The sequence below is a fragment of the Pistacia vera genome, unplaced genomic scaffold (genome assembly GCF_008641045.1).
Source record: "Pistacia vera cultivar Batoury unplaced genomic scaffold, PisVer_v2 Contig69, whole genome shotgun sequence".
In the NCBI taxonomy this organism is placed as follows: domain Eukaryota; kingdom Viridiplantae; phylum Streptophyta; class Magnoliopsida; order Sapindales; family Anacardiaceae; genus Pistacia; species Pistacia vera.
In genome coordinates this window covers 71,049-141,114 of record NW_022196545.1, presented here as the reverse complement: position 1 = coordinate 141,114, position 70,066 = coordinate 71,049, and the positions used below count along the sequence as shown (strand labels likewise).

Below are 70,066 nucleotides of genomic sequence, written 5' to 3'. Positions count from 1 at the left end.
ATGGCTCCATCAACAGGCATGACCCAACATATGAGCTTGACCGTGAGAGAGAGTGTTGGAGTTCCATATTGACTCCATCAAAAGGCATGACCCAACATATGAGCTTGACCGTTAGAGAAAGTGTTGAAGTCTCACATCGACTAGACACGCTTAAGCCTACTGGTTTCTAAAAGAGGGAAATCCTCCCATTCAACAAAGCCTTATTGGGCAAGGAGTCAGACCACCTCAAATTCTATCATATTTATAAATTAAGAACATGAATATGTTAATTTTTTTGTTTAACATCTTTAATTCCGTGAAAATGAATCGAGATAGTTGAAATTCAAACTATCACATTACTTGTGAATGGTCATTTAATATAACTTTTTCTTTTAATTTAATTATATATATTGATTTTAAATAAATTAACATCAATTTCAACTTGACATTTAGATTTAAAAACTAAAAAAATAAAAGTTTTTCATTAAATTTACTTAGTTTTAAACTGGCTTTTAATTAAATATATACATTAAAAAAATTAATATATTGGTATTTTCATTTTAAGAGTAAATGTTAATTATACACGGCAAATAATTTCTTAACAAGAAAAATTCAAAATCCACTCTCACACCGCGCTAAATTTGCAAGTGGGTATAACTCTTTATTGTATCCGTACATAATAATAACACTGTCGACGCGCAAAGAGGATAGGGCGTTACATGTCGAACATGTTGGGTGGTCGGAGGCCAAAAGTGAATGGCTCACACCGGGGCCTAGTCATGAGGGCAGTATTGGACCCCACAAATATCCAATCATCCGCCACGTGTTGATCATAGACTACGTATCCCCAAGGTTTCGTCTCACAGTATCCAAACCAAGATAGAGCCGACACCGAGTTCAGGTTCACAAGGCAGCCGTGAACCAACCCGACCCCTGGGTCACTTGGTTCGAGGCGTGTGGCTAAACCACGTGGTGTGTGGTTAGGTTAACCCTTGGTTTGGGTCTGGGTCTGGGTTTGGGTTTAAGGTTGTTTTGTCTCCTCTTGTCATTATGATTGAGGCCACTATGGAAGTAGCAGTAGTGCTTTTTTCAAACTATGGGGACAACTTAACATCAAATGCTTGGAAAATGGGCAATTGATTTTGGCAGTGTTTTCTTCGTTTTTTAAAAACAGATTATTTGTTGAATTGGGTTTAATTTCATTCAATAGAACACAAACATCTTTTTCAATCTCAATTTATTGTTGCAATTTTTGGACAATTTGATTGTTACGTGGGAGAAAATTTAGTCATTGCCCACAATTTTGTTTGAAAATATTTCCCAAAGAGTAAACGACATGTTCTCACCCAAGGTTTGGCGAAAAGGAAGGTTTCCAACCCGTGTTCCATAAATTATATTTCCACCCTTAAATTATTTTTTACTCAAATAACTCCCACATCCCAAATTTCTCACAAATAACCCCCACATCTTAATGGTAAGGCTCGTGGCGGGGTGAAATGGCTGGAAAAAAAAGCTACAATCAATCAAAAAACCAAAAATACTTCAAAACCAATCATTCTCCTTCCAAAACAAACTCCAAATCAACCTCCAATCAACTCAAAAACAACAATTTTGCAAAATCCTAAGGTGGGAGGCGAACGACCATCGATGGGCAACTGAGGTCGGGGGTGTTAGGGGTTTTGGAGGGGGGATGCTTGTGGTGCTATGGGTGGTGTTAAGAGCTATTTTTGGCACAAAGATCTGTCATAATTTGGCTGGAAAGGTGCAACCACCAAGTGAAACCCTAAGGCAAAGGTGATGGCAATTGGCAAGCAATTATAATCAACGATGTTGAGGGTTTTGGTCGGGAGAAGTCGGTGATGCCATTGGTGGTGTTAGGGGTGGTTTTCGGTGTCGGGATCAACCGAAATTTGAATTAAACACTTGATCAAAACTAAGAGTTGCAGCCGTCAATTAGGGACTTTAATCAGGCGGGGAGGTTAAAGGTTTTGATAAGGGGGTTAAGGGCCGGGAGGGGGGGTGGGGAATCGATTGCACTGAGAACAAGCCTGATTAGCTTGAAATCGTTGGTAGTGCGATAGGGTTAATTTGATATATGAGGGTTATTTTGAAATTTTTATCTTTAAAATGACAATTTTACCCTTTTAACTGTTACATTAAATAATTTTCTATTAATTTAAAAATGAAAATCTGAAATTTATAAAAATGGGGTAGGAACTTGTCATTTTGGCAAAAGTTGGGTGGGAACATGTCGTTTACTCTTTCCCAAATTTAAAAGGTTTTCTGTTGTGAAAATTCTTCACTAATCAACGTCATTCTAGGAAAAAATCCCACTTTCCACACGTGGGGGTAAGTAGGATTTGTCTAAAACTAACTTTGACATTTAATAAAAAAATTCCATATTTTTGAATTTTTCACGGTAAAATAAATATAAATAATCAAATTCCAAATGTTTATACTTGAAACCGTTGAATTTTATCAAATTAAATTCATGTATCTATTTTTCTTTCATAAATAATTGTATAAGCGAATTCTAATATCAACTTTTACGGTATAAATATTATATTTGTTTTATTAATATTTAAAACTTAAAGACTCAAGTGCCTTCTAAGTTTATAAGATTAAATTCCTTCATCTTGACTTAATCGAACAAAATCATAGGCTCCGTTTGGTTCACAATTTTGTGTTTTTGAGAAAAGTTTTTTTAAAAAAGTTAAAAAAAAAAGTTGAATTGGGCGGGTCTTACGATGTAGGATTTACAAATTGTAAAATACCCCCTATATTTGTTTTTTTACAAAACACCCCTTATAATAAAACATTAAAAGTTAACAAAAACACCCCTAATCTACCCTCAAATACGGACAGCCGACCACCACCGTCGGAGGGTGGCCGGAGTCGCCATAACAAAAACATTAAAAATATTTAGGGGTATTTAATTGAATTAACAAATTTAGGGGGTTTAAAAAATGTTGAATAAAGTTGAATAATATTGTGAGTTTTTGGGTATTTTACTGTTTAACTTTTTTGGGAATACTAAAAGTAGTATTCCCAAAATCCAACCAAACGAAGCCCTGAGTTTTTGGGTATTTTACTGTTTAACTTTTTTGGGAATACTAAAAGTAGTATTCCCAAAATCCAATCAAACGAAGCCATAGTTTTTATAATGAGTAAACGACTTTTTCTTAACAAAATAATGGTTAAATAACACTTTCTCACCTACAATCTTTTAAAATATCACTCTATTATCTAAATTTATACTCTATTTTCGATTTCGGTATTTTTACGACCTCACACCACTATTATTATCTTTCTCATTCATCACTCATCAAAACCCCTCAAACCTTACTCCTGTTGACCCCAACAATCGTTGAAAATCGAACGATTAGGGTTTGTACAACTGTCACTCTTAAGTCAAATTTCGATCAATCTCAACCACCAAAAGATTTATCTGTCTCCCCTCTTTAAAAGATCTAACAACCTAGACTAAGTTTGCTCTTTGTTCGTTGCCAGAATATAAATTTGGATAATGAAGTAGTATTTTAAAAGTCTCTTAGTGAGAAAGTGTTATTAAACCATTATTTTGATGGGAAAAAGTTGTTAACTCTTTTTATAACACAAAAAATTGACCTATTTATAATTTTTTTGACAATAAATTGATTTAATGAAGGGTTGATATTTATAATTTGAAATTTTGAACAACATATAAATCCGGAATAATTTAGAAAAAAACAAAGTTGTGAGATTGTTGAGTCATTATAGAAAACACGCGAGGACATTATGGACATGAAAGTTCGGTTTGTTTGGTGAGCCACTAAGAAATAAGAATGAATGAATGAATGAATTTTAAAATTTGAGAATTGCTTTGATACAGTAACAATAATACTATTGACAAGGATATTTTAGGTATATAATATGCATATATTCTTATTTTCAAAACCGTTGATTATATCGCCATTTACATAAATAAATAATATTTTGTTTTTTATTTATTTTAAAATATAATTATAAAATATTGTGAGAAAGCAGGAAAAGGGTGCCTCCTTTTAAGCTGGGTGTGATGTGATTAGGACTTTGGTTGAAGAGGGGGGAAGTGTCAGATTCTGTTCATGTCAACTCAAATCCCAAGGAATGAATCAGACGGCTACAAATCGTTATGTAAAATCGTGTGATGAGAATGTCGTGTTTTCTTTTTAGATGGTTGTGCTCTACGTTCGATTGCGTGGGCAATAGAGACAATGGACATATCAAATTTAGGAAATACAGGTGAGTTTGGTTTATTATTTTGAATAGGGTTTTAGAAATAATATTGGGTAGTTGAATAGAAGAGTATTACGAAGTAAAATTTAAAAATTTATAAAAAAATCTCTAGGTTTATTAATTTAATTAAACACCTCAATATATAAAATAACAAAAATACCCCCACCACCTACACTGCTAGATTCCGGTCGCCACCGTTAGAATTTGGCCAAAAAATCACGTTACGACATAGACAGGTCGGATCTGTGTCGTAACGCGTCGTTATGGCCTGTTGTGGCTGCGACGGCCAGAGAAGGCCAAAACGACGGTCATCGGCCAAAGATATGGCCGTCGTTTTCGCTCAACGACGGCCAAGATTTGGCCATCGTTGACCGTCAACGACGGCCATTTCTTTGGCTGTCACTAAAGGCCAGATTGGTGAATTATCGGCCAGTTCCGGTTGGTAATTCATCGTTGTGGCAGATTTCGGCTACCACCGACGGTGGTTGCCGGAATCTGGCAAGTATGGGTCACGGGGGTGTTTTTGTTAATTTTTAAACTTTTTTCAGGGGGTATTTAATGAAATTAATAATCTTATGGGGTCTAAAAGTAATTTAAAAAAATATGATAATATTTTTGGAATAATGTGCCAAACATTATTTGAAGAATAGGATTGGGAATATGGGCAGAAATAATAAGCCAAACATGCCTATCAATGTTAGACGAAAATATCATATCATCCAAATATGCTCGATATACTCTATAATTTTCACATTCTCTAATAATTATACTTGATCATTGGAAATATAGAGGTTGACGAAATACTTTTATCTCATCCAAGATTGTAATAATTCAAATCCAATCGGTATAAGATAAGAAGGGTTCACCTGTTTGTGGGTAACTCAGATGTCAGGTCAAATTAAAGATAATGTGGATAGATACATGATATCAAGTTTAATTCTTGATCTGAGAATCTACTATTTAAGTGGGGGCGTGGTGGAGGATGAAATTTTGATTGCAATCGACGAGTGGACGGAAGAGAGAGAAAAGAGGAAGAGGGGACAAAGACGACCATGGGATGTGCATGTTTTTATTGCACAAACCCCTTCATTTCTTTCTTTCTCACATACACAAAATCATTAAATAAATAAATACTAATTAATTAAATGAGGTCCACTCCACCCCCATTTAATTTAATTTGGCTTTAATTAAGCCTCTAATGTCTCTCTAACCCCAAACCAATCTTTGCTTAATAAATACAATTTGTTGACTATAATTAATCTTACCTTTTAAGTACACACATCACTAACATACGTATGTATACCATCAATCCAACACGTGGTGTACTTGTAATTTCTTGTATTTATTTTATTTCAATATAATAATTTTATCAACCTATACAATTTTAGTTTATATACACAAACGTCACATATATACCTTTCATTTTATATATAACATTTTTCTTACCTGTCTCCACTAAACAACAAATCAGAAAAAAAAATTTATTTTTTATAGATTTATTTATAAAATTATATTTTTAAGTTTTTGTATATGTTCTTTATTTAAAGAGGTTCCTATTGCATTCTCAAATTCTATAGTATACCAATTCTCTAAAAATTGTATACGTAAAATCAGCGATGAAACTATGAAGAGACAAGTAGGGGATGGTTACCCAACCGAAGAAAACAAGATTTTTAGTTGATAATCTAAAATTACATGTTAAATTTTTTTTTTCTATGAGCGGGATGTCTAGGCCAGTTCATGCATCTCAACTAATCTCCGAGGCCCATTTAATACCATAAAAACTTAATATTTTACAGTAAGTCACAAATATGATAAATAACTCTAAATTAGTTTGAATTCAGAAAGTTAATAAATAATATAAATTTTTTGTAATCGTCAAACCAACCCTACTGTGTTTACATGTTTAAATTTGTCCTCATTATTTGTAGTCCCTATTCCTATAATAAGATGCATGTACATATATTCTATCTATAGCAAGCATATTGATGGGACATATTTTTATTGACTAGTTGTTGCATAATTCAAGAGAAAATATATTCTCAATATTTTGATTTGCTTTTTGAGACAAGACTTTAATAACAAAAGAGGAAATATTTTATTGTTGCAAGTAAATAAAAGCATAAAGTAGAGTGTAACTAAATTACCTTAATTACCAAGTTAATTAACCTTCAATTAAGAAACATTAACACATTCCATCTTAATCTTGTCACTTTCCATCCCACAAAGCAAACACATTCTCTTTCTCTCTCCCACACAAAGACTCTAATAAAGAGGGGTTGGATGTTTGGGATAGTGTGCTAATCGTAGTCGCTTAAGCTAGTTTTGTTGGGCTGTTGTAGGCATTGTGTATAGACACAACATAAACACGAAGCAAAGAAAAAGATAAATTTTTCTTTTTTCTATATAGAGAAAGAGAGAGGCCTATTATACATTCGCGTTTATACGCGAATTATACGGCTAGCCGTATAATTCCCGTATAAAACGCGAATTCACGTATGTTATGAGGCTGCCGTATAATTCGCGAATTATATACCCTATCCGTATAATTCGCGAATTATACCCGAATTATGGCCGAATTTTTGCCGAATTTTTGCAGACAAAAAAATATTACATGATAAGGCAAAACGACGTCGTTTTGGTGGGGTTTGACTAAATTAAAAAAATCTCCTTCTCCTCTTTCTCGGTTCTCTCTTCCACAGTCTTCATCTCTTCTTCAAATCTTCAACAATTCACTCTTTTTTCTTCATCTCTTGACTCTGAGTCTGATCTCTTCTTCTCTCTCTTTTTAAATTTTAACTCTCTTCTCCAAGCTTTAAGTCCAAGACTTCAACTCTTCAAGCCTCAAGCTACACACTTCTTCTCTTCTCTTTTTACTCTCTTTGAATCTTGATGTTGGTGATTTGTTTGTGTTTGTGTTGGGGTGTGAGTAGTAGTAATAGGGGCTGTGTGATTGATGGATTTGTTATGTTGGTGATTGATAGATTTGTTTGAAACATGTTTGATGAAATGCTTGTGAGAGTTTATTTGGTATCTGTTTTAACATAATATTTCATTTATTTCTGTTTTTTTTGTTGTATGGGTCAAAATGAAAGACTAAAGATCATCTATAAAAGCAAAGGTAAGGCAAAACAACAAAAGAAAGCATGAATTCATAAAATAATATTGTCGGGCTTGGATTTGGATTTGGCAGATACTTAAAGAAGAAGAAAAAAGCAACAAACCATCAGTTTACAACCAACGCCAACTGCAAATTGTAAACCCATGTGCACTTTGTCATGTTTTTAGATTCATAACACTATTATTATTTGACCTTTGAATGTACTGTCCAATTAAATTCAGAAAAAAAACAACTATACTAATTGGAATCCAAACTTTGTATGCGTAGCTATAAAATTAAGGATAAATACTAGTCTTAGTTATTGTTCAAATATACTTTAAATTAAAAGGAAAATAAATTGTAGATCGACCACAATGGATTATTTAAATGGGGATGTTTTGAAAAGTGCTAAAACCAAGATTGCTATTCCGGATTTTTTCAAAACGTATTATTGACAATGTGTCGTATTAAACCCGTATATATCCGAATCGTATTTTTTCCGTATCCGAATTTTATGACCGAATTTTTACAAACGTATTTTTCACCATTTGCCGTATTATACCCGTAAAATTCCCGTACCGTTTTTTTGCCGTACCCGTATTTACTAACTAGGGAGAGAGGGAGGGGGAGAGAGAGAGGTCAGCAACAAACGGCACGCTTTGGCCTTGCTTCCTGAACTAACCAACCAACCTAACGTTTTTATTTGGGGAACCTTTCTCACAATTCTGGTTGCGTGTGTGTTATGCTTCTTCTTCTTCATCATATTCTTCTTGGCCAGCCCCTTCTTGTTTTGTGTTATTGAGTTTAGCGAATATAGAATCTCTATTCTCGTCTTTTATAGCAAACAAAATATATCTAGTTTGTGGTTTTGCTTTATGTTGTTCGTTGAGTCTTCTTCTTTGCTTTCTCTTTTGTGGGTTTGAAGATCTTGCATCTGGGTTTTAGTTTAGAAGGTTGAAGATGTGGGTTTTATTGGTTTTGAGCTCTGGTTAAGCATTTTATTAGGTATGTGAGTGACTGTATTTGGCTTTTGGTTTGTATTTTGTTGTTTTAAGTTTCTAATTTTTAGTGTTTTTTTTTTTCGTTTTTGACAGTTTTTCCTGTTAAATTTTTGGTGTTGAGAGTGGAAGAGAAGGTTGGTTTTAGTGTTGACATGGAGGGTTGTTCAAAGAATGGTGAGGCTAGTCGTCAACTGCTGGATTTGATTCCTAAAGAAAGAGAATGGCTTATGATGGGAGATGGAGAGAGAAGCCAGAGGCCTTTAGAGGAGAAGAAGCTTGAACTGAGGCTTGGTCCTCCAGGGGGGGAAGATTGGTCTATGAATGTGAAAGAAACCATAAAAATGTCAGAAAGGGATCACCATGAGTCTCTTCTTTCTCTAGGCTACTTCTCCTCCCTCACTAACAAAAACAATCACAACAACAACAACAACAACAATGGCTTTTCATTTCTTCAATTCCCATCCATCCCAACAACATCAACAATCGCTACTGCAACTCCACATAGCTTGCCTGTTATGGCAAAGGAATCCTCAAAGCCCTGTTGCACTAAAGTTGTAGACTTGCAGTCTGCACCAGAAAAGAAAGCATTTTCTTCCCCATCTCCTGCTAAAAATATAGCTATGCCCACCAGCTCTCAGAAAAGGTACTTCAGCCTTTTTTCTCCCTCTCTCTCTATCGCTCTCTTTCTGTATTCCTTTTTTAACATTTCTTTGACAGCATATTCGCTCAGATGGTCACATTGTAATTTGTAAGCTCTTGTCTTTGTGGTCCATTCATATTTTGTTTTCAGTTCTTCTGTATTTTCACTTGGTTGTCTCATTTTTGTGCTAGAGTGTCACAGTTTTTACCCCCTTGTTTGAAAATTTACTTTTTAGTTTATTGATGTTATTTCTATGCTTGTTTAGGTAATCAAAACTTTAACTCATCTTCCTTCCCTTTTTATGCAAAGTCTCTTATATTTTTAGTCTTCTTGATGGCTTCTTGAAAATAGGACTGCTCCTGCTCCACTTGTGGGTTGGCCTCCAATTCGTTCATCCAGGAAGAATCTTGCAAACACAAGTGCTTCTAAACCACTTACTGAGTCTCCAAATGTAGTCTCAAACAAGGGTATTAATGAAAAGCCAGTTGAAGCTAACAGGAAGAGTCTGTTTGTGAAGATCAATATGGATGGTGTTCCTATTGGCAGAAAAGTTGATCTCACTGCCAATGACAGCTATGAAAAACTCTCAACTGCTGTTGATGAACTCTTCAGAGGTCTCCTTGCAGGTGATCTACATAATTTTGACCTTTTCAGATACAACCCATGTGGTCAAACTTTTAACTTTGTGGTAAAAGTGAGCAATAATGTTTTTATCTAGCTTTGCCAAAACTATGCACATGCCGTAGATTGTTTTGATTTGATAGTAATGTCCTTGTAGTAATTTTACTGTATTCGCACAGAGAATATGCCACCAGTACAACCTGGATTTAATGGTTAATAATCCATAAATCCTGTAGAAATTTGATGATGCCTACGTCATTAGCTGAAATCAATATTATTTAAAGTTAATCATCTTGGTTAAGGTACAACTAAGGAGGAGACAGTAGGGGTAATCTCTCTCCAAATTGCTTATGTCAAGGGCAAAGTTTTGGACTATTAGTTTGTTTGCTTGCTTAATTTAGGTCCTAGATGTATTTTAATATGACTTTTGAGTATATAATTAGATTATCTATATCTCATTTTGTTTGTTTCTTTGTGTCTCTGTGTAGCTCAAAGAGATTCCTGTGCTGGTGGAATGGTGAACAAGCAAGAGGAAGAGAAAGCGATTACCGGTGTATTGGGCGGAAATGGGGAATATACTCTTGTTTATGAGGATAATGAAGGGGACAGGATGCTTGTTGGGGATGTCCCATGGCAGTAAGCATCTCTATCACTGTTGATCTGTTTCAATTTTTTTATCTTATTATATCTCATATTATATTCCTATACTTGATACTTTCGCTTATGATAATACATTAGTGTATCGTTCTTTGTTGTTTAGTTTGTCCGCGAAAACAGCATTAGATTCCTAATCTTGTTAAAATGATTCCCTCTTTTAGGCCGCTTATTTTGTTTGTTGTCTATGTATTCCAATAATTAAAACCAATGGCATTTAGCGATTGTCGTTTTGCCGGCGACGTGTTTTGGGCTTCTTGGTAACCTGGTTTTTTTTAATATGGAATTTGCAGTATGTTTGTATCAACAGTGAAGAGGCTGCGAGTTTTGAAGAGCTCTGAAGTTTCGACCTTAACCCGTGAGTGTACCTAATCACTTCAACAAAGAACCTAATGTTGATTAATTTGTATGATTTCTGTCCTTTAATCAGAAATTTGTTGTATTGTATTGCAGTTGGAAGCAATAAGCAAGACAAGTTACTAGCTCGGTCCTGCATTGAAACGAAGAAAGAGTTTTTTCTGTGAAGATTCTCCACTAAAGTTTGAAGAAGAGAGACTTTGATTTGTGTTCTCCTTTTGACATTTTGTTTCCTTGTTTTGTATGAACTCTGTTTCAAGCGCAGTAAATATAATATATATAATCAAGTAGCAGCTATGTTATGTGTAATTTTTGACATCTTCCCATTATCCTATTATCTTAAAGCTTTTTGGTGTATAATTTTATATGTGTTTTTTCTTCTTATCTAAACTATTCAATTGAACACAGCCAATCTAAACTTTTCAATTGAACACAGCCAAAAATGAACTGTGCTTTTGAGTGACACTAAGCACCATGGTTAGAACATTTCAGAGTAAATTTGACTTGTCTTTGCTCTTCAAGAATAATGGGTTGTAAAGCTCCTGCTCTTTTTCTTTTTAGATTCCTTGAAAGCTCTGGCTTATCAGCTGGCAAGTTCTTGAGCTATTCAAAGGATCCTTTTGGCTTTGGGTGGGGAGAAAGTTGAAAAAAAAAAAAAAAGTGATTCCCTTTTGTTCAAAATATCCCTCTTTAAGCCGTCTCTTGATAGCAATGTCACTAAGTGATAAACACTTCATCTCTGGTTAATATTTTAAGATTTGATTATTGTTACTTCTGATCAAAAAGGGTGAATTGAATGGCCTAGATCCTTTGGTTTGGTTGGTGGGGTGCATAATGGTGAAAGAGCACAAGAAAAATTGGGTAAAAGTTGAAAGGAAAAACCATATGTTTTGGCCTTGGGGAGGCTTGAAAGGTCATTGTCATGGAGAATTGCCTAACCTGGGAAGAAAAATAAGACTAGTCTAAGTCCAAAAGAATAGTGTGCTCTGTGTTTTGTTGTGTGGCAAGAGATGTTTGGTTATTATTCTATTCTTTTCTCTTTTATTTTTCGTTCTCATTCTTTTCTTCGTGGGTTAGATGAACCATTCACATTATACGCTAACTAGAAGGATTCCTATCGTTGTTTTCCCATTATAGCCTTCTAAGTTAATCTACGTTTAATTCGCTAGTAATGTAAGATATGATTGATAATACGGGATTTCTAATATTGCTTTCGTTTTATACACTAACTAGAAGGATTCTCATCACCGTTTTTCCATTTTAGCATTATAAGTTAATCTAGGTTTAGTATATGATTGATAATACGAGATTCCTGATGTTGCTTCTTGAACTTTCTTTCTTCATTAAAATGAACTCAAATTTGAAGCAATTAATCTTAATTACCTTGTACAGCATATTGCAATAATATATGGTCACATGTTGGAGCTAGGGCTGGAAATTTAGGGAAATTTAAGTGTCTAGAGTAGCTTTAGCTATGAAGACAGTAACTTGTACATTCTTGATCAAGTCAGACACGTCAACACCACATGGATATTTGAGATTTCTTTCTCAATGGGAAGATTGCTACTGACAAGATTCTTGACTTTTAACACCATATAGACATTTGTGTTTCTGTCTCAATACAGTGCACATTCTTAAAGCAGTCAGGCAGGTTTGGCTGCAAACCTTGATATATGCTTAATTTCTGGTAGATGGAAGCTTAAGGTTATGTAATCCATTCCCTTAGCCGGGCAAAACGCAAAACTAGAGGAAACTCTTGGTGGAGACTGTTGTGATACTGACGTGCAAATGGTTCGTCTGACTTTAGTATAGGAGAGAAAGACTAAACATGGAAAGCTCTGCCTCAGGATAACTTCCAGGCCAAGTCATTCTGTATATACTCATTTTTCTATAACGTTTATTTCTAGAGCCTGGAAAAAATGAAAGTTGCATTCCATAATCCATTCAAGCAAATATATAACATAAACTTAATGCTCAGAATATATTTATCTCCTTTAATTGCAGATCTTCTGTGAGATCACAACCTTAATGGGGACAGTGATAATTAAGCCCAGGAGCTGCAGGTTTGCAATAATCAAATCTGGGAGTCATTAATACTCGAAAGATTTGCAGAAGTTACAGACGATAAATGGTGAAAAGACATTCAACTGCAAAGATTCATTAGACTCATCGCCAAATCAAAAAATTTACAGCAGTAATATACTTAAATTAATTACCACCTTTAATGCTCACCAATTTATTATTTGATTTGATCTTTCTGTCACCATTCTAGCTGTTCGTGGTCTAAGTTGAGCATAATTTTGTGTTTGATACTTGTGAAAATTTGACAGTGATGATCAGTTTGAAGTTGTCTTGAATAATATTTACAGGGGTATACAAACTCTTAGATATAAACTCATATAATATATAGTATAAATATTCTATCATATTATATTATTCAGCAAGATTATAATAACTTTATATCACCAAATCGGATTTGGATTTTGGAAATCTATCTCCACTTCAAATGCAGTAGAGTTATAGAGAGAGACTGGGAGTATTCTCAACACCAGGCTGATGGCTTCATTGTCACTTGAGCAATAGCAACCTTTCATTGACTTCATCAATTTTGATTACTTTTATCATTCTCAAAACTAACTTTCTTCGCTGAAGATATAAAATATTAACTCTTGATATCAATATATCGATACAAATCCAATGTTAATTAATCCTTAAGTATGGTAATATTAGTCTGAAAACATATGTAATGAAAAAATATTGCCAATTGAACCACTTAGTTTGTGGTCCGATGACAAGATCTTAGGTTATTCAAAGGCCTTGCGTTTGTGACTTATCTAGTCATTTAGGTTTGTAAGGTGTTCAATGAACCCCGATGATTAGTTGAAGTACACATAAACTTATTTAGACACTCCGGTCACCAAAAGAAAAAAGAAAAAACAATATTGCCAATTGACCACCAATTTTCACAAATAATTCCAAAACCCTTCAAGCTTCGTAGGGAAATAGATTAACCGATAAAAGGATTATCCCCTTAACCACATTGTTTTTAGAGAAAATTGCTGATCTCTTCCAAGTACTATTAATACAAATTCTTCTAGTTTCCAGTAATAATAATAAAAACAATAATTATTCTTGATTACAAGTAATTCTTATACAAAATTATTGAGCGCTCTAAAAGTAGAATTTGAGACATTGCCGGCAGGGCATCTATTAAAAATAAAAAATGTAAAGCTAAATTCTATAATGCACCAAAACCACAATAACGATAAACCTGATTTTTCATTCACACAACATAGAACAATATCCAAGAATTAAGTCTCAAGATTTGTAGTTAATTACAAGGACATATATATATATATAATTCTAAAAGGCCTTATATTAAATTGATCTAAAAACATTAGAAACTGGAGATTATAATACAAACAAGCTTTTATATTTTCTCCTCCAAACCCTAATTAAAAAATCAAATATAGTGAAGAGAGAAAGAACAATAACTTGTAATACGAATAATACATAAACTTAATGTATACCTTTTTCTTTTTCTTTTTCTAGTTAGCTGCTGCCTGGCTAAATCCTGTATGCCATGTACATTCACCATAAGTCTGATCAATATGCCGAAGTGAAGAGTGGGTGAATACATGTATGTAGGAGTCCGTGTATGCTCCAGCTCCACCATACACGGCAGCGGCTGCGGCACCACCAAACATGAAAGAGTTTTAGAGTGGAAAATGCCTTGTGGATAGCCATTGAAAGTGAGTCTCTAGGTCGCTCTCTCCCCCTGTGTCCTTATGCTGTATTTTTTTTATATGTTTTTTGGTGTTTCCGGCTTCTGTATTATGGGGGATTTGAAAGGTCACGTAAGTGGTAGGGTTTTTGTAAGTGGGGTTTTGTTTTGGTACAACTTTTTTTTCACCTTTCCTTAACGCGTTTTGGATGACAGTTGTTTTATGTAAAATTCAAAGCAAAAATATAATATTTACTCCATTCGTGTAAAGTATGAACTATTACAAATATCATCAATATTATGTTTGAACATACATATAATCTTTCTCATATCCTCGTACGAAGATAAGGGAAAATTTGTGTCACATTCTCGTATTCTCAATATCTCGTCGATATATATATATATATATACACACAATAACGATAACGATGATGATAACGATAACGAGAGAATGATAACATAATTTGTCGATATATAAAGGGGTATTTTCTCATATCCTCATACGATAATAAAGGAGAATTTGTATCCATTCTCGTTTCTCAATATCTCGTCAATATATTATATATACACACATACAATACGATAACGAGAGGAGATAACGTAATTTGTCGATATATAAAGGGGTATTTAACTAATCTTGATAGCTGTATACTACATCTATAAAATATATGGCATTTGCCATTATCTTTAATGGTTGTGACAGGGAAACCTTCGCAAAATTTTTCAACCGTGATTTCATTCCCCTTTGAAAGAGTAGCAATATATGGGCACACCCACTTGCTATTGCATATATTCTAATGAGGATCTTTCTCTCTTTGTCAAAATACAATCAATACCTGTTTTTTTTTTTTTTTTTTTAATGACGGGGTGTTCAGATCAGTTTATATGTACCTCAACTAATCCTCTGAGACCTTGGAATTGTCAATCAGATAAGAACTTTAGCAACCGAGGAAGGATTCAAACTCAATATTTGTTAAGTCTCATTCCAGCCCTCATGTGTTAAATTTCAATTCGCAAAACAGATTTGAATTCTACAAATATGGAATAATTTCCTAATCTCAAAGTGGGATTTACAAACTAAGATGTGATAATAATAAAATGAGTGTAAGAGAAGTTAATAATTGAAATGTCTTCAAATACATATCATTTCAAGGTTGCTTTTTATTGGATGTTTGTCGAGAGAGCATTGTCGTTTTCAGTGGTGAGCAAGTCTCCACCATGTCTTTATAAAATTCTTCTGCAAAACACTATTGTCAAAGATGAATGCCTAAGTGATGATTATTTCTTATACAGCTACCATGGCCGTCCATCAAAATATTCTTCCAATGTGACAGACAGGCATCATTCATTTCTGTCTATTGGTTGCAATATGAACTCTCACTTAACTTCCATATCAAGCAATTAACTAAATTGTCTATCTCATTTGTATTAGCGATAAAGTTTTGACTAATAAGAGTAAGTAAGTAACTTCTTTTAAAGATACTAGACCTCTAACATATGCTGTAAAAGTAAGCTCTTTTTATTAGGGCTTAGAGTCTGTCCTCCTAATTCAAACCTTAGATATCATCCTTTTAAATGAGGTAGGAGTAGGGGTGAAATCAAGTCAAGTATTTGGGTACTCGAACTCGACTCAGGTGTTACGGTACCGAGTTCGAGTTCGAGCTTGGTCGAGCCTGATGAATCGAGTTCGAACTCGAACTTTGTACCTAAAAGTCAAATTCAAGTTTTAGTCAAGCTTAATTGAGTTTTTTCGAGTTTTAGTCAAACTTAATTGAGTTTTTCCGAGATTTAGTCAAGCTTTTTGTATAGTAATCGAACTCGACTCGTGGGATTATTCGAACTACTCAAACTCGAACTCGAACTCGACTCGACTAATGCTAAGTCGAATTCAAGCCAAAGCCGAGCTAAGGTTTTCACCCCTAGGCGGGAGGGTGGTATATATTACATATGGTGTCCCTGGGGCTGAGAAATAAGACTTAACTGCAATTACTGTCATAATGTATACATTGGGGTTATTCCAAACTTTTTCTCAGGCTTTGAGCTGTTCATTTTGTACTTTTTACATAAGTTAGTGTATTTAGCAGCTCTCAAACTCAAAATCAAATGCTTGTTCTGATCCTTCTATGGAAAACATGCTCATAGCAAATAGCTAAACGAATGCAGCAGGCTCAACAAACTGATGTACAATCAGTCGATTATAGTATAAGAATATTTTATATGAACAAGAAGAAATATATATGACTGGAGTTGCACAATAAAACAGTAGTCTGCAATTTGAGGGTTATCTGTAATTAGAATGTACCCAAAAAAAGAAACTTGATTTTCCATTTTATTGAGTTCATCAGAAGAATTGCAGGCCGCAGCATAAAAGCATGGCTGCTTCCAGGTCCTGCTTGTAAGAGTTCAATCCACATGTATAACAAACTCTGCCAGCCATAGATCTAAAAATTCATAGCAACAATCCTATACAGAATTCAGAAATGAAAAGCAAAAGGTTCAAAATGATTAGAAGTGAAGGCGGACAAATTTGGAACGAACATTCAACAAAAATGCAGATCATTTTCAAGACTGATCTTCAAGGTACTTGGAGTGTGACGCAGCAAGAAGGGCAGCCCCAATGCCTGAACCGTCATTAGCGTGCTCAATGACTATGCTTTTAAATACATCCTCTCCAAGCAATTCTTCTAGGGTATTCTCCAAGCATTTGCTAAATTCAGTGTAGTGTTCATACAATCCGCCATCCATGGCTATCACTGTCTTCTGTTGATCCCCATCCTTTAATGTATCTCTTCCCATTTTCTTCAGGACACCCAAGATCCCAGCAGCTGCAAGACAAGCCCCACGTGTGGCAACAATGTTGCAAAGCTCAACTATTATTTTGCGCACTCTCAAGGAGGTATTAGATATCTGCAACAAAAGGGGGAAACGAAAAAACATAAATATATATACGCATAAAAATATTTCAGCAGTTGATTATTTATTTTACAAAGAGATTAAATCTCTTTAATCTCTGTCACAGAAACTGGAATGGAATTATGGAAGCCTCTTGGACCCTCGTATACTGACTCTACAGCTGTAAATAAAACGAATAATAGGAACTGTACATACTCTATCAAGGACAAGGCCATACAAATGGAAGCTGGGGTGAAGAAAAAATCTGAGTAAAACACAAACACCTGGACAGGATTTCAAGATTTAGAAAGTACCTCTAGAACCTCCTTCAATTTGTTATCAACCACTTTGAGATCAGAGGATGCGTCATGATGCATAGCTGACGTATCAGGCGTCCTGCAATTCAATCACAATGTAACCATTATGCAGGTCTTAATTCTTTTATCATTACATGAATCCAAGTTCAATGATAAGATAATAAAAGTAAAAAAAACAAACGTTAAGTTAGTACAATCTAAAGACAAAGAATTGATGATAACAACGAGTGGTCACTGTAGAGAAATAGCCATAATTAAAGAGAAACTGGGCAAGTTAACGTGAAGAAATTTGGGAATGGGTTATTTTATCTTCGGATTACATTATCTAGAGATATTAAAACCTTCTCTTAAAGAAGTTGAAAAATACCCTATCAGCCTTGCAGTCTAGGCTTATCCTCTGTCAAATTTATATGATTTCACATTCAACTCTTCTCGCCAACCCCTGCAGTGTAAAAGCTGCAACATGCTTTTCACCTAAAGTTGCCTATTCTTCTTTCCATCTTCAATCAACATCTAAATTTCCCTCTCTAAGCCTCTCTTCTAAACCATAGCAGAGAGAGGAGCAAGAGCAAATGCCAGTGTTATCGAAAGAAACTCCTTATAAAAATAAAAACAATGGTCAAATGAATAACCTGTGGGAATTACCTCAATACAAAAGGCTCTTTAAGCTTTGGTGGAACAGTGTCACCGAAAATTGCAGTTTCTTCAGCCATCCTCAATAAAACTCTGCGTATAATCTCCCCCAAATACATACCGGAAATCATTTTCTCATAAATCTGTCAATCAAATAAAAAAATATAAGAAAATATGTCATATTTGTTAGAGGAACTAAAAAATAAGAAGTTTAGAAGTTTACCTGGTCACCAGGGTTTAAACCCTCAGCATCCATTGCATGATCATAGTCTGTTAGTGGAAGGTGTGATGACCTAAAGTTACCCCACTCCATGTTGATAACCTGCAATCAGTCATTGACAGCACCTCAATTACCATTCTCCTCCTTGTTTGCAGTTTGATAATTCAAACTCTAGATGCATTCTTCTCAATGGCAAATTGCTAGATAATACACAGGGTAAAATTTATAATAGAATTGGAAAATTAAAAAATATCCAAAAATAATTACTAACCATATCACCAGATTTAGATGGACCATGCCATTTTGGAATTGCTTGTGCACGCTCCACATATGCTGCATTTGAACCAGTGCCTAAGATCACAGCAGCAACAACATCATTGTTGTTGTATCTTCCTCCGGCTAGTGTTCCAACCGTGTCATTGACCTAGTATTAACAATGAATATCATCAAGACAATATTTCAAAAGCAAAATTTGTAAAACAATTGCACACCAGATAGACGTTTGAACATAAAACACTGGAAAATCCTCATAAGTTTGCATAAAACTCCTCAAAGTAAATTTACAACTTCAACTTACAAGAGCTGATACACACATATCGAGGCCTAGTTTTTGCATAGCTTTTGACAATTGTGCCACCACATCTTGTCCAACCTATTAAATTAAAGTTAAGTACAAAATCAATAGGAAAATAGTGTTAATAGTTCACCAAAACAAAAATAAAAAATAATAATCAATAGAAAGAATATAATGGCATTCTTTGAAATAAGTACCAACCACGTCATCTATAGAGAAGCCTTTTGTCCACCTAAGCAGGGTTCCAGAAGTGATTGATGTTTGCATCACAGGGAAAGAGAAGGTAAAACCTAGCTCCCTCTGCCTACCCGGAGGAAGTTTGTATTCTGGACCCTCTTGAGCAACAAATTTTGCAAGTTCTGCCGCAATATACTCAAAAAGAGCCTGTAATCACATTCGTTTTTTAGATTTGAGAGATCTTACATATAAATCAACTTACATTTTGCTGAAAATTGGTTCGAGGACACAACACTTACATCTGAAGTTCCAGTCATCAGATTGGGAGGTATTGACGCCTCGGTGAATTCTTGGTTAACTAGACCAACACCCTTGCCTCCCAATTGCACTCTCAACACACGGAAATTGGTTCCCCCAAGGTCCAATGCATAATATACTCCCTCCTCATCACTGAAACAGGATAAACAAAAGAAAAGACTGACTCAAACAAACCAAGGACCCTTCTATAAAGGGATTATAATGTTGCAAAATCACTTTCTGTTATCAATTATCAATTTAGATTATATATTTCATTATCAAAAATTAACCGCCACATATAGTGAATCAAAAACACTTCTATTACACATATAAATGTGCATAAGCACACACACACACACATATATACTATGACTCATGATCAACTTTTTTAATAGATTCCTGAAATGTTAAATCATACGAGTGTTGAAGATAGAATACCCAGATGGGAGATTTTCCTAAATCAATCAAATCTTAATATGCTATCCAATAATCCATATGAATCATATGTATCACAGCCATCAATTAACCCACCACTCCCCACATATAATTAAATAAAAGAGTCGATCAAACAACCTTCCTTTACAAATATAAAAGCACACACATATTCACTCATATATACAATGCTGATCAACTTTTTCAATATATTCCTAACATATTTGGATCATACATGTCATAGCCAAAAGCGGATCAAACAAACTTCCATCACACATATAAATTCACACTCACATGACAAACACATATATGATTTATGAGTATTAGTCCTAACATATTAACTTGGGTTCGGAAAGTGAATTCGGGGGATTTATGGATTATAAAAATTAAAAATTATACATATTATACATGTTTGTGAAAAGCAGAATACCCAGTTGGGAGACAGTCCACATAGCTGATGATCATCTTGAGCTTGCTGCCACCTTCAGAGGCAAGCCCTGCATGCATCTCCACAGTCATAGCATCCGCCACTTGCTTCAACTTCGCCACAGGGATCGCACACTTCTCTTCAAACTCCTTCAATATCCCCATTGCCTTCCCCCACTTCCCTTCCTTCTTCATCCTCCGCCGTACCACCACCGCCGCCGCCAACCCAACGGCCACCGCTACGGCACACCCAACCACCACTGTCGCCTTCCCCATTCTTTCCCAGCGAAAAACACAGTCTTTCCCACGACCCAGTAACCAAAAACAGAAAAAATCAAAGATATATACTAGAGCAACGAGTTAACAATGCTGATGATACATATACATTGATACATGAAATAGGAAGGTTTGACTGTTCATAATGAAAAAAATATTTTAATATTTATTAATGATAATCTAAAATGGGATGCTACCGAAGACTGATTCAAGATTCAGAGAGTGATGCGTGCATATTTAAGGAAAGAAAAAAGGAATTGTTGTAAACTTGGCAAGTGTTTTTTCTGTTTCTGTTTTTGGTTTTTTATAGTTTCTTCTCTACTGTTTACAGTACAAGTGTCATATGATTATTTAATGTAGTTTTGTTTTTATCGGATATGGATATTCACTATTCAGTGAGTGTTTTCAAACCAGTTACTAAAAAATAATTTTTATATTTGAATGTTGTTGGTATATAACAATAATAATACGAAAACTCAATGCATTGATTATTGATATGTTTTCAATAATAAATAAAGATGTTACCTTATTTAGCGCAGTCAATCTCAATTATTATCCACAAGTCTTGTTGCAAGAGCTAACNACATATGACTCATGATCAACTTTTTTAATAGATTCCTGAAATGTTAAATCATACGAGTGTTGAAGATAGAATACCCAGATGGGAGATTTTCCTAAATCGATCAAATCTTAATAAGCTATCCAATAATCCATATGAATCATATGTATCACAGCCATCAATTAACCCACCACTCCCCACATATAATTAAATAAAAAAGTCGATCAAACAACCTTCCTTTACAAATATAAAAGCACACACATATTCACTCATATATACAATGCTGATCAACTTTTTCAATATATTCCTAACATATTTGGATCATACATGTCATAGCCAAAAGCGGATCAAACGAACTTCCATCACACATATAAATTCACACTCACATGACAAACACATATATGATTTATGAGTATTAGTCCTAACATATTAACTTGGGTTCGGAAAGTGAATTCGGGGGATTTATGGATTATAAAAATTAAAAATTATACATATTATACATGTTTGTGAAAAGCAGAATACCCAGTTGGGAGACAGTCCACATAGCTGATGATCATCTTGAGCTTGCTGCCACCTTCAGAGGCAAGCCCTGCATGCATCTCCACAGTCATAGCATCCGCCACTTGCTTCAACTTCGCCACAGGGATCGCACACTTCTCTTCAAACTCCTTCAATATCCCCATTGCCTTCCCCCACTTCCCTTCCTTCTTCATCCTCCGCCGTACCACCACCGCCGCCGCCAACCCAACGGCCACCGCTACGGCACACCCAACCACCACTGTCGCCTTCCCCATTCTTTCCCAGCGAAAAACACAGTCTTTCCCACGACCCAGTAACCAAAAACAGAAAAAATCAAAGATATATACTAGAGCAACGAGTTAACAATGCTGATGATACATATACATTGATACATGAAATAGGAAGGTTTGACTGTTCATAATGAAAAAAATATTTTAATATTTATTAATGATAATCTAAAATGGGATGCTACCGAAGACTGATTCAAGATTCAGAGAGTGATGCGTGCATATTTAAGGAAAGAAAAAAGGAATTGTTGTAAACTTGGCAAGTGTTTTTTCTGTTTCTGTTTTTGGTTTTTTATAGTTTCTTCTCTACTGTTTACAGTACAAGTGTCATATGATTATTTAATGTAGTTTTGTTTTTATCGGATATGGATATTCACTATTCAGTGAGTGTTTTCAAACCAGTTACTAAAAAATAATTTTTGTATTTGAATAATAATACGAAAACTAAATGCATTGATTATTGATATGTTTTCAATAATAAATAAAGATGTTACCTTATTTAGCGCAGTCAATCTCATTTATTATCCACAAGTCTTGTTGCAAGAGCTAACCACTTTTTCCCAACCAAGGTCTTGCCTTAATGACACTTTTTCAACCAAAAAAAAAAAAAAAATTTAAAATACCATTTTTTTCACCCATATTTAATATTTTATTACCACCCAAAGCTAACTCTAACGATAAAAATTCTTTCCGTTATCACCATTGAACCTTTGGTCTCTTTCCTACAAAACCTCTCTCACTTCGACACTTAATTTCTCATCGATTGCCAACGATCGTAAAACTAAGATTTCATGTTCTTAACTGATTTTCAACTGATTTTAACGACGAATATTTAATCAATTATCACTATTCGATCCACCGACCTCTAATCTACAAAACTCCTCTTACTTTGGCTCTTGATAACTTCATCGAACGTCTGCTAAAAAAGTGAAGTACATTTTCAGTATTAACGAAATATAAATTTTGGATGAGAAATGACATTAAGGCAAACCTTAGGTAACATACTAAGCATTTCTAGATTTTTTTGGGAGTGGGATTCCATAATAAACCATTTCTAAATGGACTACATTATTATTTCCTAATTCAAATATAAAATAATGACTTCCACAATATTGCAATTATACCTATCATTCACATAAAAGAAAAAAGCCAATAGAGAATTATCTGAGAGAATTTTCTCACTAAATTTTACACTAATTTTTATTTTTATTTTTACTTTTATCACCGAAAGTGTTTAAACTAGTTTACGTATGCCTCAACTAATCTCTTAAAATCCTAAAATTATTGACCAAGTAAAAACTCCAATAACCACCTCTATTAACAAAAAAAAACTCAAACTTAAAAATTCATAAAATTTCTTTTTACGTTTTCACCATCAAATTACCCTACCTTAATTTCCACGAATTAGTTTTTGCATACTGTACATCAACTATTTATATGTAATTTAATTCTTTATTTACCTCATTTTCATAGATTTATTGAATTGTTTAAAATTTTGATTTTGATTTGATTTTAAAACCCTTTGGTTACACAAGGTACTAGCCAATATACTGTGGCATTATCCACCTTTAAATGTATGATGTAATGGCATAGAATAATGCTACATTCATCCGAAATAGCGCATTAAATTTGTGTATCGAATGACGTGACAGAATCATAACTATTTGATTAATATTAATTTATAATTAATCAACGGTCAAAATTATGTCACGCCATTCGGTGCACTAATCCCGATGTCTATTATTTTCCAATGGCAAATAATAGCCTAGTAATATAATAAAAATAAATTAAAAAAAAAAAAAAAAAAAAAGAGCAACAGAAACAGAGAGAGAGATCCTTTATTACATTACATCAGAGAGTATACACAAGGTGTGTAGAAAAGCACAATAACCTCATTTCATTCTTCCTTGAAGCAAAGAAACCAAATCCTAAAACAAGACACAAAACCCACCCCACGTTAAGAGGCTACACTAGGAGATAATCACACATACCCACTACCAGAAAAAAGGAAAAAAAAAAAAAAAAAAGACCTATAAGGCTATTTTTACTGTCTGCCATTTCAGTATTCACTCCAGCAACACGCTTTCAGAGCTTGGAATACCTCACTGCTTGTGCAGAACAGGATATATTACTAACAAGACGAAGGGGGAAAAAAAAAAGCTGTACAGAAAAGATGGCCAAGCTGCATCCCACAACTAGTTCTCAGATCATGCCTTACAGGTGTCTGCTCGAGAAGATAGACTAACGAGCATGCCTGAAAAAAACGAAAGAAATGAAAGCCAGCAATTAAATAGCACTTACCAGAACTGCTGGCTTCCTCTCTATATTCTTTTACCGATGATATAAGGGTTTCTCATGTAACTTCTGATCTCTTAGGCTGTTGACGTCAAACTCAACCTGCTATAAAGAAAGACAAAAGAAAAGCAAAAAAAAAAAGCAGTATAAAGAAAGGCATTGTAGGAAGAATACATGAAAAATCTGAGATTTCAAATTATGAGGTGCATGCCTTAACACTGGTTTCTGCACGGTTTCTGAGTCAATGCTGCCCATGGATTGAAGAACTTCTCCAAGCCCAGCATTTGGCTTCACAAAAAGAACAAAGAAACAAAATCACAGAGATTAGGTAGATCTTCAAAATGAAGAAACTTTTAAGTTTTGAAAGTATTTCTTACACATGGTCCTCCAAATAGGGTTAAAATACCCAAACTATCCAACTTCTAAGATGTGATCCAAATGACCCAGCCAGGATTTTAGTCATCAATCAAGTAAAATCAAACAAAAAAATAAATAAATAAAGTTTTTCGTTAAATCATTCTTTATGTCTTCAGTGTATTTGATTTTAAAATCTACATGACTTAAGATTATAAGAATTCGGCACTTAACAGAAAGCATTTCACGAATAGAACCAAGAGCTAGTAAAATCAAAACTAAAGCTCTAAAGCATATAATCATGAAAGAAAAATAGAAGTTAAGGAACTTATATTCAAAACCTCTAACTCTCCCTGCAATCTGTTGCGAAATACTCCATTGCCATCAAGATTCCCATTCTCCAAAAGTGATTCAGAATCTGCGTCACAAGAATCGCTTTGAGAAGATCCTAGGTTATTACTCCCTTCAACACTCCCATCAATGCTTCCATTATTTCCCTCAGTGCTACCTGCTACCGACTCATTTCCAACATCATCACTTGTCAGGGATGTGATAATGCTGGAATTTGAGATGTTTACAACCTCCACAATCTCCTGATCCAGTATCTTTTTATTCGAGTTAATTGGGCCTATATTTGATCCAGTCATAGAACTCAAGCTACTTGGTGCCATACGCTCTGGTGATATAGAATCCTGCCTCTGCGGGCTAATAGACTGTCGTTTTCCTGGAGTATCTTGCTCCACAGCATCTGGATCTTTTTTCCTTTTAAGCAACCTATTACCGGACCCAGTCTGATGTGCATCACCATCTTCACAAGATTGCTTATCAGACTGCAGCTGGGACGGAAATCTTGGGTGCCGAGATCGTTTATAACCTTCTGGAAAAACATAAGTAGGAATCTGCTTTCGACGAACATGAGAAACACAAATTTCCATCCCTGGTTTCCAAAACATATACATATTAATTGAATGCTTAAATTCTTCAACTGTCCCACGAATATCAAACTGCTGGCCTTCCTGAACCATCTCTCCTGGTTTTCTTTGTAAACCCATAAAGAATGCACAGTGGGAGCATGGCTTGGATGAATCTACATACTCATGAGGATAAGGATGGCACTGCAATTTGCCATATGTGTCACGCTCAATCTGCATATGTTACAATGGAGGCAGGAGGATACAATTAAGGTATAAAAAACTTGGGAATCTGTTCACACAAATTTGGAAAAGTATAGATAACTTCCAGACAATCTTACTTCACCAGTAACAATCTCAAAGCCATAAACATTACCATCAGAGTTAGCTGCCTTAGCCGAGATTCCACCCAACCTTTCCAAGCTCGCAAATCGTCAACATCAGCTGCAACTATGTCAACTTGGAGGTAGTTCTTGTAGCTTTCAAAAAACAAGTATGGTTCAAACAGAGCACACCATTGAGCTTTATTTAACTCTATTTCCTGAATTTAGGCAACAAGTAGACCAGAGAATCAGAAGTCGACATAGAACATGAAAGAAAGAAAATCCTAACATGAAAGGAAGAAAATTCTCCAGTATCTCACCTCACAAATCTTGTTACCATATTGAAACTGATCCATCATAACACGGAGAGTGCTTGTTGACACATTATAGCTAGAATTCATGCATGGGTAAGCAGGTGTTATGATCGGCATATGATGAGTTTTGTCACGAGGATTTTTACGAGGGTCCCAAACAGAAAACCCAAGCTCAGCCTCCTCAATTGCACATAGCATAACTGGGTTAGGCCAGCGCCACAGTGTGTAAACCCGAAAAAACCGAGCAACAAGCATACTAGGAACAGCATTAGGGTAAAGCTGGCACACACGAGCTGTGAGAAGTGCCCAGTTCACACCACCAAGAAATCCAGTCACCTAAACATGGTAACAAACACGGAGATGGTAAGAAATCAGGAATGCCAATTCAGTCAATAACAGTAAAAATTGATTCACTTACATTAGAATAAACACCACGCCTTTTAGCCCAAAACTTTAAACATCTGAGCGTTGTGCGAAAATGCTACAGTTCATGGAAAAATTTAGGCTTAGCAATATAAGCAGAAAATAGATAGTAAAGTAAAAATTCTAAAGACAAGATCAAATGATCCAGTAAAACCAACATATGAATCATCAGATACAAAGGCATTTCACCTCAACATTTGGAACAAGCTTAAGAATTTGATCTGCAACCCGACATCCATTGAGACTACGAACAGTTGGTTCATCAACATCATACAATACAGACATGTCAGAGATGTCCAAATCCTGTCAACAAATAAGAAACCACAAACCAGTTCAGCTGCACCAGTTATTATGGGGAAAATGACAATAAGGGAAGTTATGCTTCCCCAAAATCCCATTCCAAGAACAAAATCAGTCCCATGAAACAAGTTCAACTGCAGCATATACTCCTGCTCAATAAAAGAAAAAAAAAAGCATATAGTTTGAAACATCAGACTCACGCATCTCTTTCCTACCTTATCATTCGCCCATGGAAACAATGTTAAAACAGTACTAATATGCTTCCAAACACAGAATAAGACAAAGTAGCATTCATCACAACATCTAAAATACTATGCACTATCATATCAGCCAATACCATTTCATTTACACTGAAGAAGAGCTCATATTTAAGGGGAAATAAACAACAAATATCTGGTAAGGATACCAAATTGTAATTTGATTTGCATATTAATATCCAAAATGGAACAGCCAAGATGTGCATGCATACTTGAAAAAGGGAGTAACAATCAGCACAGAATTTTTTTTTTTTTTTATTTTTTTTTTTCTTTTTTGGGTAAACAACAATCAGCACAGAAATTTTGGTTATCAATGATAAGAGAATGTAATATACACTCACTTCTGGTACAACCAAGAGAGAGATACTTGCGTATAGAAGGTCAATTGATATTCCATCAAACTTAAATTTCATCACAGGGACATGAGCATCTGGAACAGGCTGCAGTTCTGTAACTTCTTCCATTTCTGCCAGGATGTTATGTAATATAAAGAAAAAATCTTCCTGAAAAACACCAATGGATTAGATACATAAAAAAAAAAAATAGTTAGGAAATTCTGATAAACAAGATATCCTAAATTCAGTATTTACCTCTCGATTAACATAGGATGGTCCGACACATAACGTGTCTATGTCAGCACCAGGACCATGTACCTAACACAGTAACAAGATTAAGCCAGATCCTCAAAGGGTGTAAGATAACACAAGAATCAAATGGCAAACATATGAAAAACTGAAGTGCTAACAAGTAAGTTACACAGTTAGAATACTAGCCAGTACAAGAAGATGGCCAAGGCTCCTTCATCACCAGAACAAGAAGATGATGATGACGAAAAGAACAAGAGAACTCTTCGCCATTATTTTTAAAAAAGAAAAAGAGCTGAAGAGTCATTACACCATAAAGATAAATACACAAAACCATACCCCAAGATGATAAGATNATTGATATTCCATCAAACTTAAATTTCATCACAGGGACATGAGCATCTGGAACAGGCTGCAGTTCTGTAACTTCTTCCATTTCTGCCAGGATGTTATGTAATATAAAGAAAAAATCTTCCTGAAAAACACCAATGGATTAGATACATAAAAAAAAAAAATAGTTAGGAAATTCTGATAAACAAGATATCCTAAATTCAGTATTTACCTCTCGATTAACATAGGATGGTCCGACACATAACGTGTCTATGTCAGCACCAGGACCATGTACCTAACACAGTAACAAGATTAAGCCAGATCTCCAAAGGGTGTAAGATAACACAAGAATCAAATGGCAAACATATGAAAAACTGAAGTGCTAACAAGTAAGTTACACAGTTAGAATACTAGCCAGTACAAGAAGATGGCCAAGGCTCCTTCATCACCAGAACAAGAAGATGATGATGACGAAAAGAACAAGAGAACTCTTCGCCATTATTTTTAAAAAAGAAAAAGAGCTGAAGAGTCATTACACCATAAAGATAAATACACAAAACCATACCCCAAGATGATAAGATCCGAAAGTAAAAATTAAAGCATTTGCGTCCTCCACCATCTGATCAGAGTATCCCCTCAAGCGAGTAAGATCCTTCACCCAATCTTTAACAATCTGAGGGCATAAAGAGTGAGGTTATACGAACTTGGCAAGGCCATACATATATACAAAAATCCCAGATCAAAGAGTGCAGTTGAACAAAAAATTAGGTATGTCAATTTCATGAACTTGGAAATTTATTCTAAAAACATAGTAATCAGAAAATCAAAAGCAAGTAAAAAGTGGAGACAAGTTCAAAGGAATGATTTTTACTAAACCTCCTAGCATATATATACTCTTAGATCATATTATGACTCTAGTAATACAATTAAATACAGATGGATCAAGGGAGACATCACCTGAACAATTTGAGATTCACCTAACAACAACTATTATTTCTTAAATTTCAAAATTTTGAGTATCCTAGTTCATATCTCAACCATTCTTAACTCTTAATTTATTTGATATTTAACCTTGTTATTCTAGAGACGTCCATTGTGCGTCAGTCCAACATATTCCTACTAAACTTTATCACAGTGAAAGACTCGTTAAAAACTTCAAAACAAAACTAAAATTTACAATCGTCCCCAATAAAGAAAAGTTATCAGCTGATACTAACATAATTTATCAAATTTAACTCACATTTCAATTATATATAAATGAATCCAATCTAGACACAACAAACTGACACCATATATATCAAAATCAAATTTCCCTCTATAACTACTGACACATTCCAAAACATTCTCAATTTAAAGCCAAGCCATTAAAAAGAACATATAAATAAAAAATTGTATACAATAAAAACCCAGATTTTAAATTTCAAAATAATTCAAAGATGCCGCAGAAAACAAAAGATTAATATTACCTGTCTAATTCGACCCAGAACCTCTTCTCTCTTCACCGCTTCCTCTTTGCTCTCATAAAGCCCGGCTTCAACCAAAAACTTTGAAAAGAAAACAAAAATGTGAAAACCCCTAATAAAGAAAAAAAAATTCAAACGATTACGAAAATATTACAAAGAAATATTGTCTTTTATTAAAAAAAAAAAAAAGAACCTTCTCTAATTCACGGGTTCTCTGAATATCAGCCTCTGACGGTTCCAAAATCGATATCGGCTTCGTAACTCCATACTGCTTCGGTGGCAGAGACGGTGACGATGCCGTTGTCGGTGTTGGCGACGCGCTCATTCTCTCCGAAGTCACCATCTCCAATAAACCCTAAAAAAGAACCCTAATTTCTCTAATTTTTAATAAAATTGTAAAAATCGAACAACCCAATGTCGCAAACCGAACGCAAAAACACAGAGGTCAACAAACTTGAAGAAACCCTTGAGAATTGAAGACGAATTCGAAACCCTAGAGAAAATTTCCAATCAACAAATTCAGATCTAACTCCATTTGAACCCCAAAAAAAAGAAAAAAAAAGAGAGAGAGAGAGAGAGAAAAAAAAAAGAAAGAAAAAGAGAGAGGGGAAGAGGGCAAGCTCTGGGTTGATTTTTTTTTGGGGGATATTTTAATGGGTAAATCGGTGCTTTTTATAATATCTGGTGTGTTTTTTGTTTTGTTTTTCCTTTTTTTGCTTTTGTTTTTGTGATTTTTGTTTTTCGTTTTCGATCTGGATTCGGAAGGAACATTAATGGGCCGTGCCCTGTAAGGAAAGTTTAGTGGTGTGCTTTCTTGGATTCGGGTTACTCATCGCGTGACACGTGGTAATTTAGGGTAGTTTCGGGATGTCCAAACGATGCCGTTTTCGGTAGGCTGTGAAGATGTGGTCGAGATTGGAGTCTGGACATCTCTTGACTAGTTTGACTTAGAATTTTGTCAGTCATTAATCAAAGGTGTTGTGAAATCTTGGTTAGAAATCTCAATCAATATAGGATGGGACAGAGTATTGATAAGAAAGTCCAAATGAAATTTAATATGAGAATCGCGGTTTATAAATCTTAGATCTAATTAATTAAATTTACGCAGAAAGCATATCTACATAAAACCCAAAAGTAAAATAAAAACAAATGCATCTAAGTTGTAGCCTAAATAGACTATAGTAGTATGTGGAAAGGTTTGGTTTGCACTAGGGGTGAAAATCGAGCCGAGCTACTCACGAGCGACTTGAGCTTGGCTCGACTTAGCTTTGGCTCGAATTCAACTCGGTATTAGTTAAGTCGAGTTCAAGTTCGAATAGCTCGAATAATGTCACAACTTGAGTTTAATAATTGTACAAAAAACTTGAAAAACTTGATTAAACTCGACTAAAACTCAAGTAATTGAGCTTGAATTTGACTTTTAGGTATCAAGTTCAAACTTGAACTCGAACTCGCACTTGGTAATATAGCAACCAAGTTGAGTTCGAGTACCTAGATACTCAACTCGACTCAATTTCACCTCTAGTTCGCACCATACCGTGTAAGTTTAATCATCGAACCATACCGAATTGAAAAAATTGGCACGATATAGTTCAGTTTATTAGTTTTTTATCAGGGGCTTTTTTTAATAGTTTAGGGCTTTTTTTATATTTTATGAGATACTTTTAACAATAAAAAAGATAAAAAGATAAACCGTTCAATATTCTACAATTTGGTTTGGTTTGGTTCGAACAAATTGAGAACCAAAAAATTGTATTGTACTGTACAGTTCTTATGGAAAAAAGGAAAAAACCAAACGTTTTTTTTTTTTTTTTTTTCTGTAAAAAAACCATATGTACCATACCATAAGGTTTCTAGGTTTTTTTGTCCATCCCTAGATGATACGACGCCGTTTTTGGTAGGGGTCGAGATTTCTTGACTAGTTGACTTAGAATTTTATTGATGATTAATCAAAGGTGCAGTGAAATCTTTGCTAGAAATCTCAGCCAATGTAAAGGATGAAGATAAAGTATTGATGAGAAAGTCCAAATGAAATTTAATATGAAAATCTCTGGTTTACAAATCTTAGATCCTCTTAATTAAATTTACGCAGAAAGCATACTACATAAAACTCAAAAGTAAAATAAAAAATAAATGCATCCGAGTTGTAACCTAAAATAGATTATACTGGGGGCTGGACAAATGCGAAAAGGTTTGGTTCGCACTATGGGTGAAGATTGTGCTGAGCCGCTCACTAGCGGCTTCAACTCAACTCGTTTTTGGCTCAAATTTGACTTGACATTAGTTGAGTTCAAGTTCGAGTAGCTCAAATAATCCTACAAGTCGAATTCGACCACTGTATAAAAAGCTCGATTGAGCTCAACTAAAACTTGATTAACCAATCTTGAACTCGAATTCCACTAGGTACCGAGTTTGAGTTTCAACTTGATTCATTGGGCTCGAACTCGATATTGTAGCAACCGAGTTGAGTATCTAGATACTGGACTCGATTTTACCCCTAGTTCGCAACATATTGTGTAAGTTTAATAATCGAACCATATTAAATTGAAAAAATTGGTACAATATAGTTTGGTTTATCAGTTTTTTATTGGGAGCTTTTTTTTTTATAGTTTAGAGATTTTTTTATATTTTTTAGGGGTTTTGTAATTTTAGGAGATTTTTTTAAATAAAAAAGATAAAAAAAAAATGGTTTGATACACTACAGTTTGGTTTGGTTCGGTTCGAATAAATCAAGAATCGAAAATTGTATCATACTATACCGTTCTTAAGGGAAAAAAAGAAAAAAAACGAATGATTTTTTTGGTAAAAAAACTGTAACGTACCATTCAATACGGTTTCACAATTTGTTTGTCCACCCCTAGATGATACCTATTTGATTGAATCGTGTTATTATTTTATAAATTAAAGTTTATAACATATAGTTTAATAGAAATTAAAGATACATTATATTGGTGACATAAGTTATATTTGTTTATGGGTTTGTTATATGAACAATATGATGAAAGATTTGAGTTTGAATTCAATTGGGATAATCATTGATGGAATCATTTGATGATTTTTTACATTAAATTTATAAAATGTAAATTAATTTAAATACCCCACAGCTTGATCTTATAATATTTATTGTCTAATGATACCTTTGATTATATATGTATACTTTATTCTTCTTCATTCCATATTTCCAATTTTCCATTCAGATCTTATAAATAAAATTTTAATTTTTTTTTTTTTTTAAGAAAAGACAGAAAATAGATGTCTTTTTTATAACGTAAAGGTTGACACGTTTCTCTGACAAAGCATTGATGAGGTGATGACCGTTAGGACAGCTTTTTAACACATGCTTCATGCCTTCATCAGCGTAAATCCAGTCAACACGCACCGTTTCGGTTGACTTTTTTAATTTCTAGGTAACCTTCAATTTTTATTCCGATATTTTTTGTTTTATTATTCACCTGTTTTTTTGAATTCTATTCGAAATCTGCTATTGAAAAGCGTTTAGAGCATCTTTGAGGGGTATTTGTCTGAGTTTATGAAAATTAACTTATAAGCAACAATTACTTATAAGCTAAAATTAACTTATAAGCATTTGAAATTTTAAGTAATTACGTGTTTGTTTAAAGTACTTATAAGTGACTAATAAGTAATTGACGTGTTTGGTAAAATGTGGCTTATAAGTATATTTTATTATAAAATTACTAAAAAATGTATTACATTAAATAATGGCATACTATGGAATTTTAAAATTAAATAAGGATAATATGGTAATATACTTGGTCAAACTAGCTTATAAGCAAAGTGCTTATAAGCCAAAAAAAAAAAAGTACCTTCCCCCCCAACTTATTTTTTTTTAGCTTATAAGCTCAACTTATAAGCTTAAAAAAATTATAAACAAACAGGTCAGCTTAATTTTAGAGNTGAATTCAATTGGGATAATCATTGATGGAATCATTTGATGATTTTTTACATTAAATTTATAAAATGTAAATTAATTTGAATACCCCACAGCTTGATCTTATAATATTTATTGGCTAATGATACCCTTGATTATATATGTATACTTTATTCTTCTTCATTCCATTCAAATCTTATAAATAAAATTTAATTAAAAAAAAAAAAAGACAGAAAATAGATGTCTTTTTTATAACGTAAAGGTCGACACGTTTCTTTGACAAAGCATTGATGAAGAGATGACCGTTAGGACAGCCTTTTAACACATGCTTCATGCCTTCATCAGCGTAAATCCAGTCAACACGCACCGTTTCGGTTGACTTTTTTAATTTCTAGGGAGCCTTCAATTTTTATTCCGATATTTTTTTGTTTTATTATTCACATTTTTTTCAATTCTATTCGAAATCTGTTATTGAAAAGCGTTTAGAGTATTTTCAAAGGTGTTCTTTATTTTAAATAGTATATTTTACATAAATAAAGATTATTTTTATTAATTTCTAAATATAAAAAATAAATTTTGTATTCAAGTCCAATAAACTCTTTAAATTATACTTAATATATATGAGAGAGACTTAATAGAAGAGATAATTAATAATAAAATATATGAAAACTTGTAATTTATTAAATAAAATTGAGATAGAGAGTATTCACTCTTTAATTTATATTTAAAGAATAAAGAGTCTATTAAACTCTTGTTTTTATGGATAAACTCTTATAATAAAGAGTTTAACTCATATAAAAAGTCATTTGGAGATACTCTTACAAACTAAACTAATTAACTAAACAAAGTCACGTGATTATCGACCTTTCATAAGGTTAGTAAAGCTAAACCGAAATCCTATGATATTATCTCATGCATATGTATTAAGAACATAAATTGTCTTTATCTTGCGAACAATGTTTTAATAACCAATCTAGGGTGAAACCTAGCAAATGGCCGGTCCTAGGTTGATCGGTTTAACCGATTTGACCAATAGGTCAAACCGGTGTTTAAAGGTTTGAAATCCAACAAAAAAACTCTTAAAAATTACATATAAGTTCCTAGGTTAGAAATCTTGCAAAAACACCTTTATTTTATATTATTTTTAAACTTGCCCCCTTAAAAATTCATTCCTGAATCCATCCTTGACGAGCGTGGGATGGACATTAGACTCGCTACATGTTATCGCCATGCCTCACTTGTTTGCGAGGGTTACCATTGCTCATGTTTTCGTATAAAATTCTAAAGAATTACGATAATAAGTATTTACTTATGGCAAAGTTTTGTACAAAAGAATTTGAGAAATAAATAAATCTACAAAATCCAATTTGATGCTTAACAAAAAATAAATTAATCTTATTTGAACCAATTAAGAGTAACCTCTTGGCCTTACGCAATTAATCAACAAATTATATATATATATATAACTTTAATAATCGTTTATCTATAATGATGGTTGGTCAAGGTCCATTGGGCCTTTGCCGAAAATGGGCCGAGATGGGCTTTAATTTTATGGACCGACAAAAAAATGTAGGGAGGCCAAGTGATGCCGAAATTATGTGAGTCTTATTTTGGTTTTTTCATTTTTGGCAACAATGTTGCTGCCAAAAATGTGAGGGCTGCACAAATCAAAATTATTGGTTTTTAAATTGAGACAAATATTTAAATTTGATCAGATGGTGGCAGTAAAAGCACTTATGGGCAACCAAAAAAATTTAAAAAAAGTACTTTACGGCAACACTTTTATTGCCAATTTAATTGAATGGTTGGTTATAAATTATTGTGACATTGATGATTTGTCTAATAAAGATTGGAAATTTAATTTAATTTTTTTAATAGGATCAGTTTATGCGTACTTGATTAATTCTCAAAGAGAATTATCCTATAGTAACCCACTGTTGTAGCTTCTGAGATAAATTATAGACAAATATATTATATTTGCACTCAACGAGAATATAACATGGGATTGTGGGTTGGAACATTTGCATCCCAATAACCTTAACTTTTAATATGAACAAAGAAGAAATATAAATGAGAACAATAGACAAAGATCCTAATTAGTTAATGAATGATGGTGACATTGGTACTTGAATTGGTGAAAGCTTGGTGAAGAACACTAGAAACCTTACTTGGTAAGAAATTACCATTTTTTTTTATCAATCTTTTTCAATTGGTTTTGGATTTTTATGAATTTGCATGCAACCTAGACTTCTTTTCTAAGTAAACACTAGTTATTTATTTAAATTAAATTCAGTTATCATAAATAAGTTTTTTTTTTTTAGATGAACGGGGGTGTTAAAGTCAGCTTACTACATACCTTAACTAATCTTTTAAAACTTTAGAATTATTGGTCTGGTAAGAGTTTTGATAACTATTTCTATTAGCAACTAAAGAGAAACTCGAATTCAGAACCTCTTGAATCTCTTGAGTAATACACTTAAGAGTCCCTATTGAACCATTTAACTATTTAGAGGTAGTTATTTTTATGATATAACAGGGTATATTATAAGATATATTTCTATGCGATCAATTAATATGAGACGATTTATATAATTTTTTAAAGGGCTATTTTTATAATATCAAAATAAAGATGTATATCATAAAAATGTTCTATTATATAAGGAGGTATTATATCATCGTTAAGATGTATGGTTAATGCACATAGTTTTAAGTTCGAATTTTTTAAGCAAGTGACCATGACAGTGGGATGCTGTGCCAATCACTTTTACGCGCAAGCTAATCTAACACAATTTTTATATCATCACGTTAAGTAGATATTAATTTTAAAAGTTAGTAATAATATTATATCGATAGGATTAGAAAGGTTATGTAACAATTAAGGAAAATGTTGGCTTAACAATTAAGAAAAGTTTAGTGCTAAATATTGCCAAAAAATTCTTACTAAATTTGTGGCCTAATTCCTATAAATTTGGATTGAGTAAAAATATTTTTTAAGTGCCATTTTCAAGTTGGTTTTCATCAATATCAACAATTAATTATGAAATTCAATGGCAAGATCTCCATTCAAAAAATAAACAATTAGGAAGCAAGATCTTGATTCAAAATTTAAACCCATCAAATCAATTTTAAAATCACCTTAATCACATCACTCTCTCAATAACTAATTACTATTTTTATCCTCCTAAACATTAGCTAAATAAATTAATTTTTGGCATCCCAAGAAAAAATATAATGAAATATTTAAATAAATGAAATATAAATAAACAAAGGAAATTACAGTTCTACGCTCCATCCACACCTCTCTCTTATTAATTAGTATCATTGTCACTTTATTGCCAAAAAAAGATTCAAAATTTCGTAAGTCCAAATATAAAAGAAAGCCTTTTAGAGAAGATTGTGTGCAGACGTTAAGTGTACTGAGCTAATGATCATGGAAGATCAGTGAAGAAAAAGATACGGAAACTGAAAGATCTTCTCTTAACCCAACTGGGAAAGGAGAAAGCTCAGACTTCTATTTTTTCTATCTCTTTCCGTAGTCAAAGAGTTGAAAAACGGTGAATAAATGAGAAAAACAAGAATTTGGTTGGTCAATTTGCTTTATAAGTTGTTCAGGTAAAAAAGTTGAACCAAAATAGCAAGAGGGTTAAAGTTATTTTCTTTTGCTTTTGTAGTTTGAGTGGTTGGAAAGAGAGAGGAAGTTCGGTTTTTTTATTTGATTGAAAGGGAGGGAAGTGGAAGGCTTTTTTGGTTTGAATTTGAGAAGGTGCGTCGAATCTTCTTACTGTTGGTTGTTTGTTGTGAATATTGTGATTTATCACAACTTTTTTTTTGTTTTTACTTGCACTTTAACTTTAAATTTTGTATGCTGCTTTGTCTCTAATATTTGTTTTTGTATACTTTTCGTGAGTTTTGAACCTTATTTTATAGTAATCCTTTTATGGCATTTCTGTATCTTTCTGTGACATCTTTTTGTCTTGTAATGCAGAGTTCTTCACGAGGTTGTGTCAGATTTTCTTTTCAAAATAACACTTCAGAACCCCCAAATGTTTATCCTTTTTATTTTTTTTTTATTTTAAGGTTTTGATTCCTTTTTTATGATTATATTTTGCTCCATACTGTTCTCATCAGTTCTCTTCTTGCAACCTGTAAAGATTCTACAGATCTTTCAGTCTATAAACTCCACTTGTATCTTTTGATTCAGTTTTTGAAACACATTTTTTTTTCGTTTCTCTCACTTACCCTTCTTTTAAATCCTTTTATTTCTCAATGAACTCCACTTGTCTCATTGTATCAGTGCTTCACATTTTTGTTTATTCCCTCTAGTTGTGTCACTTCAAACTCTACATAAAGAGAGGGAATAATGTTTCTTAACATATTTTAACGTTTTGTTTTGTTTCGTTTCTCTTGTAATCAAATTCATCTTCTTCAGTGGCAACAAATATGGGCAAAGCTACAAGGTGGCTAAAGGGCTTGCTGGGTATGAAAAAGGAGAAAGAAAAAGACCATTTAGAGAACTCATTTTCAGATTCAAATTCAAGTTTCAGTGACAACAGGAAGGAGAAGAAAAGGTTCAGTTTTGGCAAGTCATTGAAAGACAGAAGTGTGAATTCTCAGATTCGAGCCAACATTGCAGCTAATATTCCAGCAAGAGACATGGACTGGCTCAGGTCATACATTGCAGACTCAGAAAGTGACCAGAACAAGCATGCAATTGCTGTGGCTGCAGCCACCGCGGCCGCCGCAGATGCAGCGGTGGCTGCGGCTCAGGCAGCCGTAGCGGTTGTGAGGCTGACTAGTAATGGTAACAGGGCTCTTTCGGGTGGAGGGAAAGAGAAGTGGGCTGCTGTGAAAATTCAGACCGTGTTTAGGGGCTATTTGGTATGTGGGATTTTGTTTTTGATTCATTTACTCGCCACTTTTTGCTTTAATTTGATTTCACAAATAGATTTTATCAAGTGGGTGGTTTTATTTTATATTTCCAATGTTTCTGTTCACTAAGGCATGTTTGTGTTACTGCCAAATAGTTATGGTAAGTTTTTCGGTTCACTTTTTGCTTAATTTTTACTTATGTTGGTGCCATTAAAATATGGTCCCTAAGATTCAAATGGTAATGGAACAGTATAAATGCTCTTTTTACTTTCTATTCTAGTGCTTTTTAACTTTTTCTTTTGCTTGGAACTGTAAGAGTGTTTGATTTGTGTTTGTGGTGGTGCTTTTCTTAATTGCTACTTTATGTCTGTTCTCTAAAGCTGGTTATGGATTATATTTTGTTGGTGAAACAGTACATATGCTTTTATAGAGTCAATGGATTAGTTGGCTACTTTGACTTAGCAGTTAGCCCAGTTTTTCTACTTCTTGTATTCTGGTCCCCTACCCTGAATTTGAAATTTTGAAATTTGAAGTCTTGTTTTCTGAATTGGGTTTCTTTTGTTGCTGCTTACTTTTTGTGAATCATTCTTGTCATGATTGGTGATTTACAATTGCATTAAGGCTTACCCCGTTTGCTGATTCTGCTTTTAAATGAATAGTTCTGCATTTCTGTGTATTTGAACTTCAGTTTGGTTAATTTCAGGCCCGGAAAGCCCTTAGAGCGTTGAAGGGATTGGTGAAGATACAGGCTCTTGTTCGAGGGTATCTTGTCCGAAAACGGGCAACTGCAACACTTCACAGCATGCAAGCCTTAATCAGAGCTCAAACTGCAGTCAGGTCTCAGCGTGCTCGCCGCTCTTTCAATAAAGAGAATCGATTTCAACCAGAGTTTCGACCACGAAAATCCATCGTAAGGATACTCTCCATAGTCTTCCTTATTTAGAGATCGATTTGATTGGAACATTTGAGTCTCATTTGAGTGTTATGAATGTTTCCAGGAGAGGTTTGATGAAGCAAGAAGTGAAATGCATAGTAAAAGAATATCTGTATGTCTTGAGAGTCCAATTAATGGATTTGATGAAAGTCCTAAAATAGTCGAAATCGACACATTCAAGCCAAGATCAAGGTCTCGTCGCTACAATGCTGCATTTTCCGAGTGTGGTGATGAGCTATATTACCAAGCAATGTCATCACCTCTTCCATGTCCAGTTCCAGCCCGAATCTCAATCCCCAATTACCAAAAACATCCAGATTTTGAATGGTGCTTCACCGGCGACGAATGCAGGTTCTCTACCACCGCGCACAACACCCCTCGTTTCGCAAATTCTGTTCGATCTAGTGCTCCTCTAACTCCGTCCAAGAGCATATGCGGTGATATGTACACCAGGGGTTATTCCAACTTCCCAAATTATATGGCAAACACACAATCGTTCAATGCAAAACTGAGGTCCTACAGTGCCCCAAGGCAAAGACCTGAACCGGGGGTGAAGAAGAGCCTTTCGCTGAATGAAATTATGGCTTCAAGAAACAGCATAAGCAGTGTGAAAATGCAGAGGCCCTCCTGTATTCAAGTTCAAGAAGGTTTGAACTAGGAAGTGATTGTATTTGTGAGAAGAAGAGTTTGATGATAAATTTGGCTAAGGTTTAATTTTTCTAGTTTTTATGTTAACCGCAAGCAAAACAGGATAGAACGAAAAAAAGTGCTTGTGTAAATTCTTTCAATATTTCTTACTGAATCTTTGCCTTATCAATGAAATGAGAGAGCTCTTCAGTTTATGTTGCAAATGTAATTGGTTTGTTCTTCACTTCACAATTTACAAACCTAGTGCTTTCTTTATTTCATCTTTTTTCTTTGGTAATTTTATGTTTAAAAAGTGTTTTTTTTTTTTTTTTAATTTAATTTAATTTTATACTTCTTGGGTTTTATATTATACGCAAAGGTCCTTAAATTTTAAATGTACAAATTAAAAGTTTTTTTAAAATTATAAGCATTTTTTATTTTTTTATAAATTATTCTGTCTTGACTAATCTTTGGGTGAGATTAGCATACCCGAGGAATGCTTAGATGAGCAATCCCCTTCCACTTAAAACTGTGATGTTTAGATGTAGAATCGAAACTTAGACCTTACGCCTATTTACACAACCTCTAATTCGCCCTAACTATACCGCCAATGGATTCTGTAAAATCTTTATTTTGATAAACTATACTCAAAGAATTTGTACCAAATAGACCCTAAATCTTAACTTGCATATTAAAATGTTTCAATATTAGTTAATTTTAATAAGAATATTATCAAACTTTAGAGCAAACAACTTTTTCCCACCCAAGGATTGCCTTATTGACACTTTCCCACCCAAAAAGTTTCAAAATACTACTTTCTCACACAACGTTTATATTCTGTTAATATCCAAAATACACTTCACTTTCTCAACCAGCGTTCAACGAATTACCAGGAGCCAAGGTAAGAGGGTTTTTGTAGAATGGAGGGCGGTGGATCAAATGGTGATGACTGATTGAATATTCGCTGTTGACTGGAAATTAGCTAAGAACAACAAGAAACCTTAGCTTTGCGGTGGCAACAATCGGCAAGAAATCAAGTGCCAGAATGAGAGGGGTTTTGTAGAGAGTAGACCAGAGGTTCAAATGGTAGTGACATAGAAAATTTTCGCTGTCAGAATCGATTAGAATTAGCTTTTGGTAGTCACTGAATATTAACTTTGAGTGAAAAAATTGTATTTTGAAACTTTTTGGGTGAGAAAGTGTCATTAAGGCAAACCTTGGGTGGGAAAAAGTTGTTTACTCTCAAATTATATAAGAAAATACTTGAATATCTTATTTATGTGTCAAGGAATTAACTCTACTGGGGCTGTCTGGAAGGGGCAGATATTATATAACGAGGGTAATATATGTTAAATTGAGTAGATAATCATGTTTGGTTGTTTTGTTAAAAAACATTCCTGGAAAAAAAAGTGTCGAACACTGCCAATTTGGGGGTAAATTGCCAGGAATAATATTACCTGGGGAGAGGCTGTCATTAAAACATTCATCTGGTAATCCAAATTTTTGTCCAATCTTGCCCCAAAACAGTGGACAATGCAAACAAAAATATCCTTTGCTTTGTTAATAATTACAAAACAATAAATTTGCACAAGCAGACAGATTTGTCCACAATTTTTTAATTTTTTGGACGAAATTGTCATGGTTATTCTCATTATTTTCATAAATGCCACGAAATATTGGTGTACCCATATTATCCTCACGTATTTGAATATTGTGACCAATATGCCCTTGGATTTCAATAAAACTATTACTGGCCATTGCTTGCATTTTTGGAGATGTGTTATTACTTGCATTTAGTTGAGAAGATATTGAATGTTGAAAGAAGTAAGTCAGGTGCCTGAGCTTCCTGGCCAACTGTATATTGTTGTAAAGAAATGAAATACACCATTGTTGGGTAATTGCATTAAAAACCTCCATTGAAGATCTTTGTTAATGAATTTATGGAAGAATCTTAATGTGTCGGTCCATAATCAACTATGTCTGCATTATGCTGGACAAGAAATTGTGACAAGTTTTCCATTTCCATCTTTATATCAATAACACTTTGCATGAGAAAATTTAAATGACAGCTATAATGAATTTTCCAAAAAAAAAAAAGGTATTTCAAGAGATCTGTTATTACTGTCAACCAAACACATTAATTATTAATACATCTCAATTGAACCAAGCACACTAATAATTTAAATCCAATAATCTACAACGTAATCTATATTTTCAATAATCTTATTACTAAAATAAAAAATATTATATAACCCATGTTACATGAAAACTAGACCAGTTCGACCAGTAGCTGATGTCATCTTTGGTCTGGTATCCTCTGAAAACTGGTATTTTCAATCAAACTGGATTTAGCAGCGGTTGGACCGTCGGAATAGTGCCTAATCGCGGTCCAATCGTAACTCAATCCCTCAGGATTCCGGCTTCGTTCGAGGGAGAAAACACCACCATTAGACTTAACGACGTCTCCACGACAAAACCCAGCCATTTTCAGTGGCCGTCGTCTAGCCTTTGTCACTTGCCATCCACCTATGGTTCATGCGACCGTCGGACTTCCTTCTTGATTACGACAAGTTCCGACGCTGATGGAACTCCCTAACACCACCATCAGATTCATCGGCACCTATACATCAAAAGCCCTATGATTCTAAACTTTGATTGACCGTCGATTGTCGCTGCCGCCACCAGTCACTAGTCTCTTCACGTGACAGGGGTGTTTTGGACATATTTCAAACCTTAAGGGAGTATTATATAAGTGTTTTTGATGAATTTTAAACATTTAGGGACTAAATAATTTTGCAGGATACTGTCCAACCGACAGATCCAATCGATCAAACTGGAAACCAGACCCTTGACGGGTCATAGTCCGGTCTGGTTTTCATAACATTGTTACAAAGTACAAAATTGGATTTGAATGTCCCTTAAAAATAAATAAAATAAGAAAAGGTGAATCTTTTATTTCTAATCTACAATCATTAGGGTTTTGGTGTGACTGTTATCATATATTTAGGGTTTAATTAAGTTTAACCTAACCCTCCCATCTTGATATTGACTATGCTTGCATCATCCTATTATTGATTGCCCTCACATGCTTCTTATAGTAAAAAGCATAATCATTAAGGGGTATTGTGGGTATTGAATTCTTGACTGAATCATTAGCTCCTTTACTAGACCTGTGTCATGCAACAGCATCATCCAGCGTTTCGTGCAGTGTGATGATAACTGATGAGATCTTCAGTTTTTGTCCTCAGACATTTTGTCATGATTCCACTTTTGCCCACGTTTTGTTGTTCTAATTGCATATAAGTATGTATCCTCTTTTTAAGACATGTTTTATTAGCCCACCCCACCCCACCCCCATCTCATAAATCATAATTATTGCAAAAGGTTCACATTTTTATATATATTATAAGATTATGTTGATAAAATATTATATAAACTATTATTTAATCCATTAATTGAATATTGTATACAATTATCATAAAGTATTGTACATTTTTAGATGTTTTTAATGTCTCTTTGTCAGTTCTTGTTTGTAGTACACAATTATATGGAATTTCAGTAAGGGTTATGACCGATTTGGTTGAAAAAGAATAGTATATATTTTCGTCAGGGATTTTATGAAAAAAATTGTCTCATCTTCCTATCATTCCTTACGAAAGATATTTAATCTATCGGAATAAAAGTGAAAAAGGGTATTTATGTTCGTCGGTCCTTTATATGAAAATTAGAGACTCGGGGGCTATTCTTTTAACTCGTACTAATGAGAATTTGACTCTTTTTTTTTTTTTTTTTAAAATAATGAGTGAATAAAATGAAATATCAATTGAGGATTATGATAATAACCCTAATGTGACCACAAGTTTTTTTCCCATAAAAGACAATATCAACCTTATATAATCATATGACCCATTTTTTAAAAAAAAATTCATTTAAAAAGAATAATTTAAACTGAAATTTGCAATACCAATAAGGTACCTCAAATAACAAACACAAATGATAAAAAAACACTTCTCAATTGTTTAAAAACTTTGAATAGAGGGAAGAGACATTGATAATCACTAAGAGGTTCAAAAGAATTAATTGTTTTTTGGAAGCACATTTACCAATAGTATTTAGGCTTAATGTGTTTGGTTAAACGGCTATGCTTATGTCATTCAAACAATTAAAAACAAATCTAGCCTAATTAATTAATTTAATTAAATACTAATCTAGGATTAGGGCTAGTGCCTTGTAATTCGGACCTTTTAAAAAATAGATTTTAGATAGATTGAACGAGAAACGACCTTTTCCCACTCAAGTTTTGCCTTAAATGACACGTTCTAATCCAAAAAGTTTTAAAATATCATTTTTTCACCCAAAATTTATATGTTATTAATACCTAAAATACATTTCACTTTCTCAATCGACATTCGGTGAGTTACTAGGAGTTAGAGTCGACTGAATATTTGTCATCAAAATTAGCTAAGAACAAAAAATCCTAACTTTGTCATGACCGACAATCGGTGAAAAATCAAGTGTTACGGTGAGATATGTTTTGTAAAAAGAAGACCGAAGGTTCAAATGGTAATGACAAAAAGAATTTTTGCTATCAAAATCAGCTTTAGATAGTAATAAAATATAAACTTTGAGTAGGAAAATGGTATTTTAAAACTTTTTGGATGGTAAAATATCATTAAGATAAACCTTGGGTGAGAAAATGTCGTTTACTCTAATAGATAATACAATTTGAAGATTTTTACCGAGTCAAAATTGCATTAATTACTATGCGAATTTCTATTAGTAATTGTGTAATTTGATTGGAAGTTTCAAATAAAAACAAAGTGATGATAATATCTTTCTTTGACTATCTTGAAATGTGGCTTATTGGACATTGTTGAAACTCAAGAAGAAACAACGATGTAGTGTGCTTGGGCTTAATTAACTACCCTATCCTTGTGCTTAGCACTAATTAAACCCTAATTAATATTTTGATAAGTTCTTAATTACTATACAAGTTTTTGATTGTAGTGCTATTTAAATGGTAGCTCTAATTTCCAATAAGAATAAGAGAGAATGAGGGTGATTGGAAGTATAAGAGGGATTTGTCGATATAGTTCATTTATTTTAAACCTGCATTGTCTTTTGTGATTGGGCCAAAATGGGCTTTTTCAGGGCCTAGAATGACCCACAAGCAAGGAAAAAGAAAATAATTTATGTATTTAAAGAACTTATTTTTAGATGATGTAGTACAATGCTTTATTTTGTTTTTTTTTTTAATTGTAAATAAAGTTGTAATATTAATAAAAATATATAACTTCAAAATCTAATTAAATAAATACTGTAGGTTTGAAAAAACAACTGGCCTATTAGCTCAGTTGGTTAGAGCGTCGTGCTAATAACGCGAAGGTCGCAGGTTCGAGACCTGCATGGGCCAAATTTTTAAATTTTAATTTTTATGGGCTGGGTCAAATTTCACGGGCCGGAGAAACTGAACTGACCGTTGGGCAACGGTCGAAAACACAAATTTAAAAATTTCAAACACAATTGAATAATTTGGAAGTCACCAACGGTCATCTGCTAACCAATCTCTCTGGCTCTCGCTATTCTGCAACTTTCTCCCTCCAATTTTTCTTGCGTCTTTCCTCGCTAAATATTTTCACTCTTTTTTCTTACTAAATTCTGTTTCTCCCTTCAAATTAATCTGCTTCTTCAGATCTTAGGGATTTGATAACTGCCACTGAAGTTACAAAAAAAGTCAAACAAATGGAGGGTTCCAATGGCAAGAGTGTCTCCTCAAAAGCCTTTGTCAATATCAAAACATCTTCAACTAGTAAGTTTGCTTCTCTTTTCCTTCTTGATCTGTTTGTTTGTTGAGAAAATAGTCTGAAAATCAGAGGAATTGAATTAATTGTAAGAACTTTTTGCATTTTTTATTCAAGAAATTTTGTTTCTAATGTATAGGTACAGATGAGAATGATGAAAGTATAAGTTTGCAAAACTCAAAGAAATCAACAACAGCAAAGCATTTTATGTCACCGACTATATCAACAGCTTCAAAAGCCGTTGCTCCAAGAAAGAAAATTTTAGCTGAAAGGAATGAAAATTGTGATACCCATATCCCAAATCCTTTAAGTTTCAGCCTTTGTGATGATTCTTTGTCACTTAGTGATGATTCATCTTTGAAATCTTATGACCCTTCAAAAAATTGTACCTCACCAAGGCCTAAGTTTCTTAGGTATAAGCCTAATAGAAGAAGAGAGATAGTCTTAAGGCATGAAAATAAGGTCAAAGAAATGAAAGAGGATGCTTATTTAGTCTGTGCTTCTCTAGATGTTTTGGTGAAGGATGAAGTTGAAGTTGAAGAAGTAGAAGATGATGATTATGAAGTGGAGTAGGAGGAGGAGGAGGAGGAGGAGAAAGAGGGATTTTTGAGAAGGTTTTTGAAGTTTGTTTTTGTATTTTTTGTTTTGGTGTTATTTACTTTGTATATTTCTTCAATGAACTCTCCAACATCTTCTCATGCTTTTCAAGCTATTGAGGGTCTTAAAGATAAGTGGTATCCTAAGATTCATGATGGTGTATACGAGGCTATGAGGAGTCTTAGGGGTGAAGATAATATCTTGAGAACAATGGAGTTTAAGGATTTTGCGAAGATATTTATGGGTGGTAGTGAGTTTGTGGGAGATAATATGGGTTTAATGAAGTTAAACCAGACTTTTATTAATGAGGGATTTAAAGAAGAAGAGATGGTTGAAGATGTTAACTTTGAAGAAGTGAGTGATAATTTGGGTGAAGTGGTGGAGCTACAGGGTGGAGAGAGTAAAGATTTTGGTGAACTGATAGAACTACAAGCTGGAGGAAGTGAAAACTTAGAGGGTTTTGATCAGATTGTTGAAGATGTTAACTTTGAGAAAGTTGATGAAGTGATTGATAATTTGGGTGAAGTGGAGGAGCTACAGGGTGGACGGAGTAAAGATTTTGGTGAAATGGAAGAGCTACAAGCTAGTGAAAGTGAAATAGTAGAGGGTTTTGATCAGATACTTGAGAATGCTGAGTTGAAAGGGACAGAAGAAAAGGTAGAGAAGCTTGAATCTTTTGAAGATAATCAAGAAAGTGAGGTTGTAATGGAACCGGTTCAAGAAGTTAACAATGTGGTGGCCGGGGGCTCGAAAATGGTTGAAAGTGAACGCATCACTGACATTGAAACTCTCAATTCTGAAGCAGAGAGTAGTTCGAAGGAGGGGCTTATGGAGCAAATTGAAATGATCAGTTTCATGGCTGTGGTGGGTGTTGCTCTACTTTTCGTGGTTAAGGTATCTTTGTTAATGGCTTTTAACCTTACGAAGAGAAATATTAGAAAGGAAACTCCTCCAATCATTAGGCCTTGCAGTAATGAATCTGGGGTAATGGAGAAATGCAACCCAGAAATTCCTAAAGAGAGAGAGGAGCATGCCAAATGTGTCGATTCTTTTTCGAGTGCTATCCCCTTGGTTAATTCCATAGTGGCAGATTCTAAAGATACGAACCAAAGCCGAGGGCCATCGATTGAATTGCTAGCTGAATTTGAGGTGGGGGAGATAAGTTTCTCTCTTAGAAGTTGTGGTATGAAAAAAAGTAGGATTGAAGAAAGTGAAGTGAGCAGCCATTCTGTTCCCTTGGACAAGGAGTTTGGTAATTGCAGCAAGGCTCACTCAGTTTCTAGTCATGAAAATTTCTCTGAGTTCTCTGCCATGAACTCCTTTTCCTATGCATACATTACCCCTGAGAAGAAAATTTCAAAGAAAGAGGTCAGGTTCTATTACAAGCTACCCTTCAATTTTTGTTACTTGTCTAGATAATTAACTAGTTTCCATTAACAGTTGTTTTGTTTTGCTTCATAGAATCATTACTTAATCCCATACTTAAAAGTTTTTTTGATTTAGTATAGTTTTATAGTTCTAGATTACTTCTGATTAGTGCTATGATTTAGTCCCTTGAAGCTTTTGTAATGGTTAAATCAATTTGGACTTTTGTTGTGTATGTTATAACAGGATGTTCGAGATGGGGAGGCAAAGAAGGTGGTTATAACTCCAGTGAGGAGATCAAGCAGACTCCGAAACCGCACAATCACATCTCCATGAATGCTTCTCACTTGCAGCCATAAGAAACAGCACTCTCTGTTGTTTCCATATTAAAGCCTGTTTCCACTGAGAATCATTGCAGAAAATGCTTACTTACTTTGTAGGAGCTGATCAATATTGTAGCTTATCCAAACTTACTTTGCCTATCAAGATAATGATAATCAATTAATCTCCCCTTCCTTTTATCTGCCCTTTTTACTATTCTCTTTTGTTTCGCTTTTTGTGCATATTTGTCATCTATCAGAAGTTGGAATGATTAGCATAAGCTAATACTGAAGTTGGATTGGTTATCAAAGCACCAATGATATTGTATATATTGAATGTCTGTGGGTGAAGTGGATTCCATGATCAAGCAGATAATGTTGAAAAGAGATGACAATGTTAAAAGTATTGAGACAAGGTGGGGAAGACAACATTGTTTAAGGTGTTATTTCAAGCTAAAAAGAACATGGTTTTCGGATGTGCTTTTATTAAATTCCATATGCTAGAACACAGTTTCAGGTGTTATTTAATAAAGTTGATATTGGGGAACATGGTTTTTGGAAATGCTCTCTGATTCATATTTGCTTTAAATCCTATGTTATCTTGAAAAACAAGATTATTACTCATTTCCCTTTGTTTCCAAGTGCTTGATTGACTTTTTGGGTGGCTAACTATTTCTTAAATTATCCTATGATAAATTAATGATCACATAACTTCTATGAACTTTTACCTTAAGAAGCAATTTTTTTCTGTTGTAACCAAGGTATTCGGGTCAATTTACGTTCACTTCTATCGACCAATCCTCGGAAGAGACTAACGCAATAACCCATCGCTACGGTCTGCCACTTAAAATTGTGGATGTTCAGATGATGAATTGAACCTGAGACCATACGTCTATCTATACTATCTTTAATTCACCTTAACCATCCAAGTTACCTAAGGATGGGTATTTTGCCTTTTTGACTTCTATCTATTGAAGCCATTTCAAGATAATAGATAAACATTATGGCTCCGTTTGGTTCATTATTCTGATAGTTTTTAGAATAATCTTTTGAAAAAAGTTAAATTGGGCAGGTATTACGATGTATGATTTGAAATTAACAAAAATATCCCATATGTTTGTTTATTTACTAAACCCCCCTATAATAAAATATTAAAAGTTAACAAAAATACCTTTAACCCACCCATTAAATACGGATAGTCGGCCACCACCGTCGGAGGGTGGCTGGAGTATTTTTACAATTTCTAAAAAAAAAAATTTGAGGTGTTTAGTTAAATTAACAAATTTAGGAGGTTTAAAAGAAATTGAAAAATATAAAATAATATTTTGAGAATAATGACATTTTACTGTTTAATTTTTTTGGGAATACTAATAATAATATTCCCAAAACCGAACCACACGAAGCCTATAACACCAAGATCAAAATATCCTCCATCAAATATGCTTCAAATGATTGAAGGGAGCCCGTATATGGCATGCCATAATTTTATTATAGCTTGGATTGGAGAACCATATGACATGAATAGAAAATTCCTTGACCACAGAATTGGATGCCTTAAATTTTAGAGTATTAAAACATGGTAAGAATAACTATAGGTTTTTGTACATGAGTGGATTATTTATTTAATTTGGAAAGATAAGAGTGGATAATAATCAATATTCTAGCTTTAGCAAAGCCTGGATATGTTCAAAGATTTTAGAGCCATTAAATATATTTAGAATCTTTCCTTTTCCCTTTCATGATAGGATATTCTCATAAACTATCAGAAACCTTTATCAGAAAATTTGTAACACTCATAACATTAATTGCTCTCAAATATTTGTGTATATGGTGAATCAAATCATTCAACTGGGATTGGTTTGATAAGTTTACAGATCACAATAATCAAAAGTGCTTTTGTACAGGAGCTGGAGGAGGCCTACTATTAGCTAGAAAGGAGATTCTTCTACCAGGAAAAGATAAAGAAGAATAAGAACTTCTTGAAGATTTCTTTGATATGGTGGCCTTTGGATCAAGAACATATGATTTATGACTATCCAATCCACCGGCATAACTTTTACATGTCTTCATTTTCTTTCTGTAAGGACTCTCTTTCTTTGCCAAGTCTTCTATGCTCTTCACTCTGGACAGAGATGTGAAAGACTGTGACTTCCCTTGGAAAAATTTAGAAAGCCCTCTCCTGCATATACAAAACAATCACTCTTTAGCATAAATAGTTCTTTTAAAACTTTTTCAAGCGTCAAACTATGAACTAAACCTAAGCAGGTATCACCTCTTGTATAATCCCTATGGATCTAACCAGTTGAACTAATTAGTGCCTACGAAAAGGGTTTATATATATAATTCAAGAACACATAAATGAGCTAGAGAACTGTTTAGATTACTTACTTGATGGGGAGTTGAGCCATGAGGTCTGAGAATTCAAACAAAGGTCCATTATTAGAATTTGAAGAAGAGTTTGAAGAAGAAGCATCATCAACCAAGTCCGAAGAAGATGTTGATCCATGGGAATTAGTTATACTTGAATCTCCAAGGGATGAAGAAGAAGAAGAAGAAGACATGTTAGTGTAGGCATCTTCATGATCATCATCATCTCTATGCATGATCATCCAATTATGATCTTCTTGTTTTGCAATTGCATGCTTCTTCTTGTTATTATTATTATCATCATCATGCAGCCCTATGAAGCATGGAGCTTGCAGCAAATTTTGCTCACCTTTGGAAGCCATTAATGGAGCATCAAAAAATGAAATGATACCTTGAGAAGAAAGAAGGGTTTTTTGAAGATCATTAACACATATAGGACTTTTGTTGGAGTTCATTGAGTTATATATACACAAGAAAATGATATGCATAAAGTGTACATGGATTAGGTTGGTCATTTTCTAAGGAAATGCTTCCATCACACCTTAACACATGGAGTTTCCATGCTTTTTGACAGGATGTGTCACCGCCCACCACATGTAACATGGAGTCTTTGTGATATAATAAGGTAGACTATTCAATTAATTAATACATTTAACAAGCTTTAATTTCCACAATTTTTTTTGTTTTGATGACCAGAGTGTTCGGCTCAGTTTATACGTATCTTGATTAATTCTTGGAGTCCATTGAATACCCTACAAGCTTAATGTTTCAAGATAAACAACAAATATGATATGTAACCCCCAAAGTTCGAATTTAAGAAGTCAATGAAAGAAGCAAATCTCTTGACCGTCAGGCCAACCATTTGGGGTTAATTTTTACAATATTTATAACTAATATCCTTTGTCTAATACAATTAAAAATCTTTCCAAACAGTTAAAAAATTTTGTTTCCTCTGGGTTGGCATCATTTTAACAATCTTCGTCGTGGCAACAAATATGGGCAAAGCTACAAGGTGGCTAAGGGCTTCTGGGTATGAAAAAGGAGAAAGAAAAGACCATTTAGAGAACTCATTTTCAGATTCAAATTAAGTTTCAGTGACAACAGGAAGGAGAAGAAGGTTCAGTTTTGGCAAGTCATTGAAAACAGAAGTGTGAATTCTCAGATTCGAGCCAACATTGCAGCTAAATTCCACAAGAGACATGGACTGCTCAGGTCATACATTGCAACTAAAAGTACCGAGAACAAGCATGCAATTGCTGTGGCTGCAGCCACCGCGGCCGCCGCAGATGCAGCGGTGGCTGCGGCTCAGGCACCGTAGCGGTGTGAGGCTGACTAGTAATGGTACAGGGCTCTTTCGGGGGAGGGAAAGAGAATGGGGCTGCTGTGAAATTCAGACCGTGTTTTAGGGGCTTTGGTATGTGGGATTTGTGTTTTGATTCATTTACTCGCCACTTTTGCTTTAATTTGATTTCACAAATAGTTTATCAGTGGGTGTTTTTTTATATTTCCAATGTTTCTGTTCACTAAGGCATGTTTGTGTTACTGCCAAATAGTTATGGTAAGTTTTCGTTCACTTTGCTTATTTTTACTTATGTTGGTGCCATTAAAATATGGTCCCTAAGATTCAAATGGAATGGACAGTATAAATGCTCATTTTACTTTCTATTCTAGTGCTTTTTACTTTTTTCTTTGCTTGAACTGTAAGAGTGTTTGATTTTGTTGTGGTGGTGCTTTTCTTAATTGCTACTTTATGTCTGCTTCTAAAGCTGGTTATGGATTATATTTTGTTGGTGAACAGTACATATGCTTTTATGAGTCAATGGATTAGTTGGCTACTTTGACTTAGCAGTTAGCCCAGTTTTTCACTTCTTGTATTCTGGTCCCCTACCCTGAATTTGAAATTTGAAATTTGAAGTCTTGTTTTCTGAATTGGGTTTCTTTTGTTGCTGCTTACTGTTGTGAATCATTCTTGTATGATTGTGATTTACAATTGCATTAAGGCTTACCCCTTTTGCTGATTCTGCTTTTAATGAATAGTTCTGCATTGTGTGTATTTGAACCTCAGTTTGGTTAATTTCAGGCCCGGAAAGCCCTTAGAGCGTTGAAGGGATTGGTGAAGATACAGGCTCTTGTTCGGGAATCTTGTCCGAAAACGGCAACTGCAACACTTCACAGCATGCAAGCCTTAATCAGAGCTCAAACTGCAGTCGGTCTCAGCGTGCTCGCCGCTCTTTCAATAAAGAGAATCGATTTCAACCAGAGTTTCGACCACAAAAATCCATCGTAAGGATACTCTCCATAGTCTTCCATTTTAGAGATCGATTTGATTGGAACATTTGATCCATTTGAGTGTTATGAATGTTTCCAGGAGAGGTTTGATGAAGCAAAAGTGAAATGCATAGTAAAAAATATCTGTATGTCTTGAGAGTCCAATTAATGGATTTGATGAAAGTCCTAAAATAGTAAATCGACACATTCAAGCCAAGATCAAGGTCTCGTCGCTACATGCTGCATTGTCCGAGTGTGGTGATGAGCTATATTACCCAATGTCTCACCTCTTCCATGTCCAGTTCCAGCCCGAATCTCAATCCCCAATTACCAAAAACATCCAGATTCGAATGGTGCTTCACCGGCGACGAATGCAGGTTCTCTACCACCGGCACAACCCCCCTCGTTTGCAAATTCTGTTCGATCAAGTGCTCCTCTAACTCCATCCAAGAGCATATGCGGTGATATGACACCAGTTATTCCAACTTCCCAAATTATATGGCAACACCAATCGTTCAATGCAAAACTGAGGTCCTACAGTGCCCCAAGGCAAGAACCAACCGGGGGTGAAGAAGAGCCTTTCGCTGAATGAAATTATGGCTTCAAGAAACAGCATAAGCAGTGTGAAAATGCAGAGGCCCTCCTGTATTCAAGTTCAAGAAGGTTTGAACTAGGAAGTATTGTAGAAAAGATTTGATGATAAATTTGGCTAAGGTTTAATTTTTCTAGTTTTATGTTAACCGCAAGCAAAACAGGGAACGAAAAAAAGTGCTTGTGTAATTCTTTCAATTTTCTTACTGAATCTTTGCCTTATCAATGAAATGAGAGAGCTCTCAGTTTATGTTGCAAATGTAATTGGTTTGTTCTTCACTTCACAATTTACAACATAGTGCTTTCTTTATTTCATCTTTTTTTCTTTGGTATTTTATGTTTAAAGTGTTTTTTTTTTTTTTTTAATTTAATTATTTTATACTTCTTGGGTTTTATATTATACGCAGGTCCTTAAATTTTAAATGTACAAATTAAAAGTTTTTTAAATTAACATTTTTTTTTTTTATAAATTATTCTGTCTTGACTAATCTTTGGGTGAGATTAATACCCAGGAATGCAGATGAGCAATCCCCTTCCACTTAAAACTGTGATGTTTAGATTAGTCGAAACTTAGACCTTACGCCTATTACACAACCTCTATTCGCCCTAACTATACCGCCAATGGATTCTGTAAAATCTTTATTTTGATAAACTATACTCAAAGAATTTGTACCAAATAGACCCTAAATCTTAACTGCTATATGTTTTCATATTAGTTAATTTAATAAGAATATTATCAAACTTTGAGCTACAACTTTTTCCCACCCAAGGATTGCCTTATTGACACTTTCCCACCCAAAAAGTTTCAAAATACTACTTTCTCACACACGTTTATATCTGTTAATATCCAAAATACACTTCACTTTCTCAACCAGCTTTCAACGAATTACTAGGAGCCAAGTAAGAGGTTTTTGTATAAGGAGGGCGGTGGATCAAATGGTGATGACTGATTGAATATTCGCTGTTGACTGGAAATAGCTAAGAACAACAAGAAACCTTAGCTTTGCGTGGCAACAATCGGCAAGAAATCAGTGCCAGAATGAGAGGGTTTTGTAGAGAGTAACCAGAGGTTCAAATGGTGTGACATAGAAAATTTTCGCTGTCGAATCGATTAATTAGCTTTTGGTAGTCACTGAATATTAACTTTGAGTGAAAAAATTGTATTTGAAACTTTTTGGGTGAGAAAGTGTCATTAAGGCAAACCTTGGGTGGGAAAAGTTGTTTACTCTCAAATTATATAAGAAATACTTGAATATCTTATTTATGTGTCAGAATTAACTCTACGGGCTGTCTGGAGGGCAGATATATATAACGGGGTATATATGTTAAATTGAGTAGATAATCATGTTTGGTTGTTTTGTTAAAAACATTCCTGAAAAAAAAGTGTCGAACACTGCCAATTTGGGGGTAAATTGCCAGGAATAATATTACTGGGAGAGGCTGTCATTAAAACATTCATCTGGTAATCCAAATTTTTGTCCAATCTTGCCCCAAAAACATGGACATTGCAAACAAAATATCCTTTGCTTTGTTAATAATTACAAAACAATAAATTTGCACAAGCAGACAGATTTGTCCACAATTTTTTAATTTTGGTGCAAATTCATGGTTATCTCATTATTTCAAAATGCCACGATTGGTGTCCCTTTATTCCTCACGTATTTGATATTGTGACATATGCCTTGGATTTCAATAAACTATTATGGCCATTGCTTGCATTTTTGGAGATGTGTTATACTTGCATTTAGTGAAAGATTATGAATGTTGAAAGAAGAGTCGGTGCCTGAGCTTCCTGGCCAACTGTATATTGTTGTAAAGAATGAAATACACCATTGTGGTAATTGCATTAAACCTCCATGAAGATCTTTGTTAATGAATTTATGGAAGAATCTTAATGTGCGGTCCATATCAACTATGTCTGCATTATGCGGGACAAGAAATTGTGACAAGTTTTCCATTTCCATCTTTATATCAATAACACTTTGCATGAGAAAATTTAAATGACAGCTATAATGAATTTTCCAAAAAAAAAAGGTATTTCAAGAATTCTGTTATTACTGTCACCAAACACAATTAATTATTAATACTCTCAATTGAACCAAGCACACTATAATTTAAATCCAATAATCTACAACGTAATCTATATTTAATAATCTATTACTAAAAATAAAAAATATATAAACCCATGTTACATGAAAACGAGACCATTCGACCAGTAGCTGTGTCACTTTGGTCTGGTATCCTCTGAAAACTGGTATTTTCAATCAAACTGGATTTAGCAGCGGTTGGACCGTCGGAATAGGCCTAATCGCGGTCCAATCGTAACTCAATCCCTCAGATTCCGGCTTCGTTCGAGGGAGAACACCACCCCATTAGACTTACGACGCTCCACGACAAAACCCAGCCATTTTCATGGCCGTCGTCTAGCCTTGTCACTTGCCATCCACCTATGGTTCATGCACGACTTGCGCACTCTTCTTCTTGATTACACAAGTTCCGACGCTGATGGAACTCCCTAACACCACCATCAGATTTCATCGCACCTATACATCAAAAGCCCTATGATTCTAAACTTTGATTGACCGTCGATTGTCGCTGCCCGCCACCACAGTCCTAGTCCTCTTCACGGACAGGGGTGTTTTGGACATATTTCAAACTTAAGGGAGTATTAATAAGTGTTTTTGATGAATTTTAAACATTTAGGGACTAATAATTTTGCAGGTACTGTCCAACCGACAATCCAACGATCAAACTGGAAACCAGACCCTTGACGGGTCATAGTCCGTCTGGTTTTCATAACATTGTTACAAACAAAATTGGATTTGAATGTCCCTTAAATAAATAAAATAAGAAAAGGTGAATCTTTTATTTCTAATCTACAATCATTAGGGTTTTGTGTGACTGTTACATATATTTAGGGTTTAATAAGTTTAACCTAACCCCCCATCTTGATATTGACTATGCTTGCATCATCCTATTATTGATTGCCCTCACATGCTTTTATAGTAAAAAGCATAATCATTAGGGGTATTGGGTATTGAAGTTCTTGACTGAATCATTACTCCTTTACTAGACCTGTGTCATGCAACAGCATCATCCAGCGTTTCGTGCAGTGTGATGATAACTGATGAGATCTCTCAGTTTTTGTCCTCAGACATTTTGTCATGATCCACTTTTGCCCACGTTTTGTTGTTCTAATTGCATATAAGATGTATCCTCTTTTTAAGACATTTTTTATTAGCCCAACCCCCATCTCATAATTATTGCAAAAGCTTCACATTTTTATATATATTAAAGATTATGTTGATAATAATATTTATAAACTTTATTTAATCCATTAATTGAATATTGTATACAATTATCATATAAATTGTACATTTTTAGATGTTTTTAATGTCTCTTTGTCTTTCTGTTTTGTAGTACACAATTATATGGAATTTCAGTAGGGTTATGACCGATTTGGTTGAAAAAGAATAGTTATATTTTCGTCAGGATTTATTGAAAAAATTGTCTCATCTTCCTATCATTCCTTACGAAATATTTAATCTATCGGATAAAAGTGAAAAAGGTAATTTATGTTCGTCGGTCCTTATAGAAATTAGAGACTCGGGCTATTCTTTAACTCGTACTAATGAGAATTTGACTCTTTTTTTTTTTTTTTTTAAATAATGAGTGATAAAATGAAATATCAATTGAGGATTATGATAATAACCCTAATGTGACCACAAGTTTTTTTCCCATAAAAGACAATATCAACCTTATTAATCATATGACCCATTTTTTAAAAAAAATTCATTTAAAAGAATAATTTAAACTGAAATTTGCAATACCAATAAGGTACCTCAAATAACAAACACAAATGAAAAAAAAACACTTCTCAATTGTTTAAAAACTTTGAATGAGGGAGAGACATTGATAATCACTAAGAGGTTCAAAAGAATTAATTGTTTTTTGGAAGCACATTTACCAATAGTATTTAGGCTAATGTGTTTGGTTAAACGGCTATGCTTATGTCATCAAACAATTAAAAACAAATCTAGCCTAATTAATTAATTTAATTAAATCCTAATCTAGGTTAGGGCTATGCCTTGTAATTCGGACCTTTTAAAAATATTTTAGATAGATTGAACGAGAAACGACCTTTTCCCACTCAAGTTTGCTTAATGACACGTTCTAATCCAAAAGTTTTAAATATCATTTTTTTTCACCCAAAATTTATATGTTATTAATACCTAAAATACATTTCACTTTCTCAATCGACATTCGGTGAGTTACTAGAGGTTAGAGTCGACTGAATATTTGTCATCAAAATTAGCTAAGAACAAAAATCCTAACTTTGTCATGACCGACAATCGGTGAAAAATCAAGTGTTGGTGATATGTTTTGTAAAAGAGAACCAGAGGTTCAAATGGTAATGACAAAAAGAAATTTTTGCTATCAAATCAGCTTTAGATAGTAATAAATATAAACTTTGAGTAGGAAACTGGTATTTTAAAACTTTTTGGATGGTAAAATGTCATTAGATCAAACCTTGGGTGAGAAAATGTCGTTTACTCTAATAGATAATACAATTTGAAGATTTTTACCGAGTCAAAATTGCATTAATTACTATGCGAATTTCTATTAGTAATTGTGTAATTTGATTGAAGTTTCAAATAAAACAAAGTGATGTAATATCTTCTTTGACTATCTTGAAATGTGGCTTATTGGACATTGTGAAACTCAAGAAGAAACAACGATGTAGTGTGTTGGGCTTAATTAACTACCCTATCCTTGTGCTTAGCACTAATTAAACCCTATTAATATTTTGATAAGTTCTTAATTACTATACAAGTTTTTGATTGTAGTGCTATTAAAATGGAGCTCTAATTTCCATAAGAATAGAGAGAATGAGGTGATTGGAAGTATAGAGGGATTTGTCGATATAGTTCATTTATTTTAAACCTGCATTGTCTTTTGTGATTGGGCCAAAATGGGCTTTTTCAGGGCCTGAATGACCCACAAGCAGAAAAGAAATATTTATGTATTTAAAGAACTTATTTTTAGATGATAGTACAATGCTTTATTATTTGTTTTTTTTTTATTGTAAATAAAGTTGTAATATTATAAAAATATATAACTCAAAATCTAATTAAATAAATACTGTAGGTTAAAAAACAACTGGCCTATTAGCTCGTTGGTTAGAGCGTCGTGCTAATAACGCGAAGGTCGCAGGTTCGAACCTGCATGGGCCAAATTTTTAAATTTTAATTTTATGGGCTGGTCAAATTTCACGGGCCGGAGAAACTGAACTGACCGTTGGGCAACGGTCGAAACACAAATTTAAAAATTCAAACACAATTGAATAATTTGGAAGTCACCAACGGTCATCTGCTAACCAATCTCTCTGGCTCTCGCTATTCTGCAACTTTCTCCCTCCAATTTTTCTTGCGTCTTTCCTCCTAAATATTTTCACTCTTTTTCTCACTAAATTCTGTTTCTCCCTTCAAATTAATCTGCTTCTTCAGATCTTAGGGATTTGATAACTGCCACTGAAGTTACGAAAAAAGTCAAACAAATGGAGGGTTCCAATGGCAAGAGTGTCTCCTCAAAGCCTTTGTCAATATCAAAACATCTCTCAACTAGTAGTTTGCTTCTCTTTTCCTTCTTGATCTGTTTGTTTGTTGAGAAAATAGTCTGAAAATCAAGGAATTGAATTAATTGTAAGACTTTTTGCATTTTTTATTCAAGAAATTTTGTTTCTAATGTATAGGTACAGATGAGAATGATGAAGTATAAGTTTGCAAAACTCAAAGAAATCAACAACACAAAGCATTTTATGTCACCGACTATATCACAGCTTCAAAAGCCGTTGCTCCAAGAAAAAATTTTAGCTGAAAGGATGAAAATTGTGATACTCATATCCCAAATCCTTCAAGTTTCAGCCTTTTGATGATTCTTTGCACTAGTGATGATTCTCTTTGAAATCTTATGACCTCAAAAATTGTACCTCACCAAGCCCTAAGTTTCTAGGTATAAGCCTAATAGAAGAAGAGAGATAGTCTTAAGGCATGACAATAAGGTCAAAGAAATGAAAGAGAAGCTATTTAGTCTGTGCTTCTCAGAGGTTTTGGTGAAGGAGAGCTGAAGTTGAAGAAAAGAAGAAGAAGAGAAGAGGGGAAAGGAGGAGGAGGAGGAGGAGGAGAAAGAGGGATTTTTGAGAAGGTTTTTGAAGTTTGTTTTTGTATTTTTTGTTTGGGTGTTATCTACTTGGTATATTTCTTCAATGAACTCTCCAACATCTTCTCATGCTTTTCAAGCTATTGAGGGTCTTAAGATAGTGGATCTCCTAAGATTCATGATGGTGTATCGAGGCTATGAGGATGCTTAGGGGTGAAGATAATATCTTGAGAACAATGAGTTTAAGGATTTTGCGAAGATATTTATGGTGGTAGTGAGTTTGTGGGAGATAATATGGGTTTAATGAAGTTAAACCAGACTTTTATTAATGAGGGATTTAAAGAAGAAAGATGGTTGAAGATGTTAACTTTGAAAGTGAGTGATAATTTGGGTGAGTGGTGGAGCTACAGGGTGGAGAGAGTAAAGATTTTGGTGAACTGATAGAACTACAAGCTGAGGAAGTGAAACTAGAGGGTTTTGATCAGATTGTCGAAGATGTTAACTTAGAGAAAGTTGATGAAGTGAATGATAATTTGGTTGAAGTGGAGGAGCTACAGTGGACGGAGTAAAGATTTGGTGAAATAGAGAGCTACAAGCTAGTGAAAGTGAAATAGTAGAGGTTTTGATCAGATACTTGAGAATGATGAGTTGAAGGGACAGAAGAAAAGGTAGAGAAGCTTGAATCTTTTGAAGATAATCAAGAAAGTGAGGTTGTAATGACCGGTTCAAGAAGTTAACAATGTGTGGCCGGTCTCGAAAATGGTTGAAATGAACACATCACTGACATTGAAACTTTCAATTCTGAGAAGAGAGTAGTTCGAAGGAGGGGCTTATGGAGCAATTGAATATCAGTTTCATGCTGTGGTGGTGTTGCTCTACTTTTCGTGGTTAAGGTATCTTTGTTAATGGCTTTTAACCTTAAGAAGAGAAATATTAGAAAGGAAACTCCTCCAATCATTAGGCCTTGCAGTAATGAATCTGGGGTATGGAGAAATGCAACCAGAAATTCCTAAGAGAGAGAGGAGCATGCCAAATGTGTCGATTCTTTTTCGTGCTATCCCCTTGGTTAATTCCATAGTGGTAGATTCTAAAGATACGAACCAAAGCCGAGGCCATCGATTGAGTTGCTAGCTGAATTTGAGGTGGGGAGATAAGTTCTCTCTTAGAAGTTTGTGTATGAAAAAAAGTAGGATTGAAGAAGTGAAGTGAGCAGCCATTCTGTTCCCTTGGACAAGGAGTTGGGTAATTGCAGCAAGGCTCACTCAGTTTCTAGTCATGAAAATTTTCTCTGAGTTCTCTGCCATGAACTCCTTTTCCTATGCTTACATTACTCCTGAGAAGAAAATTTCAAAGAAGAGGTCAGGTTCTATTACAAGCTACCCTTCAATTTTTGTTACTTAGTCTAGATAATTAACTATTTTCCATTAACAGTTGTTTTGTTTCTTCATAGATCATTACTTAATCCCATACTTAAAAGTTTTTTGATTTAGTATAGTTTTATAGTTCTAATTACTTCTGATTAGTGCTATGATTATTCCCTTGAGCTTTTGTAAATGGTTAAATCAATTGGACTTTTGTTGTGTATGTTATAACGGATGTTCGAGATGGGGAGGCAAAGAAGGTGGTTATAACTCCAGTGAGGAGATCAGCAGACTCCGAAACCGCACAATCACATCTCCATGAATGCTTCTCACTTGCAGCCATAGAAACAGCACTCTCTGTTGTTTCCATATTAAGCCTGTTTCCACTGAGAATCATTGCAGAAAATGCTTACTTACTTGTAGGAGCTGATCAATATTGTAGCTTATCCAAACTTACTTTGCCTATCAAGATAATATAATCAATTAATCCCCCCTTCCTTTTATCTGCCCTTTTTACTATTCTCTTTTGTTTCGCTTTTTGTGCATATTTGTCATCTATCAGAGTTGGAATGATTAGCATAAGCTAATACTGAAGTTGGATTGGTTTCAAAGCACCAATGATATATACGGAATGTCTGTGGTGAAGTGGATTCCATGATCAAGCAGATAATGTTGAAAAGAGATGACAATGTTAAAAGTATTGAGACAAGTGGGGAAGACAACACTTGTTTAAGGTGTTATTCAAGCTAAAAGAACATGGTTTTCGGATGTGCTTTTATTAAATTCCATATGCTAGACCACAGTTTCAGTGTTATTTATAAAGTTGATATTGGGGAACATGGTTTTTGGAAATGCTCTCTGATTCATATTTGCTTTAAATCCTATGTTATCTTGAAAAACAAGATTATTACTCATTTCCCTTTGTTTCCAAGTGCTTGATTGACTTTGGGTGGCTACTATTTCTTAAATTATCCTATGATAAATTAATGATCACATAATTCTATGAACTTTTACCTATAAGCAATTTTTTTCTGTTGTAACCAAGGTATTCGGGTCAATTTACGTTCACTTCTATCGACCAACCTCGGAAGAGACTAACGCAATACCCATCGCTACGGTCTTGCCACTTAAGGAAACTATCATATAGTAACCCACTGCTGTAGCCCCGAGATAAATTATGGACAAATATATTACATTTACACTAGAATAGAACATGGGATTGTGGGTTAGACCATTTGCATCCCAATAATCTTAACTTTTAATATGAACAAAGAAGAAATATAAATGAGAACAATAGACAAGATCCTAATTAGTTAATGAATGATGGTGACATTGGTACTTGAATTGGTGAAAGCTTGGTGAAGAACACTAGAAACCTTACTTGCTAAGAAATTACCATTTTTTTTTATCAATCTTTTTCAATTAGTTTTGGATTTTTATGAATTTGCACGCAACCTAGACTTCTTTTCTAAGTAAATATTAGTTATTTATTTAAATTAAATTCAGTTATCATAAATAAGTTTTTTTTTTTTAGATGAACGGGGGTGTTAAAGTCAGCTTACTACATACCTTAACTAATCTTTTAAAACTTTAGAATTATTGGTCTGGTAAGAGTTTTGATAACTATTTCTATTAGCAACTAAAGAGAAACTCGAATTCAGAACCTCTTGAATCTCTTGAGTAATACACTTAAGAGTCCCTATTGAACCATTTAACTATTTAGAGGTAGTTATTTTTATGATATAACAGGGTATATTATAAGATATATTTCTATGCGATCAATTAATATGAGACGATTTATATAATTTTTTAAAGGGCTATTTTTATAATATCAAAATAAAGATGTATATCATAAAAATGTTCTATTATATAAGGAGGTATTATATCATCGTTAAGATGTATGGTTAATGCACATAGTTTTAAGTTCGAATTTTTTAAGCAAGTGACCATGACAGTGGGATGCTGTGCCAATCACTTTTACGCGCAAGCTAATCTAACACAATTTTTATATCATCACGTTAAGTAGATATTAATTTTAAAAGTTAGTAATAATATTATATCGATAGGATTAGAAAGGTTATGTAACAATTAAGGAAAATGTTGGCTTAACAATTAAGAAAAGTTTAGTGCTAAATATTGCCAAAAAATTCTTACTAAATTTGTGGCCTAATTCCTATAAATTTGGATTGAGTAAAAATATTTTTTAAGTGCCATTTTCAAGTTGGTTTTCATCAATATCAACAATTAATTATGAAATTCAATGGCAAGATCTCCATTCAAAAAATAAACAATTAGGAAGCAAGATCTTGATTCAAAATTTAAACCCATCAAATCAATTTTAAAATCACCTTAATCACATCACTCTCTCAATAACTAATTACTATTTTTATCCTCCTAAACATTAGCTAAATAAATTAATTTTTGGCATCCCAAGAAAAAATATAATGAAATATTTAAATAAATGAAATATAAATAAACAAAGGAAATTACAGTTCTACGCTCCATCCACACCTCTCTCTTATTAATTAGTATCATTGTCACTTTATTGCCAAAAAAAGATTCAAAATTTCGTAAGTCCAAATATAAAAGAAAGCCTTTTAGAGAAGATTGTGTGCAGACGTTAAGTGTACTGAGCTAATGATCATGGAAGATCAGTGAAGAAAAAGATACGGAAACTGAAAGATCTTCTCTTAACCCAACTGGGAAAGGAGAAAGCTCAGACTTCTATTTTTTCTATCTCTTTCCGTAGTCAAAGAGTTGAAAAACGGTGAATAAATGAGAAAAACAAGAATTTGGTTGGTCAATTTGCTTTATAAGTTGTTCAGGTAAAAAAGTTGAACCAAAATAGCAAGAGGGTTAAAGTTATTTTCTTTTGCTTTTGTAGTTTGAGTGGTTGGAAAGAGAGAGGAAGTTCGGTTTTTTTATTTGATTGAAAGGGAGGGAAGTGGAAGGCTTTTTTGGTTTGAATTTGAGAAGGTGCGTCGAATCTTCTTACTGTTGGTTGTTTGTTGTGAATATTGTGATTTATCACAACTTTTTTTTTGTTTTTACTTGCACTTTAACTTTAAATTTTGTATGCTGCTTTGTCTCTAATATTTGTTTTTGTATACTTTTCGTGAGTTTTGAACCTTATTTTATAGTAATCCTTTTATGGCATTTCTGTATCTTTCTGTGACATCTTTTTGTCTTGTAATGCAGAGTTCTTCACGAGGTTGTGTCAGATTTTCTTTTCAAAATAACACTTCAGAACCCCCAAATGTTTATCCTTTTTATTTTTTTTTTATTTTAAGGTTTTGATTCCTTTTTTATGATTATATTTTGCTCCATACTGTTCTCATCAGTTCTCTTCTTGCAACCTGTAAAGATTCTACAGATCTTTCAGTCTATAAACTCCACTTGTATCTTTTGATTCAGTTTTTGAAACACATTTTTTTTTCGTTTCTCTCACTTACCCTTCTTTTAAATCCTTTTATTTCTCAATGAACTCCACTTGTCTCATTGTATCAGTGCTTCACATTTTTGTTTATTCCCTCTAGTTGTGTCACTTCAAACTCTACATAAAGAGAGGGAATAATGTTTCTTAACATATTTTAACGTTTTGTTTTGTTTCGTTTCTCTTGTAATCAAATTCATCTTCTTCAGTGGCAACAAATATGGGCAAAGCTACAAGGTGGCTAAAGGGCTTGCTGGGTATGAAAAAGGAGAAAGAAAAAGACCATTTAGAGAACTCATTTTCAGATTCAAATTCAAGTTTCAGTGACAACAGGAAGGAGAAGAAAAGGTTCAGTTTTGGCAAGTCATTGAAAGACAGAAGTGTGAATTCTCAGATTCGAGCCAACATTGCAGCTAATATTCCAGCAAGAGACATGGACTGGCTCAGGTCATACATTGCAGACTCAGAAAGTGACCAGAACAAGCATGCAATTGCTGTGGCTGCAGCCACCGCGGCCGCCGCAGATGCAGCGGTGGCTGCGGCTCAGGCAGCCGTAGCGGTTGTGAGGCTGACTAGTAATGGTAACAGGGCTCTTTCGGGTGGAGGGAAAGAGAAGTGGGCTGCTGTGAAAATTCAGACCGTGTTTAGGGGCTATTTGGTATGTGGGATTTTGTTTTTGATTCATTTACTCGCCACTTTTTGCTTTAATTTGATTTCACAAATAGATTTTATCAAGTGGGTGGTTTTATTTTATATTTCCAATGTTTCTGTTCACTAAGGCATGTTTGTGTTACTGCCAAATAGTTATGGTAAGTTTTTCGGTTCACTTTTTGCTTAATTTTTACTTATGTTGGTGCCATTAAAATATGGTCCCTAAGATTCAAATGGTAATGGAACAGTATAAATGCTCTTTTTACTTTCTATTCTAGTGCTTTTTAACTTTTTCTTTTGCTTGGAACTGTAAGAGTGTTTGATTTGTGTTTGTGGTGGTGCTTTTCTTAATTGCTACTTTATGTCTGTTCTCTAAAGCTGGTTATGGATTATATTTTGTTGGTGAAACAGTACATATGCTTTTATAGAGTCAATGGATTAGTTGGCTACTTTGACTTAGCAGTTAGCCCAGTTTTTCTACTTCTTGTATTCTGGTCCCCTACCCTGAATTTGAAATTTTGAAATTTGAAGTCTTGTTTTCTGAATTGGGTTTCTTTTGTTGCTGCTTACTTTTTGTGAATCATTCTTGTCATGATTGGTGATTTACAATTGCATTAAGGCTTACCCCGTTTGCTGATTCTGCTTTTAAATGAATAGTTCTGCATTTCTGTGTATTTGAACTTCAGTTTGGTTAATTTCAGGCCCGGAAAGCCCTTAGAGCGTTGAAGGGATTGGTGAAGATACAGGCTCTTGTTCGAGGGTATCTTGTCCGAAAACGGGCAACTGCAACACTTCACAGCATGCAAGCCTTAATCAGAGCTCAAACTGCAGTCAGGTCTCAGCGTGCTCGCCGCTCTTTCAATAAAGAGAATCGATTTCAACCAGAGTTTCGACCACGAAAATCCATCGTAAGGATACTCTCCATAGTCTTCCTTATTTAGAGATCGATTTGACTGGAACATTTGAGTCACATTTGAGTGTTATGAATGTTTCCAGGAGAGGTTTGATGAAGCAAGAAGTGAAATGCATAGTAAAAGAATATCTGTATGTCTTGAGAGTCCAATTAATGGATTTGATGAAAGTCCTAAAATAGTCGAAATCGACACATTCAAGCCAAGATCAAGGTCTCGTCGCTACAATGCTGCATTGTCCGAGTGTGGTGATGAGCTATATTACCAAGCAATGTCATCACCTCTTCCATGTCCAGTTCCAGCCCGAATCTCAATCCCCAATTACCAAAAACATCCAGATTTTGAATGGTGCTTCACCGGCGACGAATGCAGGTTCTCTACCACCGCGCACAACACCCCTCGTTTCGCAAATTCTGTTCGATCTAGTGCTCCTCTAACTCCGTCCAAGAGCATATGCGGTGATATGTACACCAGGGGTTATTCCAACTTCCCAAATTATATGGCAAACACACAATCGTTCAATGCAAAACTGAGGTCCTACAGTGCCCCAAGGCAAAGACCGGAACCGGGGGTGAAGAAGAGCCTTTCGCTGAATGAAATTATGGCTTCAAGAAACAGCATAAGCAGTGTGAAAATGCAGAGGCCCTCCTGTATTCAAGTTCAAGAAGGTTTGAACTAGGAAGTGATTGTATTTGTGAGAAGAAGAGTTTGATGATAAATTTGGCTAAGGTTTAATTTTTCTAGCTTTTATGTTAACCGCAAGCAAAACAGGATAGAACAAAAAAAAGTGCTTGTGTAAATTCTTTCAATATTTCTTACTGAATCTTTGCCTTATCAATGAAATGAGAGAGCCCTTCAGTTTATGTTGCAAATGTAATTGGTTTGTTCTTCACTTCACAATTTACAAACCTAGTGCTTTCTTTATTTTATCCTTTTTCTTTGGTAATTTTATGTTTAAAATGTGTTTTTTTTTTTTTTTTTTTTTTTTAGTTTATACTTCTTGGGTTTTATATTATAAGCAAAGGTCCTTAAATTTTAAATGTACAAATTAAAAATTTTTAATTTTTTTATAAATTATTCTATGTCTTGACTAATCTTTGGGTGAGATTAGCATACCCGAGGGATGCTTAGATGAGCAATGCCCTTCCACTTAAAACTGTGATGCTTAGATGGAAAATCGAAACTTAGACTGTACGCCTATTCACACAATCTCTAATTCGCCCTAACTATACCACCAATGGATTTTTCGTAAAATCTTTATTTTGATAAACTATACTCAAAGAATTTGTACCAAATAGACCCTAAATCTTAACTTACGTATTAAAATGTTTCAATATTAGTTAATTTTAATAAGAATATCATCAAACTTTAGAGTAAACAACTTTTTCCCACCCAAGGATTGCCTTAATGACACTTTTCCACCCAAAAAGTTTCAAAATACTATTAATATCCAAAATACACTTCATTTTCTCAGCCAGTGTTCAACGAATTACTAGGAGCTAGGGTAAGAGAGTTTTTGTAGAGTAGAGGACGGTGAATCGAATGGTGATGACTGATTGAATATTCGCTGTTGACTGGAAATTAGCTAAGAATAAGAAACCCTAGCTTTATGGTGGCGACAATCGGCATGAAATCAGGTGCCAAAGTAAGAGAGGTTTTGTAGAGAGTAGACCAGAAGTTCAAATGGTGGTGACATAGAGAATTTTCGCTGCTGGGATCGATTAGAATTAGCTTTTGGTAGTCATTGAATATTAACTTTGAGTGAAAAAATTGTATTTTGAAACTTTTTGGGTGAGAAAGTGTCGTTAAGGCAAACCTTGGGTGGGAAAAGTTGCTTACTCTCAAATTATATAAGAAAAAACTTGAATATCTTATTTATGTGGCAAGGAATTAACTCCATTGGGGCCGCCATTTGGAAGGGGTTATGTTAAATTGAGTAGATAGCTATATTTGGTTGTTTTGTTAAAAAACATTCCTGAAAAAAAAAGTGTCAAACACTACCAATTTGGGGGTAAATTGCCAGGAATAATATTATGTGGGGGGAGGCTGTCATTAAAACATTCATCTGGTAATCCAAATTTTTGTCCAATCTTTGCCCCAAAACAATGGACAATGGGAACGAAAATATCATTTGCTTTGTTAATAATTACAAAACAGCTAATTTGCACAAACAGACAGATTTGTCCATAGTTTTTTAATTTTTCGGACAAAATTGACATGGTTATTATCATTATTTTCATAAATGCCACGAAATATTGGTGTACCCATATTATCCTCACGTATTTGCATATTGTGACCAATATGCCCTTGGATTTCAATAAAACTACAATATAAAAGGAAAAAAAAATTGGGGAAAGCTTGATGATTTGGCATGGGATTGGCCAAGGCAGGTAATTGGGGATTGTTTACTGGCGCTTTCTGGGTCTTCTTTTTGGTGAAAACTTAGAGAGAAAAGTATGATTAGTTTCTACTGATAAATTTGAAACCAGATCGAAGGTTTTGAGTTTGTGGTCTTAGTTTTGGTGAATTAATTATGGTGTTTTGAGGCTTTAGTAAATGATTTTGAGATTGGTATTTTGTTTAAAGCATTTTTGGAGATGTGCTATTACTTGCATTTAGTTGACAAGATATTGAATGTTGAAAGAAGTCAGGTGCCTGAGCTTTTTGGCCAACTGTATATTGTTGTAAAGAATTGAAATACACCATTGTTGAGTAACTGCATTAAAAACTTCCATTGAAGATCTATGTTAATGAATTTATGGAAAAATCTTAATGTGGCGGTTCATAATCAACTATGTAGTATAACAATGGTGTTGTGCTTTCTTATGTCTGCATTATGCTGGACAAGGAATTGTGACAAGTTTTCCATTTCCATCTTTTATGTCAATAACACTTTGCATGAGAAAATTTAAATGACAGCTATAATGAATTTTCCAACCAAAATAAGGGTATTTCGAGACATTTGTTATTACTGTCAACCACACACATTAATTATTAATACATCTCAATTGAACCAAGCACACTAATAATTTAAACCCAATAATTTATAACGTAATCTATCTTTCCAATAATCTTATTACTAAAATAAAAAACATTATATAACCCATGTTACGTGAAAACCGGATCAGATCGACCTGTAGCCGGTGGAATCTCTGGTCCGGTATCCTCTAAAAATCGGTATTTTCATTCAAACCGGATTGAGCAGCGGTTGGACTATCGGAATAGTGCCAAATCACGGTCCAGTCGCAACTCAATCCCGCCAAATTCCGGCATCGTTTGAGGGAGAAAACACGACCATTAGACTTGACGGCATCTCCACGACAAAACCCAGCCATTTTCAGTGGCCTTCGTCACTCGCCGTCCACCTATAGTTCACGCAACTGTCAGACTTCCTTCTTGATTCCGGCAAGTTCTGACGCCGATGGAACTCCCTAACACCACCATCAGATTTGTCAACACCTGTACATCAAAAGCCCCATGATTCTAAACTTTGATTGGCCGTCGATCGTCATTGCCACCACTAGTCTCCAGTCTCTTCACACGACAAGGGTGTTTTGGACATATTTCAAATCTTAAGGGAGTATTATAAGGGTATTTTTGATGAATTTTAAACATTTAGGGACTAAAAAATTTTACAAGATACAATCCAACCGACCGATCCAACCGGTCAAACTGAAAATCAGACCCTTGAACAGGTCATAATCTAGTCTGATTTTCGGAACATTGTTACAAAGTACAAAATTGGATTTGAATGTCCCTTAAAAATAAATAAAATAAATAAAGGTCAATCTTTTATTTCTAATCTACAATCATTAGGGTTTTGTTTTGGTGTGGTTGTTATCATTTATTTAGGGTTTACTTAAGTTTAACCTAACCACCCCCCCATCTTGATATTGATGATGTTTTCATCATCCTATTATTGATTGCCCTCACATGCTTCTTCTAGTAAAAAGCATAATCATTAAGGGGTATTATAGTTTAGAGATTTTTATATTTTTTAGGGGTTTTGTAATTTTGAGGAGATTTTTTTAAATAAAAAAGATAAAAAAAAAATGGTTTTTGAACACTACAGTTTGGGTTTGGTTCGGTTCGAATAAACAAGAATCGAAAATGTATCATACTATACCGTTCTTAAGGGAAAAAAAGAAAAAAAACGAATGATTTTTTGGTTAAAAAAAACTGTAACGTACCATTCAATACGGTTTCACCAATTTGTGTGTCCCCCTAGATGATACCTATTTGATTGGATCGTGTATTATTTTATAAATTAAAGTTTATAACAATAGTTTAATAGAAAATTAAAGATACATTATATTGGTGACATAAGTATATTTGTTATTGGGTTTGTTATATGAACAATATGATGAAAGATTTGAGTTTGAATTCATTGGGATAATCATTGATTGGAATCATATTGATAATTGTCT

At 34.1% G+C, this 70,066-nt stretch overlaps 8 protein-coding genes, 2 non-coding genes and 1 pseudogene across 10 annotated transcripts; 8 read left to right on the top strand and 3 right to left on the bottom strand.

Annotated features, from left to right (window-relative positions):
• Positions 1–7,957: 7,957 nt before the first annotated feature.
• On the top strand, positions 7,958–10,938 carry LOC116113730 (auxin-responsive protein IAA18-like). The gene is made up of 6 exons (XM_031399890.1): positions 7,958–8,341; positions 8,431–8,980; positions 9,329–9,603; positions 10,087–10,234; positions 10,546–10,610; positions 10,706–10,938. The coding sequence occupies exons 2-6, from the start codon at positions 8,490–8,492 to the stop codon at positions 10,774–10,776; spliced, it is 1,050 nt and encodes a 349-aa protein (XP_031255750.1). The 5' UTR covers positions 7,958–8,341; positions 8,431–8,489; the 3' UTR covers positions 10,777–10,938.
• A 5,741-nt stretch (positions 10,939–16,679) lies between these two features.
• LOC116113731 (hexokinase-1-like) lies at positions 16,680–20,825 on the bottom strand. Its single transcript, XM_031399892.1, has 9 exons — positions 20,306–20,825; positions 19,446–19,596; positions 19,171–19,353; positions 18,973–19,047; positions 18,667–18,819; positions 18,399–18,497; positions 18,188–18,318; positions 17,540–17,621; positions 16,680–17,240 (listed from the first exon to the last, which is right to left on the bottom strand). Exons 1-9 carry the CDS (start codon positions 20,575–20,577, stop codon positions 16,896–16,898), a joined length of 1,491 nt encoding a protein of 496 aa, XP_031255752.1. The 5' UTR covers positions 20,578–20,825; the 3' UTR covers positions 16,680–16,895.
• Positions 20,826–23,760: 2,935 nt separating this feature from the next.
• Positions 23,761–30,208, bottom strand: LOC116113729 (nuclear poly(A) polymerase 4-like). The gene is made up of 12 exons (XM_031399889.1): positions 29,690–30,208; positions 29,500–29,577; positions 28,599–28,706; positions 28,266–28,328; positions 27,461–27,622; positions 26,752–26,865; positions 26,558–26,620; positions 26,146–26,475; positions 25,879–26,043; positions 24,933–25,736; positions 24,449–24,525; positions 23,761–24,342 (listed from the first exon to the last, which is right to left on the bottom strand). Exons 1-12 carry the CDS (start codon positions 29,837–29,839, stop codon positions 24,315–24,317), a joined length of 2,142 nt encoding a protein of 713 aa, XP_031255749.1. The 5' UTR covers positions 29,840–30,208; the 3' UTR covers positions 23,761–24,314.
• Positions 30,209–36,804: 6,596 nt separating this feature from the next.
• On the top strand, positions 36,805–39,933 carry LOC116113759 (protein IQ-DOMAIN 14-like). The gene is made up of 5 exons (XM_031399923.1): positions 36,805–36,939; positions 37,057–37,148; positions 37,815–38,263; positions 38,958–39,164; positions 39,253–39,933. The coding sequence occupies exons 3-5, from the start codon at positions 37,826–37,828 to the stop codon at positions 39,844–39,846; spliced, it is 1,239 nt and encodes a 412-aa protein (XP_031255783.1). The 5' UTR covers positions 36,805–36,939; positions 37,057–37,148; positions 37,815–37,825; the 3' UTR covers positions 39,847–39,933.
• Positions 39,934–45,154: 5,221 nt separating this feature from the next.
• Positions 45,155–45,228, top strand: TRNAI-AAU. The gene has a single exon. It is a non-coding gene; the product is annotated as a tRNA-Ile (tRNA).
• Positions 45,229–45,454: 226 nt separating this feature from the next.
• LOC116113713 lies at positions 45,455–46,189 on the top strand. The gene is made up of 2 exons (XM_031399874.1): positions 45,455–45,624; positions 45,756–46,189. The coding sequence occupies exons 1-2, from the start codon at positions 45,558–45,560 to the stop codon at positions 46,187–46,189; spliced, it is 501 nt and encodes a 166-aa protein (XP_031255734.1). The 5' UTR covers positions 45,455–45,557.
• Positions 46,190–46,235: 46 nt separating this feature from the next.
• On the top strand, positions 46,236–47,914 carry LOC116113712. Its single transcript, XM_031399873.1, has 2 exons — positions 46,236–47,581; positions 47,825–47,914. The coding sequence occupies exons 1-2, from the start codon at positions 46,292–46,294 to the stop codon at positions 47,912–47,914; spliced, it is 1,380 nt and encodes a 459-aa protein (XP_031255733.1). The 5' UTR covers positions 46,236–46,291.
• A 1,802-nt stretch (positions 47,915–49,716) lies between these two features.
• On the bottom strand, positions 49,717–50,724 carry LOC116113749 (lisH domain-containing protein C1711.05-like). The gene is made up of 2 exons (XM_031399912.1): positions 50,287–50,724; positions 49,717–50,077 (listed from the first exon to the last, which is right to left on the bottom strand). The coding sequence occupies exons 1-2, from the start codon at positions 50,718–50,720 to the stop codon at positions 49,783–49,785; spliced, it is 729 nt and encodes a 242-aa protein (XP_031255772.1). The 5' UTR covers positions 50,721–50,724; the 3' UTR covers positions 49,717–49,782.
• A 536-nt stretch (positions 50,725–51,260) lies between these two features.
• On the top strand, positions 51,261–53,223 carry LOC116113711 (annotated as a pseudogene).
• Positions 53,224–58,286: 5,063 nt separating this feature from the next.
• Positions 58,287–58,358, top strand: TRNAI-AAU. The gene has a single exon. It is a non-coding gene; the product is annotated as a tRNA-Ile (tRNA).
• Positions 58,359–63,276: 4,918 nt separating this feature from the next.
• Positions 63,277–66,340, top strand: LOC116113757 (protein IQ-DOMAIN 14-like). Its single transcript, XM_031399921.1, has 5 exons — positions 63,277–63,411; positions 63,529–63,620; positions 64,287–64,735; positions 65,430–65,636; positions 65,725–66,340. The coding sequence occupies exons 3-5, from the start codon at positions 64,298–64,300 to the stop codon at positions 66,316–66,318; spliced, it is 1,239 nt and encodes a 412-aa protein (XP_031255781.1). The 5' UTR covers positions 63,277–63,411; positions 63,529–63,620; positions 64,287–64,297; the 3' UTR covers positions 66,319–66,340.
• Positions 66,341–70,066: the final 3,726 nt, after the last annotated feature.

Excerpts from the sequence above, each read along its gene's own strand:
- LOC116113730 (XM_031399890.1), top strand. The coding sequence starts at position 8,490 with ATGGAGGGTTGTTCAAAGAATGGTGAGGCTAGTCGTCAACTGCTGGAT. Across the intron at positions 10,235-10,545 it reads GTTGGGGATGTCCCATGGCA|TATGTTTGTATCAACAGTGA; the intron begins GTAAGCATCTCT and ends TGGAATTTGCAG. Across the intron at positions 10,611-10,705 it reads TGAAGTTTCGACCTTAACCC|TTGGAAGCAATAAGCAAGAC; the intron begins GTGAGTGTACCT and ends ATTGTATTGCAG.
- LOC116113731 (XM_031399892.1), bottom strand. The coding sequence starts at position 20,577 with ATGGGGAAGGCGACAGTGGTGGTTGGGTGTGCCGTAGCGGTGGCCGTT. Across the intron at positions 19,354-19,445 it reads TGATGACTGGAACTTCAGAT|GCTCTTTTTGAGTATATTGC; the intron begins GTAAGTGTTGTG and ends ATGTGATTACAG. Across the intron at positions 18,498-18,666 it reads CATCTAAATCTGGTGATATG|GTTATCAACATGGAGTGGGG; the intron begins GTTAGTAATTAT and ends GACTGATTGCAG.
- LOC116113729 (XM_031399889.1), bottom strand. The coding sequence starts at position 29,839 with ATGGTGACTTCGGAGAGAATGAGCGCGTCGCCAACACCGACAACGGCA. Across the intron at positions 29,578-29,689 it reads GAACCCGTGAATTAGAGAAG|TTTTTGGTTGAAGCCGGGCT; the intron begins GTTCTTTTTTTT and ends TTCTTTTCAAAG. Across the intron at positions 28,329-28,598 it reads TCGGATCTTATCATCTTGGG|GTACATGGTCCTGGTGCTGA; the intron begins GTATGGTTTTGT and ends TTACTGTGTTAG.
- LOC116113759 (XM_031399923.1), top strand. The coding sequence starts at position 37,826 with ATGGGCAAAGCTACAAGGTGGCTAAAGGGCTTGCTGGGTATGAAAAAG. Across the intron at positions 38,264-38,957 it reads CCGTGTTTAGGGGCTATTTG|GCCCGGAAAGCCCTTAGAGC; the intron begins GTATGTGGGATT and ends GGTTAATTTCAG. Across the intron at positions 39,165-39,252 it reads TTCGACCACGAAAATCCATC|GAGAGGTTTGATGAAGCAAG; the intron begins GTAAGGATACTC and ends GAATGTTTCCAG.
- LOC116113713 (XM_031399874.1), top strand. The coding sequence starts at position 45,558 with ATGGAGGGTTCCAATGGCAAGAGTGTCTCCTCAAAAGCCTTTGTCAAT. Across the intron at positions 45,625-45,755 it reads TATCAAAACATCTTCAACTA|GTACAGATGAGAATGATGAA; the intron begins GTAAGTTTGCTT and ends TCTAATGTATAG.
- LOC116113712 (XM_031399873.1), top strand. The coding sequence starts at position 46,292 with ATGAACTCTCCAACATCTTCTCATGCTTTTCAAGCTATTGAGGGTCTT. Across the intron at positions 47,582-47,824 it reads AGAAAATTTCAAAGAAAGAG|GATGTTCGAGATGGGGAGGC; the intron begins GTCAGGTTCTAT and ends ATGTTATAACAG.
- LOC116113749 (XM_031399912.1), bottom strand. The coding sequence starts at position 50,720 with ATGAACTCCAACAAAAGTCCTATATGTGTTAATGATCTTCAAAAAACC. Across the intron at positions 50,078-50,286 it reads ATGGCTCAACTCCCCATCAA|GAGAGGGCTTTCTAAATTTT; the intron begins GTAAGTAATCTA and ends TTGTATATGCAG.
- LOC116113757 (XM_031399921.1), top strand. The coding sequence starts at position 64,298 with ATGGGCAAAGCTACAAGGTGGCTAAAGGGCTTGCTGGGTATGAAAAAG. Across the intron at positions 64,736-65,429 it reads CCGTGTTTAGGGGCTATTTG|GCCCGGAAAGCCCTTAGAGC; the intron begins GTATGTGGGATT and ends GGTTAATTTCAG. Across the intron at positions 65,637-65,724 it reads TTCGACCACGAAAATCCATC|GAGAGGTTTGATGAAGCAAG; the intron begins GTAAGGATACTC and ends GAATGTTTCCAG.